This window comes from Triticum aestivum, chromosome 7A (assembly GCF_018294505.1).
Source record: "Triticum aestivum cultivar Chinese Spring chromosome 7A, IWGSC CS RefSeq v2.1, whole genome shotgun sequence".
Classification (NCBI taxonomy): Eukaryota; Viridiplantae; Streptophyta; class Magnoliopsida; order Poales; family Poaceae; genus Triticum; species Triticum aestivum.
The window spans coordinates 208,834,320-208,905,104 of record NC_057812.1 but is presented as its reverse complement, the minus strand read 5'-3'; the positions used below and the strand labels follow the sequence as shown (position 1 = coordinate 208,905,104).

Here is a 70,785-nt window from a genome sequence, read left to right as displayed (position 1 = left end):
TCAACTGCTACAAGCACATGAGTGAATCCGCTCCTACCAGTCCTCAGAGGTCTAACCATATCCAATCCCCAAACAGAAAAAGGCCAGACGAGTGGAATGGTCTTCAGGGCCGACGCAGGCTTGTGAGACATGTTGGAGTAAAACTGGCAACCTTCACATTTGTCGACTATTTCTTTTGCCATCTCATTTTCTCGTGGCCAGTAAAATCCCGCTCGGTATGCTTTGGCCACAATGGTCCGAGAGGACGCATGGTGACCACAGGTCCCCGAGTGGATGTCATTGAGGATCACTCGACCTTCTTTAGGTGTTATGCCTTTCTGGCAGACTCCAGTCGCACTTTCTCTAAACAACTGTCCTCTTATCACGGTAAAGGCTTTGGATCGGCAGACGATCTATCGAGCCTCTTCTTCGTCCTTTGGGAATTCTTTTCTAAGAATGTACGCGATATATGGTACTGTCCAATCGGGAGTGATGACCCAAACCTCCATGATCAAATCGACCATGGCTGGGACCTCGATTTCAGTCGGATCAGTGGCACTCTTTGGTTGTGGGGGCTCTTCGGTGAAAGGATATTCTTGAACTAAAGGTGTATGAATATGTTCCAGGAACACATTGCTAGGAATGGCTTCCCTCTTGGAACCTACCTTTGCTAGAACATCAGCTGCTTGATTTTTCAGTCGGGGTATGTGATGGAGCTCCAACCCCTCAAACCTCTTTTCTAACTTTCTCACTGCATTGCAATAACCAGTCATAGCTGGGATTCTAACGTCCCACTCCTTCATCACCTGATTTACCACTAAATCCGAGTCGCCATAGACCATGAGGCGACAGACGCCGAGTGAAATGGCCATACGCAACCCGTACAAGAGTGCTTCATATTCGGCCTCGTTGTTGGAAGAGTCAAAGTGAATCTGGAGAAAATAACTGAGTTTGTCACCACGGGGGGATACCAACACCACCCCCGCACCAGATCCATTCAGCATCTTGGAGCCATCAAAGAACATGGTCTAATGCTCCGAGTGAATTTGGGCTGGAAGTTGCTATTCGATCCACTCGGCGTGGAAATCTGCTATTGCTTGGGACTTGATAGCTTTCTTTGTCTCAAACTTGATGTCCAGGGGAAGGAGTTCAATCGCCCACTTCGCCACTCGACCAGTTGCATCTCTGTTCTTCAGAATCTCTGATAATGGAGCGTCACTGATGACTGTAATGGAATGATAAGAGAAATAGTGTGCAACCTTCTTCGTGGTCATGTAAATCTCATAAACAAGCTTCTGATAGTGCAAATATCTTTGCTTCGATGGAGTCAGAACTTCAGAAACATAATATACTGGGCGCTGAACTTTATAAGCTTTTCCTTCTTCTTCCCGCTCGACCGTGAGTACTGTACTGACAACTTGTCCAGTGGCTGCAATATAAAGCAGTAAAGGCTCTTTGCTGATTGGTGCAGCGAGCACCGGCTGGGTGGAAAGCAGGGCTTTGAGCTCTGCAAACGCTGCATCAGCTTCGGGAGTCCACTCGAACTTATCAGACTTCTTCATCAGTCGGTAAAGAGGCAATGCCTTTTCACCGAGGCGAGAAATGAATCGACTCAAGGCGGCCAAGCAACCAGTAAGCTTCTGGACATCATGCACACGCACAGGGCATTTCATCCAAAGTATAGCACCAACTTTCTCTGGATTAGCGTCGATCCCTCGTTCGGAAATGAGGAAACCGAGTAACTTTCCGCCAGGCACTCCGAATGTGCACTTTGATGGATTGAGCTTGATATCATATCTTCTAAGGTTGGCAAAGGTTTTAGCAAGGTCAGCCAGTAGGTCGGAACCCTTACGTGACTTGACCACAATGTCATCCATGTATGCTTCCACATTCCGACTGATTTGAGTGAGCATACACTTCTGGATCATCCTCATGAATGTGGCTCCGGCATTCTTCAGGCCGAATGGCATGGTGACATAACAGAAGCATCCGAATGCAGTGATGAAAGCCGTTTTATCTCATTAGGTCCATGTAGTCAGATCTGATGGTACCCGGAATAGGCGTCCAAAAAAGACAAACGCTCACACCCCGCAGTTGAGTCGACGATTTGGTCGATGCAGGGGAGAGGAAAATGATCTTTCGGGCAGGCCTGATTGATATGCTTGAAGTCAATGCACATGCAAAGTGAATCGTCCTTCTTGGGGACCATGACTACATTGGCGAGCCAATCGAAGTGGTAGATTTCTCGGATGAACTCAGCTGCCAGGAGCCGAGCCACTTCCTCACCAATTGCTTTTCTCTTCTGGACGGCGGACCGTCGGAGATGTTCCTTGACAGGTTTAACTTTCGAGTCGACTCACAAACGATGCTCAGACAGTCCCCTGGGTACACCCGGCATGTCAGAAGGTTTCCATGCAAAGATGTCTCAATTCACACGGAGGAACTCGATGAGCGCTTCTTCCAATTCGCTGTCGAGTGTCGTTGAAATATGAGTGGGAGTGCTACCTCTTGAGCACTGCGTTGGTTTTCCCCGAAGAGGAAGGGATGATGCAACAAAGTAGCGTAAGTATTTCCCTCAGTTTTTGAGAACCAAGGTATCAATCCAGTAGGAGGCTACGCACGAGTCCCTCGTACCTGCACAAAACAAATAAATCCTCGCAACCAACGCAAATAGGGGTTGTCAATCCCTATGAGGCCACTTACGAGAGTGAGATCTAATAGATATGATAAAGATAATATTTTTGGTATTTTTATGATAAAGATGCAAAGTAAAATAAAGGCAAAGTAAATAGCAAAGTAGTAGGAGAACAATATGATAAAGATAGACCCGGGGGCCATAGGTTTCACTAGTGGCTTCTCTCGAGAGCATAAGTATTCTATGGTGGGAGAACAAATTACTGTTGAGCAATTGACAGAATTGAGCATAGTTATGAGAATATCTAGGTATGATCATGTATATAGGCATCACGTCCGAGACAAGTAGACCGACTCCTGCCTGCATCTACTACTATTACTCCACTCATTGACCACTATCCAGCATGCATCTAGAGTATTAAGTTAAAAACAGAGTAACGCCTTAAGCAAGATGACATGACGTAGAGGGATAGACTCATGCAATATGAATAAAACCCCATCTTGTTATCATTGATGGCAACAATACAATACGTGCCTTGCTGCCCCTACTGTCACTGGGAAAGGACACCGCAAGATTGAACCCAAAGCTAAGCACTTCTCCCATTGCAAGAAAGATCAATCTAGTAGGCCAAACCAAACTGATAATTCAAAGAGACTTGCAAAGATAACCAATCATACATAAAATAATTCTGAGAAGATTCAAATATTATTCATAGATAGACTTGATCATAAACCCACAATTCATCGATCTCAACCAACACACCGCAAAAAGAAGATTACATCGAATAGATCTCCACAAGAGAGGGGGAGAACATTGTATTGAGATCCAAAAGGAGAGAAGAAGCCATCTAGCTACTAACTATGGACCCGTAGGTCTGAGATGAACTACTCACACTTCATCGGAGGGGCTATGGTGTTGATGTAGAAGCCCTTCATGATCGATGCCCCCTCTGGCGGAGCTCCGGAACAGGCCCCAAGATGGGATCTCGTGGATACATAAAGTTACGGTGGTGGAATTAGGGTTTTGGCTCCTGCCCTGATTGTTTGGGGTACATGGATATATATAGGAGGAAGAAGTGCGTCGGTGGAGCAACAGGGGGCCCACGAGGGTGGGGGCGCGCCTGGTAGGGTAGGGCGTTCCCCCCTACCTCGTGGCCTCCTGTTACGTGCCTTGGCGTAGGGTCCAAGTCTCCCGGGTCTTATCTGTTGAGAAAATCACGTTCCCGAAGGTTTCATTCCGTTTGGACTCCGTTTGATATTCCTTTTCTTCGAAACCCTAAAACAGGCAAAAAACGGCAATTCTGGGCTGGGCCTCCGGTTAATAGGCTAGTCCCAAAAATAATATAAAAGTGGATAATAAAGCCCAATAATGTCTTAAACAGTAGATAATATAGCATGGAGCAATCAAAAAATATAGATACGTTGGAGACGTATCAGGGAGCAGCATTGGGATCGGTCAGGTGAATATGAATCGGTTTCGTTTCTCCACACGACTGAAATGCAGAGTCTATGGCAGGCTTCTTAGCTCGCAGCAAATCACTCGGATCTGCATTTTCCTGGTACTCTTGCAATTCTACTACTGCCATTTGTGCATCGGCAATTTTTGAGCCCTTCTGGAAGCACTCTTCTGCCTTCTGGCGATTGCCAGTGATAGTGATCACCCCTCTGGGACCAGGCATCTTCAATTTGAGATACACATAACATGGTCGAGCCATAAAACGTGCATAAACGGGCCTTCCCAGAATGGCATGGTAAGCACTCTTGAAGTCCACCACTTCAAATGTCAACTTCTCCTTGCGGTAATTCGTGGAATCGCCAAAAACCACATCAAGGGCGATCTGGCCGAGTGACTGGGCCTTCTTGCCAGGTATAACTCCATGAAAACTCATATTGCTTTCGCTAAGCTTGGACATCTGAATGCCCATCCCTTTCAGAGTTTCAGCATAAAGGATATTTAGACCATTGCCATCGTCCATCAGTACCTTAGTTAGTCGAGTGCCTTCAACAACAGGGTCGACTACCAGCGCTTGCCTCCCAGGGGTGGCTATATGTGCTGGATGATCCGACTGGTCGAATGTGATGGCAGTCTAGGACCACTTCAGATAACTGGGTGTTGCCGGAGCAACCATGTTCACCTCTCTATTAATAACTTTCAATCGACTTTTGCTCTCAACATCAGCAAAAATCATCAGAGTGAAATTGACATTGGGAAAACCATCATCATCTTCTTCCCTTTCCTCACCCTTGTCTGACTCCTTTTCCTTCTCCTTGGGTTGTTTCTCTCGGAACTGCTGGATCAAGAGACGACACTGTCGAGTGGTGTGCTTAGGGTAAATGAGATTCCCCTCTTCATCTTTTTTGGTATGAATGTGGCATGGTAAATCCAACACATCATTCCCATCTTGATCTTTAACTTTCGTGGGAGTCCACGGCCCTTTGGGATTCCCCTTGAATTTCCCTTGGGCCACAACTAAAGCTTCACCAGGAGTAGCTGGTTCAGCCTTGCGCTTCTGTTTCCGACTGGAATTCCCTCCTCCGGTTTCTTGGGCGACTATTTTGTGCTTGCCACTCCGGAGTCGGTCTTCCCTCTTCACCATTGGCATACTTGGTGGCAATCTCCATCATTCGACTCAGGGACATATCTCATGTCCGACCGAACTTCAGATTCAACTCTCTGTACTTAACACCTTCCTTGAAGGCACAAACTGCTTGGTGATCCGACACATTATCCACTGTATGGTGCAACGTGATCCATCTTTGGATATAATCTCTCAAGGTTTCATTCGGCTTCTGCACACAGGACTGCAGCTCTGTCAACCCTGCCGGCCTTTTGCATGTACCTTCAAAGGTTCTAACAAACACTCGGGCAAGTTCTTCCCAACTATATATGCTGCCAGGTGCTAACTGATTCAACCATGCTCTGGCTGAGCCCTCCAACATCAAAGGAAGGTGCTTCATGGCCACTTCATCATTGCCGCCATCGATCTGCACAGCCACTCGGTAGTCCTCAAGCCAAGTGTCGGGCTTGAACTCGCTAGTGAACTTGTTGACTCCAGTCGCCAACCTGAAGTTGGGAGGAATCACTGCTGCTCTGATGGCTATGCCGAAACACTCGGGACCTGAAACATGCACCCTGCTTCCAGTCGGATAATCTCTATCATGGCCCTCTCTGTGTGCCATGTTCCTGTCAACCAGACCTTGAACGAGAATAGATCTCGCATCAAAGCCTGGCTCTCTGGGGTCGACTGGAATTCTTCGTTCGCCGCTATGGGGGCGCTTGTCCTCTTGCCGCCGATGCACGTCTGACCCACTCCTCGGAGGAGGCGTGGTCACTCGACGACGGTCATCATGGTCGAGTCGATGATCATATTGCTCACGGTTCCTGTATTGATCCTGCCGGTGCCCACGTCCCTCATGTCGCGGAGGTGATCTTGGGCTGTAAGCAGATTGGACAGTGTCTGCCACCACAGATCTGCTATGAATCCTATTCCGCGACTGAGATATTGTTGTATTTTGCTCTCCTGCTGCCCGGAGTAAAGCCCGGATCTACATCAAACCTCGGTCAGCTTCTGACTGGGAAGGCTGAATTGACTCTGCTATTCGGGCTGCAGCTGTGATATTCTGGATCGGAGTTCGGTATACCTGAGTCGGAGGCGGAAAAAGTTGTCATCGACTGGACTCAGGAATCCGCTGCCAAGCATGCTCGTCGAGTGCATGCTAGAGGTTCTCCAGTCGAGTGCGCTCAGCCAAGTTGGCCAGGCGCGCCTCCTCCAAGGCCCGGGCCTCGGGGGTTTCTCCAACGATAGGAGTGTGAAGTGCATCCATATTGCGGCGGCGAAGATCTTCTCTCTGCTGCGAAGAGAGGGGTTCGGGGCGGTACTCTTCGTGGACGCGTGACGGATCGCCGACGCCATTGCCACCATCGTCGCGAGGGAAGCCAGGAGGACTGCACGGTCCATTGACCATCAAGACTTCCGCCGCGGGATCACTGCTGTCGCACTCAGATGCAGTCTCGACGGAGCTAGTCGACAGGTCGAACAGGCCGTAGAGAGTTTCATCGGGCTCGATCGCCGCGATTTGTGGGGTGGCCGATTGGCGGGCCACCGCGTGCCTCACCCACCGCTGAAGTCGTGACCGACCGGATCGCTTGCGCCGGTGAGAAGCGAGGAGCGAGGACGCCGTAGGAGATGACTGAAACTAAGTCGATGGCTGTCGAAGAAGGATGCCACGGACGCACGCGCGGAAGTGCGTCGCCCCGCGGACGGGGACCGCGTCGACGTCGAGTGGAGCCTCGTGGAGCCAAGCGGAGCCATCAGCGATGAAGACGAGCGCTCCAAGACGGATCTCACGGCCCTCAGTCAATCCTCCGCTAGAAACCATGATGATGGGAATCGGAAAAATTGCAACTTCTCCAACAAACTGCTAAGACACCTGCCCCATGGTGGGCGCCAACTGTAGTGGGTCTAAGACTGACGGTAGAATGGGGGTAGGTATGAGGAGGCAAGATCCTAGCTATGGAGTAGTTGTACACATGAGTTTACGAGTTTAGGCCCTTCACGGAGGAAGTAACAGCCCTACATCTCGGTGATCGGAGGCGGTCGACTGGATTGTGTATATGTGTGTGTTTACAAAGGATGTGAACCCTTGTCCCAGAGGAGGGGAGTGGCTTATATAGAGTGCACCAGGACTCTAGCTCTCCCCCGTTACACAGGATTCAATGTACATTAAGAGTGGAACGTTAATAGTAACACTAGCAATTAAGTGATATAAATGATAATCAAGTCTATGAGTAAACGTCCGACCGTTGTTGTGTAGAGTGGCTTTAGGTCTTTTGTATGTTGAGTGGTTACTGTGATGGTCGAGTGTCATGATTTTTCTGAGTGGAATGTCTCTGGTCGAGTGGATGATGGTACCCTTCGAATGCTTCTGGCTTTAGGGCGATGACCTTGGGGAGGGCGTCTAGGTCAGGCCTATGACCCTACCCTAGGTACATAGCTTCATCAAGTGGTGGTAGGAAAAGGGTCAGATCCGAAAAAAATCCACGGAAGGGGCCAGATGCGGCTAAAAGACGTGCAAAGGGTCAAGACGGTGAATTTGGCCGCATGACGTATGGGCGTCCCTTGAACAGTTGGCGTCCTGATCACCATCTTCCCCCGCTCCATATTCCCTTGAGGATAATCTTTGATGCATATCAGCAACGAGATGTAGCGTTGCAAGAATCTGAAGGAGGCCTCCATGGGTGGCAGCTCTTTTTCTTGTGTGATCTCGTTACAGACATGCCAAGAATGCCAAAAGGTCATGAGCACCACCCTGCGAGTCGTTTCTGAAAGGGGCTCCGGCACGCCGAAGAGCCACTCTGGCCTCATGTTGCATAAGGCGTTGAAGTCTGGGAAGTGGGAAAGACCACTCTCTGGATATAGCACACCATAGATCCTTGGCACATGGGCATCTACACATCGCATGGAAGTCATCATTCCGTACCACATAGGGGACAAATATTAGTACGTTCCACGTTGCTGGAAAATTTATTCGACCAAGTGGCAAGAGAGTTTGACACCACCCGTCATGCGAAGACGCGTACCTTAGGGGAGCAGGGCACCGACATATGGTCTTACAGATGGTGCGGCGACCATCCGGTACCTTGCTCGTCCATGGCAAAGCGATATGCGGACTGGATTATAAAGATGCCGGTATTTTCCGCGGCGCCAGCGAGGACATCTTGATGTGGATGATGGCGTCAATGTCCACCGACGAAAAATGTTGGTGAAGGAGGTCCATCTGCAAGGAGTCATTCTCGTCAAGAGCTCGGTGACCCGCGAGGCCTGTTGTTCCCTTGGGGCGAGGTGAGCTAGCCCGACGGCTCCCAGGGTAGCCATCTATCGCACCAAATTCGAATATGTGTGCCGTTGCCAATTCGCCATTCCAACCCCTTCTTTAGAAGTTCTAAGACATGTTGGATAGCTTCCAGGTGACAGGGTCCTCAAGACACTTCAGGATAGTAGCGAGCTTTTTAGAACCTATGCACAAAGGCTATCATGTTTGGTTAGAAGTCTCCAAGCCTACCGAGCAAGCAGGGCTTGGTTGAAAATTTACGTTTCATGATATTATGCAAATAATGGCAATGTGTTTTCCTCTTTCCCTTTGACGATCCCCGCCAAAATTTTCGAACCATCATGTTTAAATCATCAGATATGGACATGGGAAGCTTGAACGCACCCATCATATATGTGGGGATACCCTGCGCAACCGCTTTAAAAATCATCTCTTTCTCTGCTAGAGATAACATATCTCTCCGTGTAATAATTGTCTTAGTAAGACGAGCTTGGAGGTTTTGAAATTTACAATTCAACATTCGGTCATCATGAGTAGGCAGCCCCATAAATTTCTCCTCAAAAGAAGAGGGCTTTCAACATTCAGCCATCAGGATTAGGCAGCCCCATAAATCTCTCCTCAAAAAAAGAGGGCAGAGCTACAAGTATACTCTCCTGTTGTTTCCTAGACACGCTTTCCCATACATTATGCTGCACTTGGCGGGATTAATAAGCTGACCGGGGAATTCTCATAAGGCTAGTCATAGTGGGAGTAACTTAGATAGTAACATAGCGCACTCTAAGAAAATTTTGCTTATGTGACATGTAGTTAATAAGAGATGTGTTTAGAGTAACATAATATGTTACTGTAACATAGCGCTTCCCGAGGAAGGATGAGTCTACAAGCTAATAAATGAATACATCTATGACACTGCTACTATGTTACTTTACACTATGAAGATAGTAACTTAGACTAGTGTGAAAGGATTGATATGGTTGACTAGAGGGGGGTGAATAGGCAACTAACAATTTTTAGCTTTTCTTTACCAAATTAAACTTTGCATCAAACTAGGTTGTCTAGATGTGCAACTAGGTGAGCAACCTATATGATGCAACAACAACGAGCACACAAGCAAGCAAGAGAAGTAACACTAATAAGCTTGCACAAGTAAAGGTGCGAGATAACCAAGAGTGGAGATGGTGAAGACGAGGATGTGTTACCGAAGTTCCTTCCTTTTGAGGGGAAGTACGTCTCCATTGGAGCGGTGTGGAGGCACAATGCTCCCCAAGAAGCCACCAGGGCCACCGTATTCTCCTCGCGCCCTCACACAATGCGAGATGTCGTGATTCCACTATTGGTGCCCTTGGAGGCGGCGACCGGACCTTTACAAACAAGGTTGGGGCAATCTCCACAACTTAATCGGAGGCTCTCAACAACACCGCGAAGCTTCACCATAATGGACTATGGCTCCGTGATGACCTCAACCGTCTAGGGTGCTCAAACACCCAAGAGTAACAAGATCCGCTAGGGATTGGTGGGGGAATCAAATTTATCTTGGTGGAAGTGTAGATCGGGGCCTTCTCAACAAATCCCGAGCAAATCAACAAGTTTGATTGGCTAGGGAGAGAGATCGGGCAAAAATGGAGCATAGAGCATTAATGGAGCTTTTGGGGGAAGAGGTAAGTCAACGAAGAAGAAGAGGACCCCCTTTTATAGAAGGGGATCCCATCCAACCATTACCCCCCAAAACAGCCCCGCACAGGGCGGTACTACCGCAGGTGGCAGCGGTACTACCACTGGACCCAGCGGTACTACCGCTCCCCCTTGCGGTACTACCGCCCAGACTGGGAGGGCTCGAAGAGAGGGCAGGAAACGTGCCCAGCGCGGTACTGCCGCGGTGGTAGGGTGGTACTACCGCCCTCGAGCGGTACTGTCGCTTCTACAACCGCTGGAAAGTGCCACTCAACCCAACACGAGGGGCGACCCCCTCGAGTCGACCTGGTAGTAGCCTGGTACCGCAGCGGTACTGCGGCTGAGAACCACAAGCGGTACTACCGCTGGGTACCGCGATACTACCGCTCGGACACAAATCAGCACAACTGCAAGGGGAACGAGCTCTCTAGTTGAAGCGGAAAAGCTCAGAGGGTGAGAGAAGGATGTGTACGTGTTGATTCCACCCAAGCCTTACCAAAGCGTACCCCCTCTTGATAGAACGGTGACTCCTACGAAACTAGTCCACCAAACAAGAAACAAAGGAGCTACACCTTCTTGAAAAACACTCTTGAGGGGAAAGAAATTGGCTCATGCCAAAGGATGAATCTTTGAAAGGCTCAAAGCACACGGTTAGTCCGCAAACATGTTGTCATCAATCACCAAAACTACATTGAGAGAGATATGCCTTAACAATCTCCCCCTTTTTGGTGGATTGATGACAACCAGGGATTTGCACAGGGATAAGGCATGAAAGTAGAGATACTTAGAACTACAAAATATAGACGGGCTCCCCCTGAATGTGTGCACCTAGTTAGTAGTGCCTTTGGAATGCAAGACACACACATTAGGATCAACACTCCCCCTATATTTTATAGTCCAACAATCTAAGCACAGGTTACAAGAGAGTAGGGTATATAACAGGATAAGCATGCAACTCATAAGATACCAAAGTACTAGATAGACATAGATAATGATAAGATAAAGATAAGGTAGCATATGTCTCACACCATAAGTTTGGAACTTAGGTCTCACTAGCACAAAACCAAACAAAGCAAACAGCGAGAAAACACAACGACACCACAAACCACAAAGACACACTCGCAACAGCAACAAAACAAATCCCTAAACTCTCTCCCCCTTTGGCATCGAGACACCAAAAGGGCAAAGAGCGTTGCTACGGATCTAGGTGATAGCAAGCTGAGGATCTCGAACATCACATCCCAGCGGGATCATCTGCACCGCCATCATTGGTCAGAAACTGCTCTGTGTCTGAATCGGTCCACTGGCAATGCTGTTGAACCCACTCCTCATCAGTGATCCTCTCCTCAGATCCGCTGTTAACAGTGGCACCCAGCTGGCGCATGAGCTCCTTGTGACGTCTGCGGGCCTTCTTCTCAGAGACATGAGACATGTACTGGCCATGAGACTCCATGCAGAAAAGTTTCTTCATCTTGCGCTTAATCCTCTTAGCCCATGAGGGCTCCACACCGGAGGGCTCATAGTCCTCATCCTTGTCGGCCTCAGCCTTGTCCTCGGTCTCCATGTCAGCCTCAGAAGGTGGATCACCAGATCGAGGGGCTTGGGTGCCCCAGTTGTCCTTCTTCCTCAGACGCTTGATATCATGAGAAATCAACTCTCCAATTTCCAGCGTAGTCCTGGGATAGTGATGTGCACAGCCCTTCTCAATGAGCAGCATGATGAAAGGACCATAGATCGGGCACTTGCGCTCAGAAATGGCAGAAAGAAGTTCAGACCACATAACATGAGAAATGTCCAGGGACTCTCCAGTGTTTGCTTCCTTCTCATGCTGGCAGAAGAGAAGCATGTCCACGAGATAGGAGTGGACCATATCTAGATTCCCAATGCAAGGGAAAAGAGTCTCTCGGAAGACACGGTGAAGGATGTCCATATAGGTAGACAGCTCATAGGTTACCTTCTTTGTCTTGGGGTTAACCTTCTTAGAACAGTAGGGCCAGAGGGCTTGCTTGTGAGTGGAGGTGACATTGCGGTGAGCACGGAAGCCAACTGGATTCTCAAGCCCGTGATCTTCCACCCCAAGTAACTCCATGAAGGCCTTCCACGTGACAGTGAGCAACTAGCCATTTGTCATCCAAGTCAGAGTCCTTTTTGCATCAGTTCCAAGATGGATAGTGGCATAGAATTGGCATATCATATCGGCATCAAAGTCCTTGTTGAACTACATGATTCTGAGAATGTTCAACTGAGTGCGCATCTGAAGGGCTTCGCCAAAGTACTCAGGGTCATTTTCCATAGGATCGGTGTCAATGGAACGAACATCAACAAAGTGATTCTTCTTAGCCTTGATCACATCAAAGAAGATGGCGAACTGAAAGCGGTTCCAGAACGGGCGGTTGACTAAAGTGGGATCTTGGTCTTCCTCATAGGGGTTGCGGCGACGCTTTGCCCAAAATTCCTTGGCAGTCATCTCAGACATAGTCTTTCCCTTTGGCTTGCTTGCCGATCTCTTCGTGAGCTGAGGCGGTGGTGGAGCACTTGAGGTAGCACCCGCTGGCGGCGGTGGAGCACTAGTGGAACCACCTGCTGACTCAGATGTGCGGTAGCGCTTTGACGTTGCACGACCGGGATTGACACGGCGGACCTGCTGCTCAGGATGATCATCACCTGGAACCAAACACACGAGCAGAAGAAACAACACGAAAGAAAGAGCATAAGCCACCAAACAAAGCAACAAGGATCAAAACATGGTAGGAAATGATGGAACTGGGCATGTAGCGGTAGTACCGCGACCCAACCCCGGCAGTACCGCTTGCGTGGCAGTACCGCTCAAGGAGGGCGGTAGTACCGCTCAAGACGAGGAAAAGCGGTTCCCTTACTGCCGTGGACAGATCCGGCACTACCGGAGATGCCAAATTCAAAAATAATCCTACCAAACTTCAATACAAAGGGCCTAGAAGCCATCTTCATCCTACTCAAGCCTCGACTTAGCCAAAAGATGAGTAAAACAATGCCTATTTCCCCTAAAAACTAGATGCAAGATCTAGGCAAAGAGAGAACGGGATCGGGGGCAATAACGGCATCCATGGCAAGAGGACGTGGTGGGGATCGACTCCACCGAAGGAAATGGAGAGGGACGGCACAAAACGGCGGCAGGCCAAGGCCTTCCTGCAGCGAGGCGTCGCTGGAGCGACGAAGAAGACAAGCGAGTGGGGGCGAATGGGTATGGGGGAGAAAACAACTCCCCCTGCCCCGACATAACCCCCACTGCCCGCCCCGCAGCGGTAGTACCGCTGGGGTGGGCGGTAGTACCGTGCACGCCACGGTAGTACCGCTCTGCCGCAAAGAGGATTGGCCAAAAGGCTTAGCTCAAGAAAAAGAAATCGAAACGAAAGCGAGAACCAACACACACACAAAACCGACAAAGACAAACCTCTCCAAGAGAGGGCGGTGGCTGAGGCCACCTATGTTTGAGTTCAGAGATATGGCGCCGTGAAGATTTTAACCTTGGGCCCATGACCAACACTCATCTTTGAAGCACAAGTACCATCAAAATGGCTAATGTGAAAGAGTTTGATTAGTTTATGCATTATGGGGGAGGGAAAGTTCATTGAGAGAACAACACTCCCCCTATGTCCATGCCTACACCTAAACTAGACAACAAGTTGAGTGTGGTGGGGTGTGCAAGGGTTCAAGTCACATTGCTTGAATCAATGATATTTAGCTCATGCCTTAACTCACGAAATCTTGCTTCATCCAAAGGCTTCGTGAAAATATCTGCAAGGTTATCAAGAGTGTTGACATAGTTGAGCTCGATCTCCCCTCGCCTAATATGATCCCGGGTGAAGTGATACCGAATCTCAATATGCTTCGTCTTGAAGTGTTGCACCGGGTTGAGAGAGATCTTGATGGTACTTTCATTGTCACACCAAAGAGGCACTTTGTCACAAATGACACCGTAATCCTTTAAAGTTTGCCTCATCCATAGAAGTTGTGCACAACAACTACCGGCAGCCACATACTCTGCTTCCGTGGACGAGAGAGATACGCAACTTTGCTTCTTGGAAGACCAACTCACCAAAGAGCAACCAAGAAATTGACACCCTCCGGAAGTGGACTTCCTATCCACTTTGTCTCCCGCCCAATCCGAGTCCGAATAACCTACAAGCTTGAAGTTTTCTCCCCTTGGGTACCATAAGCCAAAGTTTGGGGTATGAGCCAAATATCGAAAGATTCGCTTGACTGCCACAAAGTGACTTTCCTTAGGTGCGTCTTGAAACCGTGCACAAATTCCCACACTCAACATGATATTCGGTCTAGATGCACAAAGGTAAAGCAAGGAGCCAATCATGGAGCGATATACCTTTTGATCCACCGCTTTACCATTGGGATCAATGTCAAGTTGGCACTTGGTGGGCATGGGAGTGGAAGCCGGCTTGACATCACTTAGCTTGAATCTCTTGAGCATGTCTTGAGTGTATTTGGCTTGGTTGATGAAGGTTCCTTCTCTCCTTTGCTTCACTTCTAACCCGAGAAAGAACTTCAACTCTCCCATGGAAGACATCTCGAACTTTGAGGTCATGAGAGCGGCAAATTCCTCATTGAAAGCTTTGTTAGGGGAACCAAAGATAATATCATCAACATATAATTGGCACACAAACAACTCCCCTTTGACCTTCTTAGTAAAAAGAGTGGGGCCGATTAGCCCAACTTCAAAACCACGGTCTTGTAACAACTCGGTAAGGTGGTCATACCACGCACGTGGGGCTTGTTTAAGGCCATAGAGTGCCTTATCGAGTTGATACACATGATCGGGAAATTAGGGATCCTCGAACCCTAGGGGTTGCTTGACATATGCCAATTCATTAATCGGACCATTAAGGAAAGCACTCTTCACATCCATTTGTTGTAACTTAAAGTTATGATGAGAAGCATATGCAATCAACATGCGAATGGATTCTAGACGAGCAACGGGGGCAAAGGTTTCACCGTAGTCGATACCCTCAACTTGGGAGTAGCCTTGTGCTACCAAGCGAGCCTTGTTGCGAATGATAATCCCATGAGCATCTTGCTTGTTCTTGAATATCCACTTGGTTCCAATGACATTGTGGTTCTCCGTTGGCCTTGGCACCAATCTCCACACTTTGTTGCGCTCAAAGTTGTTGAGTTCTTCATGCATGGCATTGAGCCAATCCGGATCTTCCAGCGCCTCATAGACCTTTTGGGGTTCAACACACGAGACAAACGCGTGATGTTCACAATAGTTTGCTAATTGTATACGAGTGCTTGCCCCTTTTCTTAAGCTTCCAAGCACATTTGTCATGAGATGATCCTTGGTGGAGAGCTTGGAAGCAATCTTGGTGGCACGACGCTCCAATTCCTCCTCGGGGGTGAGACAAGGAGTGGTCACTTGATCATCTTGAGCGTCGTCTTGAGCTTGTTCTTGATCTCGAGGAAGCTCTTGATCTTGAACTTGCTCGGAGGAGAGAACTTTACCTTGGGCATCACTCGATGTTACAACACCATCTTGAGATTGACCTTGCCCTTGGTCTTGTTCTTGAGGTTGAGGGCCTTCACTTTGTTCTTCGGAAGCGTGTGGGTCTTGGGTTGGTGAAGGTTCCACTTGAGTGGAACATTGTCCTTCTCCTTCGGCCACAAGGGGTTCCTCAATGGGTAGGATATGACCAACACCCATTCTTCTTATGGCTTGGGGAGGAATTTCATCACCTACATCACAAGTACCACTTTGCTCCACTTGGGAGCCGTTATTCTCATCAAACTCCACGTTACACGTTTCCTCAGTAAGTCCCGTGGACTTATTGAGAACACAGTAAGCATGAGAGTTTGTAGCATAACCAACAAATATGCCCTCATAAGCTCTAGCCTCAAATTTAGACAAACGGACACCTTTCTTGAGAATGAAACACTTACACCCGAACACCCGGAAGTACTTGAGGTTGGGCTTGTTACCAGTGAGTATCTCATATGGAGTCTTGTTCAAGCCTTTGCGGAGGTAGAGCCAATTAGATGCATGACACGCGGTGTTGATGGCTTTGGCCCAAAAGTTGTAGGGAGACTTGAACTCTGCCATCATGGTCCTTGCTGCATCCATCAATGTCCGGTTCTTCCTCTCTGCTACACCATTTTGTTGAGGGGTATAAGGTGCGGAATATTGATGCTTGATTCCCTCATCACTCAAAAACTCATCCAAGGTGTAGTTCTTGAACTCGGGGCCGTTGTCACTTCTTATAGTCAAGATCTTTGTATTGTGTTGTCGTTGAGCTTCATTTGCAAAGTCGATGACGGTTTGTTGGGTCTCGCTCTTCCTCTTGAAGAAATATACCCAAGTGTATCTTGAATAGTCATCCACAATCACCAAGAAATACTTTCTACCGCCAAGACTATCAAAGGATGGAGGCCTGAAGATATCCAAATGAAGGAGCTCCAAAGGCCTCTTCGAGTAGATGATAGTCGTGGGAGGGTGAGCCTTCTCATGTAGCTTTCCTTTGATACAAGCACTGCAAGCACAATCTTTGGCAAAACTAACATTTGTTAGTCCATGGACATGGTCCCCCTTGAGAAGACTTTGCAAAGATCTCATATTGACGTGGGCTAAACGGCGATGCCAAAGCCATCCCACGTCAACCTTAGCCATTAGGCATGTCGCGGTCTTAGTGGGTCGCTCCGAAAAGTTAATCACATAGAGGCCATTCTAGACATGCCCAACAAAGGATACTTTAATAGTCTTGCTCCACAAGAGGGCCACGGTATCAATATCAAAGAAAGTGGCAAAGCCCATAAGTGCTAGTTGACGAACGGAAAGTAAATTGTATGCAAGGGACTCAACAAGCATGACCTTCTCGATCGTAAGATCATGAGAAATGACAACTTTGTCGAGTCCCAATACCTTAGAGGACGAGGCGCCACCCCACTCGACGTTGGTGGGCATGGATGGTATCTTTTGCACATCCACCACCAAGTCCTTGCTTCCGGTCATATGATTAGTAGCTCCACTATCAAGGAACCATGATCCCCCACCGTAAGCAAACACCTACAAGAGATCAATGCTTGGTTTTAGGTACCCATTTTGTAATGGGTCCTTTGATGTTAGTAACAAGGGTCTTAGGAACCCAAATAGACCATTCAATGTACTCATAAGGAGAACCAACAAATTTGGCATAAACATGCCCATCTCTAGCACGGCACAACACATAAGAAGGGTTAAAGTCGCCGGCTTTGTTGGGAATGGAAGTGTTGCCCTTCTTGGCATCACTACCCCTCACGGAGTTCTTCTCCTTCTCCTTAGTAGCACCCTCTCCCTCCTTCACAAAAGTTTGCTTGAGAGGAGGAGGTCGTTTGGCCTTATCATTCTTCTTCTTGTTCTTGGACTTGGGCACGTACCCAATCTCTTCCTTGGCCACAACTCCCTTTTGGTTGGTCAAAAGGTCGTTGAGATTCTTCTCGCCTTGTATCCAAGACACAAGACCTTTCTCAAGTTGCACCTTTAGCTTAGCATTCTCCTCAACAAGATGCACATGCTCACAACACGGGTTAGTAGCATTTGCATTATCAATTAACATCATACGAGGAAAAGTGGCTTTCTCCTTGGTTAGCTTTACTTGAAGTTGATCATGAGACTCTTTGAGGCTAGCATGAGCACCCTTCAAGACCTTGTGAGACTTGTCAAGTAGATCAAACTCCTATTTGAGTCTAGCAAGATCAACCCCAAGCCTGGCCTTCTTGGAGTTTAGCACACGAGAGACAACAAGAGCATGATCAAAATCTTTCTTTAACTTAGCGTGATCAACGTTGTGTGACTCCTCAAGAGCCAAATGAGGACCACACTCTTCCTCAAGAGCATTGGAAAGATCCAAAATCTCATCGTCATAGTCACGACTATGCCCCTCCATCTTGGAGATAGTATCTTCGTGAGCCTCGATCATGTCATTGGCTTCACCAAGTTGTTACAAGAGAGCAACAAAATGCTTCTTGGATTTACCCTTGAGTTTACCCATAAAGGACTCAAACTCATTTTCCTCCACATTGGATCCCTCATATTCATCAATGCAATCCGTCAAGGAAGGATTATTAATGATGGTAGTTTTGATGTTGGGGGTTACCTTGTTGGTGGCTTTAGCCATGAGGCACTTGGCGGTGATGTTCTCATTGGGTGAGTCGAAGAGAGACACTCGTGGAGTTTTTGCAATGGCAACGGAGGCCATGGAAACCGACTCACCATCTTCTTCATCATCATCATCCTCATGGTACTCTTCTTGAACCACCAACGCCTTGTGAGGGGTCTTCTTGGTGAAGTTGCTCTTGTTGGGGAAAGACTTGGCTTTGTCCTTTCAGATGAGCTTGCCACCATTGTCTTCCCTCTTCTCATACGGACACTCCGCAACAAAATGGCTCACATTGCCACAATTGTAGCAAGTCCTCACACGTTGCTTGCTCTTCATGCCACTTGAGTTGTTCTTGTTGAAGTTTGGCCTTGAGTTCTTCTTGCTCCAAAATTGCCTTGAAGCAAGTGCCATGTGTTCATGATAGGCATACTTTGTATCTTCGGGGTTGCTTTCCTCTTCTTCCTATTCTTCTTCTTCTTCAACACAAACCTTGGCCTTCAATGCAAGGTTGGGCTTCTTTGCCCTTTGAGAGTGAAGCACCGCATTGTCGGCGGTCTTGTCCAAGATGTTCATAGCCACAAACTCATCCAACACTTTACTTGAGGTCAAGGTGTGGAAGTCCGGCCTTTGACAAATGACGGAGGACATGGCCTTGTGGTAAGGCATCATTGCCTTGAGGAATTTGCACTTGATCCAATTGTCATCCGTGTCCTTGCTCTCATGATCTCGGAGTGAGACCGCGAGTTTGGTTACTCTCTGATAAAGCTCACGAGGTTCTTCATCTTCTTTCATAGCAAACTCATTGGATTCATCTTGCACTACTTCATAGTTGGAGCGTTGAATGCTTGCGCTTCCCCGGTAGAGAGAGACAACACAAAGCCATGCATCTTTGGCCAAGGCGGAGGGCCGAAGATGAGGTAGATCTTTGGGTGGAATTGCATCTTGGATGATGAAGAGAGCATTCTCATTGAATTGATTATTCGCGGCTTCTCGAGGAGTGAAGTTGCTTGGGTCATGCGGATAGAAACCTTCTTCAATGATTCTCCAAAGATTAGTATTCACATGATTTAAATGACGCTTAAAGCGATAAACCCAAGAATCAAAGTCCTCATTTTTCACAATCTTAGGGGGAGGACCGGCATGATTCAAATGAGTGGAAGGAATCGGTCCACCGTAAACAAGTGGTGGTTCCACATGGGCAAAGATGCCGGTGTCATTTTTACCACAAGAAGAAGGAGCCTTTTCACTACTAGCTTCCCCCTTGTCGGAATTAGTATCCGTCACCTTGTCAGTGGGATCTCCCACTTTCAATGGTGCGGTGGATAGTTTAAGCCCTTCAATAAATTTAGTAAGCATGCTTTCAACCTCGGTCTTCATTGAGGTTTTCAATATCTCCAAGGCTACATTGAATTCCTCACGGGAGACCGAGGTTCCCCCATCACCCGTAGACGAGATCGGATTCACACCGGAGTGCTCCTCCACACCGTCTACGATGTCAACCATACTCTTCGGATGGTAAAGTCCTAAGTAAAGAGACGAGGCTCTGATACCAATTGAAAGGATCGATATGGTTGACTAGAGGGGGGTGAATAGGCAACTAACAATTTTTAGCTTTTCTTTACCAAATTAAACTTTGCATCAAAGTAGGTTGTCTAGATGTGCAACTAGGTGAGCAACCTATATGATGCAACAACAACGAGCACACAAGCAAGCAAGAGAAGTAACACTAATAAGTTTGCACAAGTAAAGGTATGAGATAACCAAGAGTGGAGCCAGTGAAGACGAGGATGTGTTACCGAAGTTCCTTCCTTTTGAGGGGAAGTACGTCTCCGTTGGAGCGGTGTGGAGACACAATGATCCCCAAGAAGCCACTAGGGCCACCGTATTCTCCTCACGCCCTCACAATGCGAGATGTCGTGATTCCACTATTGGTGCCCTTGGAGGCGGCGACCGGACCTTTACAAACAAGGTTGGGGCAATCTCCACAACTTAATCGGAGGCTCCCAACAACACCATGAAGCTTCACCACAATGGACTATGGCTCCGTGGTGACCTCAACCGTCTAGGGTGCTTAAACACCCAAGAGTAACAAGATCCGCTAGGGATTGGTGGGGGAATCAAATTTCTCTTGGTGGAAGTGTAGATCGGGGCCTTCTCAGCCAATCCCGAGAAAATTAACAAGTTTGATTGGCTAGGGAGAGAGATCGGACGAAAATGGTGCTTAGAGCATTAATGGAGCTTTGGGGGGAAGAGGTAAGTCAACGAAGAAGAAGAGGACCCCCTTTTATAGAAGGGGATCCCATCCAACTGTTACCCCCAAAACAGCCCCGCATAGGGCGGTACTACCGCAGGTGGCAGCGGTACTACCACTGGACCCAGCGGTACTACCGCTCCCCCTTGCGGTACTACCACCCAGCCTGGGAGGGCTCGAAGAGAGAGCAGGAAACATGCCTAGCGCGGTACTGCCGCGGTGGTAGGGCGGTACTACCGCCCTCGAGCGGTACTGTCGCTTCTACAACCGCTGCAAGGTGCCGCTCAACCCAACATGAGGGGCGACCCCCTCAAGTCGACGTAGTAGTAGCCCGGTATCGCAGCGGTACTGCGGCTGAGAACCACAAGCGGTACTACCGCTGGGTACCGCGGTACTACCGCTCGGACACAAATCAGCATAACTGCAAGGGGAACGAGCTCTCTAGTTGAAGCAGAAAAGCTCAGAGGGTGAGAGAAGGATGTGTATGTGTTGATTCCACCCAAGCCTTACCAAAGTGGACCCCCTCTTGATAGAACGGTGACTCCTACGAAACTAGTCCACCAAACAAGAAAGAAGGAGCTACACCGTCTTGAAAAACACTCCGAGGGGAAAGAAATCGTCTCGTGCCAAAGGATGAATCTCTGAAAGGCTCAAAGCACATGGTTAGTCCGCAAACATGTTGTCATCAATCACCAAAACTACATCGATAGAGATATGCCTTAACATAGTGTCATATGCATGACACTAGTATAAGTTACTCCCCACTATGATAAGGCCGGTTGTAATGGGAGTATGGTATCGTGCATGCCAGCTAGACTTTTTGAATAATATGGCACACAACTAAATGAGTAAAGATAGAGTGTGGTATTATATCATGGTACCGTATCATATTGAATGTCGTACAACTTTTGTCATGCATGACAATTAATAAGGCAACCTAAGATACTAACTTATGATATGCATTACTGAAGTAGTATCATATACTAGTATCATACTCCCTCTGTTCCCAAATATTTGTCTTTCTAGAGATTTCAACAAGTGAGTACATACGAAACAAAACGAGTGAATCTACACTCTAAAATATGTCTACATACATCCATATGTTGTAGTCCACTTGAAATGTCTAGAGAAACAAATATTTGAGAACAGAGGGAGTATATGATACACTCCATTACAACTAGCCTGATGATGCTACAAGACCTCATTAGCATTTTGTGCATCTGCCTTAAAGATTAGCAAAGTATCATCTACAAACAGTAAGTGGGATATATCAGGGGCTTTCCAGCACACCTTGAGGGGAGTAAAATTTCATTTTTCTATGCCATCCTTCAACCATGCAAGACGACATCAGCTATAAATACAAACGAAAAACGAAAAGAGGGAGTCACCTTGACGTAGCCCATGCAGCGGTGCAAACAAATCCAAGAGGGTGCTATTAAATTTATCAATGTATCATCCAGGAGCCACGGTCTGGTTCACTTGAACGTGCCGAGGTTGGTTTCCAGAGCAGCAAACCAATTACGTTGGGCATACTCGAGATATCAGGTGATACCAAGACTTAGATGATACCATGATACGGGCTCCCGAGAGCCACTGGATCTCAGATCTGATGGCCATGGGAAGCTCTTGAACATTTTGTAAAAAAGTCATCTAAGAGTCTCAAAATCGTGCGCAGGTACAATAACTCTTTAGATGCCGTCGGATTTGAGATCCAACGGTCAAGAAGTCTGTATCACGGTATCATCTAAGAGCATCTCCAATAGTCGCGCCAAAAAACGCGCGCGGGGTAAATTGGCTTTTTAGCGCACGCGGGACGTTTTCGCCCGCTCCAGCGGTGGCGGGAAACTAGCACGCGCGGGAAAAGGCGGCCGCTCGCGCGCTACATTTGGCGTGTCGCGTCCGGCGCGCGTATAAATTGCAGCGCCTCTGCCACTTTCTCCATCTCTCCATCGCCCTTTGCCGCTCTCTCCATCTCTCCGTCGCCCTCTGCCACGCTCTGCCGCCGACACGCCACCATCGCGCCACCATGCCGCCTCGCTGCCGGGGAGGTACGGGCTACCACGGCGTCCGCGTGCGTTCATCCGGCACCTACGCCGCCGAGATTCGGTCGGGCGGCGGCATGCGGCTCCGTCTCGGAACCTTCGACACCGCCCAGGAGGGCGCCCGCGCGTACGACGCTGCAGCGTGGCGCCTCCTGCGGTCCCGCCAGGACATGAACTTCGCCGACGTGGCGACGCGGGAGCGCGCACAGGAGTTGGCGCCTTTCCCGTGGCTTCTCACCGACGAGGATCGTCACAAGCACCGGAGGCGGCAGCATCGTCTCAGGCTGGCCGAGATGGATGAGCAAGCCATGGCGCTGTGGAGCCATCGCTTCCCGGAAGACACCAACGAGGAATAGTTCTTCGCCCAAAGGAGGGCGAAGATGGCGAAGAGGAGGGAGGAGCGAGCCGACTATCGCCAGGACAAGCGAACGTGGAAGGCGGTCGCTAAATACAACGAAGTGCTAGGAGATGTGTCCTCCTGGAACTCCAGCGACGAGCGGTTCCTTGACACCTACGCTCTGACGTCGGAGGAGGACATCACCGAGACAGAGTCCGAGTCGGACGAGTAGTAGTAGTAGGAGAACTATCTACGAAACCGGACGAGTAGTAGTAGTAGAAGAAGAGACAGAGTCCGAGTCGGACGAGTAGTAGTAGTAGTAGTATAAATGTATCGAATCGTAGTAGAAAAAACTGATCAAATATAGCGCGCCTGCTGGAGCGACGTGGGCGCGCTTTAATTTGCGGCGGCCGCTGGAGCCAGCGCACTGCCGCGCGCAAAAGCTGGCTAACCGGCATTGTATCGTGACTTTTAGCGCGCGGAGCCTTGCGCGGCTGTTGGAGATGCTCAGAGCATCTCCAACAGGTGCGGCAAAAGGTGCGCCCGCGCGGTAAAATTTGGTTTTAGCGCGTGCAGGCTGGTTACGCGCGCTCCAGCGGTGGCGGGAACTTACCGCGTGCGGGAAGCGTTTGCGCGCGGGGGGGAAGAAAGCGGCACGCGGCGCGATAGATTTGGCGCGCCATTCGCGCGCGCCTATAAAATGTCGCGCTCGCCACGCGTACAGACGCATCCACGCGCCCTCCCCTCGCAACCTCGCCGCTTCACCACCTCGCCGCTTCGCCGCTTTCCGCGCCACCATGCCGCCGCGCCGCCGGGGTTCTTCGGGCTACCGCGGCGTCCGCAAGCGCCCCAACGGCTAGTACTCCGCCGAGATCCGGTCCGGCGACGTCCGGCTCGGCCTCGGGTCGTTCCGGAGCGCGTACGAGGCGGCCCATGCGTACGACGCGGCGGCGTGGCGCTTGGATAGGCCCCGGTCGCAAATGAACTTCCGGGACGTCTTCACGCGCGAGCAGGCGCAGCGCATCGCCCCTCCGCCACGTCTCATCACCGACATGGACCGTGCCGACCACGCTCGGCGCTGCTGCCGCCGCCTCCTCATCACCGAGGAGGACGAGCGAGCCATGGCGGAGTGGCGCCATCGCCACCCGGAGGACGTCGCCGACGAGCGTGCCTACTAGGCGAAGAGGACGGCAAGGCGCTGCGCGGAGCGGGCGGACCGGCGTCGACGGAAGGCATTGGCGAATGCGCAGTCCGATATCGTTGCAGCAGGTGGGAGGTCGATCTTCACGTCAGACGATGAACGTTGGGACGACATGTGGCTCGATACCTCGGACAACACCGACGAGGATGATGATGGTGATGATGGTGGTAGCGACTTGAAGTAGTTTTATCTATGTATGCCGTAGTAGTTTCTATCTAGTTGCACCGTAGTTCTATCTATCTATGCTTTGGAACTATCTATCTAGTTGCACCGATGTAAAATACCTTTGTATCGTTTTTTATCTATGCAATTTATTATTTTTTATCTTATTATCTATGCTTCCGAAAATGTTGTAAAATGAGCGCGCGTGCTGCATTTTTTGTGTGCTGCTGGAGCGGCGCGCGCTGCATCTTAGCGCGGCTGCTGAAGCCAGCGCTGCGCGCCGCGCCAAACCAGGCGATGGGCGCGCGGCAAAGCTGTTTCGGCGACTGTTGGAGATGCTCCAAGTCTCGGTATCACCTGAAATTTTCCCGGGCATACTCTTATGGTGGAGCCACGGCCCGGTTCACGTGAACATGCCGAGGTCGATTTATGGAGCAGCAGCCCAATTGCGTTGGCCATGCGGGACACATAGGAATACAGATATCTGAGCTTTTGCATGCTTAAATAGAAAGAGCTCTGAGTTTTCTCCGGAAAAATAGCAATCGCAGAGAAGTGTGACAACAACTTTAAAAGATGGATTATGAAAAATAAAAATCTCTCGCTCCATCAACCCCATCTTTTGTGTCTAACTAGCACCGTGCACAAGCAAGCACTCAACTACGAGCACAAGTCATGAGCTGCGACGCTGGATATAGCCATATAGGCAATTGGCAGCTTTGTACATTGTAGTCGTGGTGTCCCTCTGGAACTGATCGTGCTCAGGACTGATTTTCTACCTCAGGGTCTGGATTCGCAGAATGTGTTTGCTGTTCGGGAGATGAATTGCCCTGTAAACAGCAAGTGAAGTGAACCAGCATAAGTTTTAATACAACAAACCTAATTATCTAAATTGGAAATAAGAAGCAATTCCCCCATTGGTAGCAAATGTTTATCCATTATAAGCAGAGGAAATAGTAATACAAAGAAAAAAAGGGCTTATTCTGCTTATTCTCCTGAATGGATAATGGCATAGTTGAATAGCACACGAAAACATGGGGTATATGCCTGTACGGCTCATCATACCATCTCAATGTCTTCGGATTCAGGAGGGCACTCAGATTTTTCAACATTTGCAGTTACAGGTTCTGAACATGGCAAGGCATAATGCTGCATGCATACAAGAGATAAGTGGCTTTTTCGATGTGGGTGTAGAGCTAGAGCAAGATTGCACTGTGCTAGAGAATCAACAGAATCAGACGGCTACTTACCTTAAGGGACGGTGGGCTCTGTACTTGATTGCTGCCAGTGTCAATTTCCGACTTACATTCTACATTTGCATTGGCTGTGGAAGAGATTAAAAAGCGCATGATTTGACAGCATTCATATTTCATAAATGAAGCATGACATGGACACTTCAAACGTCAATGAGCAGCGGCAGATATATGACTTGATAAATTTTCTATGATGTTTTCTTTCCAGGGATAAAATTTCTATGTGGTTGGAAACAACGGACTGTAGTCTGCAACTTCATGGACTATGATTAGAACTTGACACTTGGCAGAAAGGAAGTGCAGAATTGCCAGAAAGAACATAACATTTCAGTTCACAGATGAGTACTCCCTTCAGGAAAAAAAACTCGAATATCTTGGTTTGTCCTAAGTCAAACATCTTTAAGTTTGACCAAGTCTACTGAAAAATATACCAACGTCTACAACACCAAATTAGTTTCATTAGATTAAACATAAAATATATTTTCAAAATATATATTGGACATTGTAGATGTTAATATGTTTTTCTATATACATGGTCAAACTAAAAGAAGTTTGACTTAGGACAAACCTAGAACTTCAAGTATTTTGGATAGGAGGGACTGCATTCCAAGATGTCCTTTGTATCTTATGAAAATGTGTCAAGACAAACTTGTATGATCAGTGTAACAGGGAGATCGTTAAAATTAAAGATTTACCTGTTTCATCAATTATGGGTATCATCCTATCCTCATTAGGAAGATCAACTTGACTACCTGGAATGCTATCTACTTTACAATCCTGACTTTCAGAAACTGGCAGAGAACTTTTCATTTCCTATTAGATAGTTAGGAGAAGTAGCTAAGAATTGGAAGACTGATTACAAGAAATGCATAAATGAGTAATGGCATTTGTGTCTTACCTCATGCCCAAGCCTGCTGAATATGTCTTGAAATTTCTGTAGAGCAGTTTCCATGTTGTGAAGCTCCACAAGCATTTCCTGTATAAAGAACAGACTAGATTGATTTGAGATTTTGGAGTTCCAGAGACAATCGGAAAGCTATGAACATCTTAACAGAACAACCTGCTTATCTGAAATCAACCTCTCGATAATTTCATCCTTCACCAGCAGAGATTTCTTAAGGTAACAACGTTAATGGAAAAGCAACAAACATGACGAGATCCATAGAAATTAAGAATGAATATGAGCAATGCTTTCAACTTAGTATGGATATTTCTTCTAGCTGGGGATGAAAATTGTTTTTAAGCTTCTCAGCGTCAAGTTGCTCCTTCAATCCATATATGATCCTCGCCCTATTTCGAAGTTCGAGCTGGTAACTAGTAATTTTATCTCCCAAGAAACTAAGTTTCTCTACATAAATGGAACACCAGAATGAGACCAGATTACACAAAGATTCTTCATATACATGATAACCATTATCACCGTAAGATAATAATCTGAAACTAATGAAGCCATATTACAAGAAGCAACCATACCAACAAAATCTTTCTCGAGTACAGAAATCCTTTGGACCTTACACTTCAAATCAGAGACTGAAATAGTAATGTAAAGGACATTATTAATATTACATCAGCAATGGAATTGATTGGTCAAACAATATTAGGATAATGCGCTCATACCTACATTTTCCTTCTCACCAACTAGGCATTCCACGTCACCTAGTACTTGTTTTACCGCAGCAACTTCCTTTCCTACTGAATTAAACAAAGCCAGATGGGAATTCAGCTTTTCTGAAATTACGGTAATCTGTTTATCCCTCATCTGGATGGTCCATTGCAGAGAACAAGCAGAGTCCTGCCTATCAAACATAGTATCGTGAGCCAAACATCAGACTGCTTCCATAAACAGTTCAGAATTCAAGCCTACGTTCTTCATACATGCAGAAGTAATGCGGCATCCACAAATTGAAATGGTATTACATTTATAGAAGTATGTGCACAATACAAATCTGCAAGGAGATTACTGCAGTGTACAGTAGAGCATATGACAGCTGCTAAATAAAATGAAAGAAAGTGGTACATCTATCATCTTACACTCCTAGAAGTTATCCATATACATACATGATGTTGATAACAGAAATCTTAAGGTAAATATCTGAACGAAGCCTTGCATGAACATGTAACTATTATCACACAGACTGTAAGTTCAGTGAAGTTTTATACTGAGAGAATACAATGCAGCAAATTCAACTTAGCAGTAACAACAGCCCAAAAGAAGGGACAAATATTAAGGTCGTCACATGCCTCGTACTGTCTCATGAATGCCTCCCTTGATTGAAGCAGTCTCTCTATGTTTTCTTTCAAATCCTTTTCGTTTCTTTCCAGCAGCTCATTTTCATTTTCAAGGCACTTCACCTGTAGAGCCAAAAAAAGAAAAGTTCTGCAATGACTCCCAGCCTGACAGGCAATAATCGCCCACAAGGGGAGGATTCGAGAATTCACTACCGGCGATTGCATCATGGGCATTTAAGAACAGTGTTGCTTATGTCTACTCAGTGCTCCTCAGATCAAAATTTGTGATGAAATGTATGGTTTAAATGGCCCCAAACACAACAACAGTGCAGTAACCAGGATAATCTCTACTGGATGGGCCAAACGGGAGATAATGGGGGCAAAGGGGTACGAACCCTGGACTCGAGCCTTTGCAGCGCTTCGTCCCGCGCCGCCAACTCCGCCCGCAGCTCCCGAGCCTCCCTCCTGCGCTCCTCCTCCGCCGCCTTCCACCTCTGCACAATCCATCCCGTTCCCACCCAAAATCGCGTCAGAAACACATCTCTCCCAGAACAACCAGAAAGCCCTAAGAGGTCCAACACCGATCGAATCTGTGGGCCGCAGACCTCGCTGGACGCGTGGAGCTCCTCCCGCGCGGCCCGCTCCCGCTCCTGCGAACGGGAGGAAGAGGAGGGGAGAGTTAGGACCTGGGAGGCTCTGGAAGGTCTAGAAGGGTGGTTCGGTGACTCACGCGGGTGAGCCGGAGCTCGGAGACGAGGGCAAGGAGCTGCAGCTGCAGTTGCGATAGCGCCGCCGCCTCCGCCTCCATCGCGTCGACGCTCGGCGAGGCCGAACCCCGTCGCTTCCGCTCGGTTGCTCCGGTGATCCAACGGTAGCTATGGAAGCGCTAGGGATCGGACCAGCGACCTGTGCTTCCTATCGGACCAGTCGGTGGCCGTAGGATTAAAATCAGGCTACTCGTCCGATCTACTAGGAACGAAGATCAGCGAAAAATGCCAATGGTGGCCGGGCCCGTGGACACAGACACTCGTATATACGTACATACGCTCACACGGGATGAACGTACGCGCGACGTACACTCTATCCCTATAAACACATTTGAGAGACTAAGGGGGTGTTTGTTTTCAGGAACATTTTGGTTGTAAGGACTAGAAAAAATCTCTCTTAAAGACTTTTTAACCAAACAAAAGAGACTATTAGGGACTAAAAGTTGTTTTTTGAGACTAAATGAAGAAGACTCTTAAGGAGAGTCTTTTTGGGAACTTTTTAAGACTTTTCCAACAATGCCCCTCCATGCATTTATTTGCCCGCCATCCCATGATGTTGTTTGATTGTTATTTTTGTATATACTAGGGGTAACATGGTCATTTAATAACCTTTAGGGAGGGACTAGGGACTTTTTAATCCCTGGAAATAAACAGGGAAGGACTTTTTAGAGACTAGGAACTTTTTAGTTGGGACTAGAAAAAGTCTTAGGACTTATGAACCAAACAGGCATAAGCCGACGCTTCATCTTAGGATTGATGAAATCACCACAGGCGCCTCCATAGATGATGAGAATGTCTCCTTCCACTAAAAGCACGTCGGCAGAAGGCCAAAGATAAATTAAAAAAATGCGAACATCAATGTTAAATCTAAAACTTGAACTTTGGTGGGCCAGAGATACCGCTGTCCTCCTAAGCATCTAATCACAGATTAGTTCGCCTAAGAGCCTAGTATTAAAATACCATTTCACTAATGGCGACTGCTAGGCGCCGGCGCACCGGCCCAAATCGCCTAGCGGTCGTCCGATTGGCGCTCTCGTAACCGCCCGATTCATCATCTCCTCCCCCCGCACTTCTTCTTCCTCCGTATGAGGCAACCCCCCGCGCCCCCCATGCCGTATCGAGGTCGCCCATGCTCCCCCGCACACCCCACCGAGCTCGTCGCGTGCCTTGCAAAGCTCGCGGGTCTCAAATAACAGTCGGTTGCCGCTCCCCCATAGTGCCCCCCTCGCCGGATTCGGCCGCCGCCCTGATAGGTTGCAACTTCATCGGCGCCGCTCGCCGGCAGCACGGTCATGCGCCCCCCTGTTGCAACCTCACCCTCTCCCCCTGGATGCAGCTCCTATGTAGCAAAAAACATGTCGATGGAAGCTTTTGCTGCCAGTTGAAACAAAATAGAGTCTCCGGTGTTGCTGTCGCAGAAATTGCTCTAGTCAATGCAGCAAAAAAAGATGATGTTCCCAGCTCAAGTGTTCGCCGGGTGTAGCAAAACAATCTGCCGGTTCCAGCTCCGGCATCGGGCAGTGGCAACAAAATGCTCTGTTGGTTGTAACAAAATCCCTCGCCGGTAGTAGCAAAAATTGATGACGGTTGCAACAGATAAAGCCACCGTCGTAGTAGGTCGCAGCTCTACCGCGATGGATGTAGCAATTCCGTTGCTGGTAGTAGCAAAATTCGACGATGGTTGCAGCTTCTGGCTCAGCTGGTTGCAACTTCCAGGGGTGGAGGTTCGCTCGTCGGAGTGGAGCTGAGTGGAGCATCCATGGCGGTGTTGCGGGGGTGCGCAGCCGGGCTGTAGCAAGATGTGATGCCGGGGGTAGCAAATTGCGACGCGGATTGAAGGCTTGAAGCATGTGGAAAAAACGGTGATGCTGGTTATTTTCCCGAGTAGCGTCGCCGCGTCCTCGCCGACAGCGGTTGCAGGTTTTTCTTGCTGCATGTAGCTCCACGACAACGCTCCCGACGGCGGCACTCGCGACGACGGTACGGCTTCTTGGAGCACGGCCCTGCAGCAGTTACCAGGAGGAGCACGAGCGAGCACGCGGCGGGGTGGTAGCTGGCCATGGCTGCTCGGGAGAGAGGGGATGGTGGATGAGAGGTAGAAGAGAGGAAAAGGCGGTGGTGGTGGGCCAAGGGAAATAGGTGGCACGTGGGGAGGTTGCGAAGGGTGCTGCCAGCCGCGCGATGAGGGAAGATCCAGTGGATTGCGTGCGTCCGGCCCAATGGTTCGGCCGGCGCGCCGTTCACAAATATTACCCTTTACTAATTGTGTGCATTATGGGCCTGTTTAATTAGTCGTGTCATTTTTCTATTTTCGGTGAACCTGACTCGGTGGAGCTTAGCCGAGGAAAAGCAATCTCTAGACTATGTTCCGCATCTAGTTTGGTTGTCCTCATCCCCTTCGGGCAGACTGAGGAAAACAAATGTATGATTTTTAGTTACGAATCTCTGCTCTCCAAATACAATGGGCGGTTGTTTGGTTACCTATGCACGGATGGTTAATCCTACCTTGTGTCCATGTGGTGAATTTACCTAACATCATCACACTTGAAGAAATTTGTCTATAAGGGTCGAAATAATATCCATGGTGAGCGCACAACCAGCCGATTAGAAACACTTTCCTTAAATATATAAAATGATGTCGCATTTTCAAAGATTGGCCGCCAGAAAAAATCAAAAGAGAGAAGTCTCGGTGATCTCTTCATGCTCGTTCCAAGTTTAAAGTACCTTTTGACCAAGGAAAACCCTGCTTCAGTTACAGCGAGTTTACCTGTGTTTACCTAAACACGACAACACCTTCACGGCGTCGTTCTCCTTCGTGAAGGCATTGTCCTGTTTGCTCGTGGCGTCCTTGGTTCTGGATTTGGATATGTTAGTTGTCTAGTTGTTGGTTTTGGTTGCTTCAGGACGGCAAGTTTTTTTTTGACTGCAAATAGACTTTATTTTTCAAATAATAGACATGTCATTTACAAGCAGATGAGAAATAAAATCAGGGATCTCATCATCCCAAGAACTAGAAGATCTAGTAGTAAAAGAGTTCTTTGCTAATTCATTTGCCACCTGATTGGCCTCTCTATAGCAATGTCTGAAGGATATGGACGCAAAGTCCATCATAAGTTGTTTACACTCTATGATGATAGCTACCTCCGGGCCTAAATAATCATCAACTTGGTTCAGCGAGTCCACTGCGAACGAACAATCTGATTCAATTTCTATGTTGTTGCATCCAATGTGAGTTGCCAAGTATATCCCGTTTCTGATGGCAGTTAGCTCAGCTGAGTCAACTTCACTAATGTTTAGAACAAACCAACTTGCTGCAGCAATAAAATCACCCCGGTAGTCCCGAGCCACAGCACCACAAGCATCTGAAAGTGTTTCATACTGAAAGGAAGCATCAACATTTATCTTCACGATCCCATATCCTGGTTTCCTCCACATGTGGTCGTTCTTACGCATTGGTCCTTTGGGTATAGTTGACCTGAGGAAATTTGTCGCCAAAACCTTGATGGTTAGTGCAGTTTTTTCCGGCGTTTGGACTTTGACTCCCTTTACTATCTGTCGGCGCTGCCACCATATATACCATGCTGCTACAACAGCAAGCTCCGCCTTTGGTACCTCCGCTCTCCGCCGTTGGTACCTCCGCTCTTCAGGACGGCAAATTTAGTTGTGTTTTGCTCTGCTTGGGTTGAGCATCTCATGTCTCTCTGCTTCGAGCATCATGTTCATGCCTCTTGTTTATGTGCCATGTGTTGTACCACCTCTTATACTCACTCTAACTTCTTCTATTAATAGAATGGTAAGCAAGCTTTGCGTATTCGCGAAGAAAAATGCTTTAATAATCATCATCATGGGAAGCTGGCATGTTTGGATGCAAGGAATGGATGGATCTTTAGACATCAGTTACCTAATTTGAACTCTTGGTGCTTCTCTCTTAGACAAGATCTACTACTTCTCACTCACAGGATTAAGCCTAAATTTGCAGGTGATTTTAAAGAGTGGATTACAGCCCATATTAGTTGAGACCAAGTCTTTTTAATCATGGTGTTTGCAAGAACTGGCATTGGATAGGCCAAGAGGCTTTGTAATTTTCTTTTTTTCTTTTCTTCTTTCTTTTGGCTTTTGGCTTTTGTATATACTCCCTCCGTACCATAATACATGTCGTTTTAGCAATTCAATTTGAACTGCTAAAACATCATATATTATGGTACAGAGGTAGTATATACTTACTTTAATGAAAATACCATAGAAGGATTGTTCAATGGTTTTTGGGTCAAAAAATGTGTACAAGAGCCAAAACAGCTAGAAGCTTGCGGTGACTTCATCATACCAGGAGATAGGTATGGAAGCCACTACGAGTATATATCAAGGGTTAGTGAAGAAAAATGTATCCCCTTGTAAATTCTTGATTGCCACAATATTCACAATAAAAGCAAGACAGGATTTCTGAAGGCATTACTACACCAGAATCGGATTATTCCACGGCCACAGACAACGAGGAAACAGATATTGATCCGGAGGGCCAGTACGCGGATACTAGAGAGACAGGCGCGGGTCCGTTAGATGAGGAAGACCAGTCCTGGCCCCCAAAGCTCTGCAGCCGCAAGCAGCCTGCAAATCAAATACAAATGCACGCACCATTACCATTTCATGTTCGCCCGTAATACAATACTAGTAGTAGTCAAATGCAGCAGGCCTTACCACTTGTGCTGCAAAAGGCAGCATCTTCTCAACTGGCATGCCGGTGCATAAACCTAATCAATAGGCACAATGAATCAGCTCATCGAAAACCTCTCAGCGGTCATCAGTCACGATTCATAACAAAGAAAAAATGCCTCCAGTTCAAAATCTCAAAGACGTATGGATAAGGAAATCAGATATAATAGCACCGAGGTATGCGTTTTTTTTGGGGGGGTGGGGGGGTCTACTATTCCTTACTCTTTGCCCCATCAAGTATGATCAGAGCTTCAACACTTTTGGCAGTACAAATTATGTGAATACGAGGGCATGGCATATGGAAGCGTATTGTTTACCGCAAGATATGTCTGAGAAAAGATTACAAGACCCACTAACAGAAGTGATGAAAACCGAACACATGTTACGGTTGTTTAACATTAAAAGGGCAAGCCATATACTTCCTTTCAATCAAAGGGGCCTCACCGCCTGAGCTCTGTATCACCTACTACCCTTACCATCCAGAAGTCAAACATTTAAGTTGTATACTTACCATATAGAACCGCTCCAATGAATGCATCACCTGCACCAGTTGTATCTATGAGCTCTTCAGATGGTATAGCTTCAGCTGTACCCATAAGTAACCTGCCACTCATCGAGCCAACCCCATCTGCACTTATTCTCAAATTTGACTACAGAAGCAGACAAATGAAAAACCGTAAGTATGAATTAGAATCTTATAAGCTGGACTTATAAAAGAAGCACATGGTATAATAAGTTAGCGTCCAAGCTAGTAACTAAAAAAGATAGCAAATACACCCTGGCAACTACAAACAAATAAGGTACGTCAGAGAAATGAACTTTAGCCCGCCGAACAATTCTTTTGTGGGTTCATTTCTTACAAAATATATTTAATTTATAACTAAATAGCAATAGATTTCTGTTATTATTATTTGTGGATATATATTTGCATTGTTTTCTTTATTTTACTTCAAAATCTTTATCTAAAATAATCAAATTCAAATGACGAGCTACTAATAAAGTCAGAGAACAACTGAAATGTTTTGTGCAATCAGATAAGCTTCCAATGAGCGAAAACTGGAAATGTACATCTTTAGAGCTTAAAGGATAAGACATGTAGGGAATTTTCTTTGGAGACTAGGCTATACCATAAACTAATATAATTATAGAATACTGTCTTTGATAGTCCAGGCTCCGCTCCACCATATACACTTTATTCATATATTTTAGAAAGTACAGACAATTCAACATACTAAAATAAGACATACATTTGCCATTTTTGCTTTATTGTGAACCCTTTTTGCAAGGTTTATGTTTATCACTTTGATCAAGCTAAAGAACTTCAATTTCATATTCAAGAATTACTGCAAGCAGACACCCACAAAAAGATAGCATACCTTGGAAGCAACACATTTTGCCATGCTAGAACTCAAATCGACTTTCTGCTCTAAAGATTCTAGCAGATCCTCTACATCGGTTTCCTCAGTCTCAGAAGCATCTGCAAGTTGAGTTGTCCATTATATGTTTCTTTATATCAAAAGGAATCACCATCAGATCCCTTGTAAGCAAAATGCGCAATCCTAGGAGTTTGTTTTTTGTGAAATGCTTAGCTAAAATTGACACGGAGAACTACAATAAACTCACCTGTCATACTTCTTTCAAGCATTAAGCAACCTTTTTCTCCCCGGGTTACAATAACGAACTTGAGATTAGGTAACCTTAGAAGCATGTGTACCAAAGCAACTGGTGTCGATGAGGCTCCTGTCCAGGCCTGCATATTAAGATTAGATGAAAAGAATATAACTATAGGAATACTAGGGATCTCAGATGCTGGACAAGGTGATTAGCTAAGCCTTGCTGCTCAAATGACCTTAATCAATTGTGCTAACAAATAACCATCAAATAAAAGATATCCACAGAAGCTTATCAAAACATCAAACTCCTTGACTAAGGTAATGTCAGTAAATAATTAAATACGCGTAGGTAGCAGAGCTTACTTTGTTGTCGTTGGAAATAAAAAACTCACCTGAGGAAAATTTGCAGAGCATACAACATATGATGCAAAATTCAGAAGGTCATCCAATCCCTCCCTCTTTTTCTCTGCGTCGACCAAAATAGGAATTTTTCTTTGGCTTGCCTGCACTGGATTGATCCCATAAACGAAGATCAATCTCAACACCAATGTGGATGAGAGAGAAACCAAGAACAGAAAAGAAAAATGCGACATTAAGACAGAAGAAGTTATGCGTTGTCTTTTGTGCGACATGCTGGCATTCACACATAACACAAGACTTTTGTTTCTGATATTATTGGCTGATCATCAATGTATGGAAGTGAAGTCGAATATTATGTATGCACTCATGTTTCTTGAAATGCCTATAATAAGATGAAATGTTATGTTGTGGCAGGAAAATATTACCTCTTCTGCAACAAGCAAAGCAGTCTCGTGCAATCTAACATCAAAATACACCATTTCTACGCCATGTAAAGCAGCAAACAAGTTTTCCTTTGTGAGCTCCTCTGGCTTCATTGGGGGATAACCAGGAGTGTGTATGCAAGTACGAGTTTTCCTGAAAACGAAAAAGGGGGAATAAAACAATTGTAAGGAGCAAAATACTCGTGCCTATATCTGTAGTAACATCGTCATTTTCAAAACAGAGTGGTAAGGAATACGAGAATGAAGATCACTTGTATAAAAACAGGATGACAATATCACAGTTTGTTCTTTCAGTTTGTCACTCACGTCTGGCTATCGACGATTATATAGGTGAAGGGTGAATTCCCCCCGTCTGCTATCTGGAGTAAGAAGATATAGCCACATAAAGGAAGTGGGATTAGGATGGATGAATGCTGCTGCTATGATAAAACAGAGGACCGTGATATAGGAATGGAATAATGGAGTAAGGCAATTGCAATACTGCATTGCGTATTATACCGTCATATAGGAAGTGTCTACTCCGTCGTCTTGCAGCTCCTTGAGAATGCTTTTTCCCAGTGCATCATTGGACGCCTACTCCAGCAGTAAGAGCAAGGAATGAGCATGCATATACATAGATCAGTGGGGTGATGTCGAGCGAAGGAACTAGGTAGGTGGTGGTAGTGAAGGACGGGTGCGGCCCTTACCTTGGATATAATCCTTGGGCTGAGGCCGAGGCGAGCGGCTCCGGTGAGGGCGTTGCCGGCGTTGCCACCTCCCTCGACCTTGAGCGCGAGGCTGCGGATCTTGTCGTCCGGGTTGGGGAAAGAGGCGACGGTGGCGAGGTAGTCCACGGAGACGGCGCCGCAGCCGAGCACGAGGGGCTTGGACTGCTGGGGGGCGGACGCGAAGGCGGCCATGGGAGGTGGGCAGCGGCGCCGGCGGGGAGGAGGAGAGGAAGGAGGATTGATCGGAAGTGGAGGGATGTGCAGCAGCGTCTCTTTTCTTTATGGAAACTAGTATCAAACAAGTCAACTTGATGGCGATGAGAGGTCCAAGCGAAACCATCTTCCATCAACACAAACCACCTTGCGGATAAGGCAGGCCGGACATCACAAGGATTCACCGGGCCAGCCCACCCCATCCATCATCTATCTGCCGTCAGTATAGCTGGCCAAATGGGCCGGGCCTGGCATGCCGGCCCGCAAGCACGCTGGCACGGCACGTGATGGGCCAGGCCCGGCACGCTCTAATCGGGCCATGCCAGGCACGCGGCCCCGCCTTGGGCCATGCCTGGGCCTGAAGGCTGGGCACGCGGGCCGGCATGGCACGGCCCGTTTATCTTTTTTTATTTTTTATTTAGATTTATATATATATATATATATATATAACACATAAAAAACAGCCCAGCGGACCAAAATCAGCCCAAGAAACTACCTAGCAGGTCATCAGGCTAGTGGGCCAGCGTGCCTGCCATCGGGCCGGCCCGTTTGGTTCCTGGGCCGTGCTTGGGCCAGAGGAGGCAGAACGCGGGCCGGCACAGCATGGCCCGACTAATAATCGTGCCATGGCGGGCCGGGCCATGCCAGACACGATTAAGATGGGTCGTGCCGTGCCGGGCCAGGCCAGCCCGTTTGGCCAGCTATAGCCGTCAGGCCAGGGCTCGAAATCACTAGCTAAAGAGTAGCCTAAAAAAAACTAGCTAAAGAGTTACCCATTGCAAAGGTTACTTACCACCTTCTTTGGCGCCGACAAGTGGCGCATTGCATACGTGTCACTTGTCGTAACTTGAGAGTTTTTTTCGTAGACTCGTTTATTTAAAATGTTTTATTTCTTGAGCCATGTGTTCAAACACCAAACCGTTTGTTGGTTTTTTTGCATCGAGATCTTAGAAACTAGATCTCATGTTAATAATTTTTGCTGAATATTTTTCAAAGAAACAGAAACAAAAAAAGAACAACTAATACTAAAAAGTTCGACAAAGTAACGAGACCAGAAAAACGGCAATAAAAAAAAGTAATACCAAGAAAAAACCAGAATCCGGAAGCATGCTTCATATTTTCATTTTTTGGGAAGGACAGGCTATGTTTTTCTTTTTTCGAGTAGAAGCAAAGTTGTGCTTCTCGTGAAAGCACAAATGTTATTTTCGAGAATACATATATACTTGGCAAAAAAAATCTCCAAAACCTAGAAAAAATAAAAAAAAATCTAAAAAATCTAAAACCCAAAAACGCATAAAAAACCGAAAGGAGTGTCCAACACACAACACGCGATGTTGGCTGGACGCATCACTTGACGTGTTCATGATTAGTAATTGACCCGTGTGGGGAGTCCTGCAAGAGCTAACCGTTGGTTAGCTTAGCTAGTCGCCTAGTCCCCAAGTTTTGCTTACCAAATCTGGGAACGCGAGAGCTATATGTCTCATCTGTACCAATTTCTATTAGGAATTGCCTACAAGGGGCGACTTCAGGTCGACCCATTACGCAAGCCGCTCGCTATTGCTTGAGTTGGTGTAGATTTGCTCTCTTCTGTTTTATTTTTATTTTTATTTTATTGTTCGCTTTTCACCGGTTTTGTTTGTTTTTTCTTCTTTTCTTTGTTATACTTTGTGTTTCCTTCGTTTTCTCACTGGTTTTATTTGGGTTTTCTTCCTTTCTTCATTCTATTTTGATTTTCTTTGTCTTTTTTGATTTTTTATCAGGTTTCTTCTTATTAACACATGTCCATTTTTTCTTCTCAGTACACCATGTATATTTTTAGTGCACATATAAAATATATATTGTTTTATACACAATGGGTATTTTTCAAATACATGGTGTATATTTTTTAATACATGTTTTGAGCACTTTTAGGAATACACGATAATTTTCCAAGTACAGTTAATTGAACCTAACTCAGATGGTTACTTGGTTAGGCTCCTTGTGGTGGGACCAGCCTATCAGGGTTCTAGTCCTAGACTTGGCGCTGGTGCACGCATTTTCCTAAATTTATTCCGGTCTTTTCGGCAACGTTCATACAGTGGGAGGATGCGTTTTCATCGAGTATCAGGTGTCTGTGTTGACTTCGTCAATCTCAAGATGTTGTGCCAGCTCATTATCTCGAAGGTGCTAATAAAGGTTGGGTGTGTGCGTGCGTTCATTTGTAGGGATGAGTATATGTGATCAAGTACATGTTGTCGGAGGAGCAAATCTCAATCTTAAGTTATCAAGTGCATTGACACACTTTCCTGATGTGACAATGTGTTCTGGTAGTATATCATTTGACTGGATCTGTTCAACACCATTGTTTTGATGACAATGTGTTCTCATTGTTGTCAGCATCCTTGTGACTTTAACAATGCTTTTTTCTGAAAAAGAGGATAACCCCTGGCCTCTGTATCGAGCTATGCCTACAACCGAAGTTAAGGTTGGCAGTTTTCAACACTTTGGACTGAAATTGTAATAACCCCGACAATCTAGGAAGAGAACATCACAAACTTCTTGAGACAGAGCAACTAGATCGTTAAGCGATATTTGGACATGGAGAGAAGTGACGTGCTAAAGCCTGCTAGAACTTACGAATAATGGTTGCTTCCTTCCCAATGTCGCATATTCCCATTATTCTATATACATCTTTCTTAGTTTCCTCCTCATCTTTCATGTGGATTCCAACAGTTGTGAGTAGAAGAAAACAATGCTTCTTGCCTTTTGCGACTGAATGTGGAGTACTGCGGCTATATATTTATTTACTCCACGAAAGCATCATTTACTCCACAAAGGGGATGGTTGATGGGACATTCATCTATATATTTATTTACTCCATGTCATAACCTTTGGACATATAATCTTGCATGTGACATTATATTTTACAAAAAAATATGGTATGACCGTGATTGGTCTTCATAGCTGTAGAAAGGACATTTGTTGGGGCTGGAGCAAGGGCTTCTTCTGATCTCCCATGATCATACCACAGTCAATGTTGCTGACTTCGATACATTTTTGTATTATGACTTATAAGAAATATGAATTCGTTTAGTGCATGAGGATGCTACATGTTAGTGCGTGAGGAGTACGTTTTAAAGCTGATGTACAGCACTGTAAGCTGAGAAATGATGTAAGAAGTTGAGGAGCTGAACAAAGGTGAGTAACCTTGCCCGTTAAGCAAACAACATGATGACCTCTCCGAGTCAGCTTTTAAGCCTTAGGATACCCCATAACCCCATCCCATAGCGATAAGGCTTCAAAAATGCTAATAGTGGTAGGGTGTTCATGCGGTGTTCATACAGATGGTATGTGCGTGTAAGTGAGCACCTAGGATTGTACTATGTGAAAAAAACATTTTACAAGTACATGATGTTGGAGCAAATCTCAATCTTGAGTTATCAAGTGCCTTGGCACACTTTTCCGATTTATCCAAAAGTTGTTGTTATAATTACCCTGTTATAAGTAACATTTGACAAACCTCGAAGTACACCATCTGGCATGAAGCGTCTAAGAAAGTGAGTATATGTTAACACTTCTTTGATAACACTACACTGGTGGAAAAAGGGCCTTTGGTCGCGGTTCGCAACTGCCATTAGTCGCGGTTGCGCAACCGCGACCGAACGGGCGCGACTAAAGGCCCCCCCTTTAGTCGCGGTTGCTTAAGAACCGCGACTAAAGGCCCGTCCACGTGGGCGCCAGGTGGCCGTCGGGGCGGAGGACCTTTAGTCGCGGTTCTTCTGGCCAACCGCGACTAAAGGCCGCCGCAGGTTTAGGGTTTTAGCCCCCCCCCCCCTTAAACCTGTTTTCTGTTTAATTTGTATTGTTTTATTTCTTTTGTGCTTTATTTTAATTTTGAAGGAGTTTCATATATTCTACGGTACTACATACATGCATATGAATGTACAATTTCAAATAAATTTGAAATTAGAACCAAAAAGAATTCAAGAGGAATATACAATATATATTCAATATCATCGGATGACCATATACAATTTTGAACAAGTTTCCATACATGATTTAATGCATATAAAGTTCTACGTCCTCGTAATAGTGTTCTCCTTTAGGATGGAGGACTTCCCTGCTGAACCATCCAGCTAGTTCCTCTTGAAGTGGTCGGAAGCGAGCTTCTGGACTAAGCATCCACCGGAGGTTATTCCTCTGAGCATTGGTATCACTCGGAACCCGCTCAGAGGTGTATCTCCGGATCATCTCACAGACATAGTATCCACATAGATTGGTCTCCGGTGGCTGAATATCCCCAGCATTCTTAGCCACTGACCTTTTGAATTCTAGCTCTTTTTTGAATTCACCGACCTTTGTATCTACGAACCGTCTCCAAACCCTACGAGGCAAAGAAAATTAAATGAACAAGAGAGTTATTAGTTACTTGATATTAGGAAATGAACGAAATAGGCCGATCGATATAGAGCGCAAATGAATGAAAATAATTACTTCTGCAGCATTCTTCTCATGCCGCCCCAAAGCTTTGGATCCATATTCACAGAGTCGTGGACGAGACATTCTGAGGTATTAACTTTAATTACTAGCAGAATCCAGTGGAACCTGCGGACACGATACATGCACAGTACGTCATGCATAACTCATCGATTAGCCGGCCACATACCATGCATGGAGTAAACAAAAGAGAATGTGCTCAAGACAGAAACACTCACCCAAAATGGTAAGGAAATAGAATATCACTTTTGAGTTCCTGCTTTGTAAGAAACTGCCACAGGTCTGCCTCCACGTCGGCGGGGTGACGCTCCAACACATGTCCATTAACGATGTGTGGGTCAATGAACCCAACATCATGGATGTTCCTTACTCTGCATTCCTTAATCTTCATTCTGCATGTATAATAGCGGACACAACAATATAGTTAGGACATATATATAGTGCAGGCAATATGAACGAGATGGGGTAGAAATTAATAAATCACTTACAGAACGTAGCAACTGATGATAGATTTATCGAGCTCGCGCAGATTGAAAAGATGGAACAATTCACTCAGTTCAATTTGTACATAGTAATGTTTGAAGTGATGCTCATGTCTAACTTCCGCATAAATATATTCTTTGGCGTTTTTATTTTTTATGTAACCCTTGTACCATTTCAGCAGACCTTTCATTTGTGGAGGTAGATCCTTTTCCTGCGCAGGCTCGACGAGAGGCCCATTCTTGACATATGTAATTACTACCTCCTTCACTGGCGCCTCATCAAGGCCTAACAGTTCACGAAGAGTAATACCTAAGTTGGCCGCTTGTTCTCTGGCACTCGTTACAGTCAATCCCTGTGCTGCCGCAGCTTGTATGATCTCGGGGGCATCCGGACAGAAGGCTTCCACTATAAGCGGGGCAATCGATTGTTTACTTTGTTCCCCGAGCTGGGCAACTTGTTTCCCGCTTTTTTTACTTTCGGCCTTCTTCCGCTCTTTGTTCTCCTTGAACATGAGTGCCTGTCTGCGAAGTTCACGTGCATAGTCGTTAGGCAGATTCTTCGCGGCTTGGGACGGTGTGCTCAAAAATGACTTAGCCCACTTCTTTTGCTCATCAGAAAATACTGGTTTGGGCTCGGGCTCTCTTTTCTTCTTGCAGTCCGCCTTCCATTTCTCCAAATCAGCAGCCGCGGCCGCGTCGACTTCCTCGGCACTACGTTCCCAAGGCCTTGTGGGGAGAGGCTTCAGTGATGGCTCCGGTACCTTTGTGGTCTTAGGTACATAAGGGTCCGGGTTAATAATCCAGGACTGCTTCTGCTTCTTTGCCGGAGGTGGATTGGGGGGCGGCGTCTGATCACCCGCCGGACGAGGACTGGGGGGCGGCGGCTGATCACCCGCCGGACGTTGTGGACTGGGGGGCGGCGTCGGCTGACGTGACGGAGGTGTAGGTGAACCGCCACCACCACCACCACCACCACCGCCGCCACCGCCACCACCACCACCGTAGGAGGGTGGACTTGTTGTCCTTGGCGCCTCGCCTGGAAACTTGATAAACTTCTTTTGCCATAGAATGAAATGGCGCTTGACATCTCCAAGTCTTTTCTCCCCTTCAGGTGTAGCAATGTCAATCTCCAGGTCCTCAAACCCTTGGACTATGTCCTCCACCATGACACGAGCATAGCCATCTTGAATGGGGTTGTTGTGGTGGAGTGCTCCAGGTAAACATGGTAAAGCACTGCCGATGGCTACCTTCATGGACATGTTCCCGATAGGATAATACAGATGACATTCTTTCATCTCCTTTATATCGTCCACGGGGTAGCGAGGAGGCTCCGGTGAAGTAATTTCGACCACCAGAGGCTCCGGTGCAGTAATTTGGACCACCAGAGGCTCCGGTGCAGTAATTTCGATCGTCGGTGCATCTGCACCAGCCGGTGGGGCCTCCGTGGAAGCCACGCTGCTTCTCCGCTGCTGGCTTCCGAGATCCGCTGGATGATCTTCATGCTGCACCCGAGCTGCATCTCTTTCGGCTACTAGTACACTCATGGTTTTCTTCATCACATCCATTTCCGATGCCAACCGCGCCACAACATCTGCTTCCCGATCCATCTTTCTCTTACGGCTTCTGTAACCGTACGGGTCATCGTTCTGGGGGAACCCTATTTTCGGAAGAAATCGACGATGCCCAAGGTACACGTTCTTCTTACAATTTGGCAAATGTACACTTTCAGTCTCATGTAAGCAGTGCGTGCATGCATTGTATCCCTTATTTGACAGTCCCGAAAGGTTACTAAGAGCAGGCCAATCGTTGATGGTTACGAAAAGCAACGCTCGTAGGTCAAATTCCTCTTGTTTGTGCTCATCCCACACACGGACACCACCCCACAGCTGTAAAAGTTCATCAACTAATGGCCTTAGGTACACATCGATGTCGTTGCCGGGTTGCTTCGGACCTTCGATGAGCACTGGCATCATAATGAACTTCCGCTTCATGCACAACCAAGGAGGAAGGTTGTAGATGCATAGAGTCACGGGCCAGGTGCTATGGCTGGAGCTCTGCTCGCCAAAAGGATTCATGCCATCCGTACTTAGAGCAAATCTTATGTTCCTTGCGTCAGCTGCAAAATCTTTGAACCATCTGTCGATCTTTCTCCATTGCGTTCCATCTGCGGTGTGTCTCAACTCCCCGTCCGACTTACGGTCCTCTTTGTGCCATCGCAACAATTTGGCATGCTCTTTGTTCCTGAACAGACGTTTCAACCGTGGTATTATAGGAGCATACCACATCACCTTGGCGGGAACCCTCTTCCTGGGTTTCTGGCCCTCAACATCGTCACCAGGGTCATCGCCTCTGATCTTATAACGCAATGCAGTGCATACCGGGCATTCATTCAAATTCTCGTATTCACCGCGGTAGAGGATGCAGTCGTTGATGCATGCATGTATCTTCAGAACCTCTAAACCTAGAGGGCAGACAACCTTCTTTGCTTCGTACGTACTGGCGGGCAACTCGTTATTCTTTGGAAACATATTCTTCAACATTTTCAGCAAGTTTTCAAATGCCGAGTCAGCTACACCTGCCTCTGCCTTCCATTTCAGCAAATCCAGTGTGCAGCCCAGCTTTTTCAGACCATCATCGCATCCGGGGTACAGCGCCTTTCTGTGATCCTCTAACATGCGATCCAAATTCTCCCTCTCCTTTTCAGTTTCGCAGCGTCTCCGTGCATCAGCAATGGTCCGACCAAGATCATCAACGGGATCATCACGTGCCTCTTCTTCACCTTCCCCTTCACCTTCAGCATCCTCCATGAAAGTATCACCGAAATGAGCAAGATAGCTTTCATCGATGAAATCATCCCCTTCTTCATCTTCTTCCATTATAACCCCTCTTTCTCCATGCTTGGTCCAACAATTATAGCTTGGCATGAAACCGTGCCGAAGCAGATGCATGTGAACATCTCTTGAGGAAGAGTAACCCTTCTGATTCTTACAGATAACACATGGACAGATAACAAAACCCCCCTGCTTGTTCGCATTAGCCACTACGAGGAAATCTTTCAAACCCGTAGTGAACTCGCCGGAGAGTCGGTTACCGTACATCCATTGCCGATTCATCTGCATTATTATAATATAAAATATATAATTAACCATCATGCATTTGTTAAACTAACTAGCTACAAACAATATAAATTAAACAATGAACGGCACACATGCATATTTTATCAATGACACACATGCATGAAAGGTTCAAGTTGCTAACCGTGATCGAGGAGGAAAAAATAAATGAGGAACCTCAAGTGTGGCTCCAACACTTCATATCATGTTTGTTTCACCCTCTTAGGGCATTTCATCAAACACCTTGTGTGCATAAGAGGAACCAAAAGCAAACCTACACCCCCTTGTGAAGCTTGTGAAGAGAAGTGGCACCAAATGGCTAAGTGAGCGTGCTGAACTGGTATATATAGGGGAGGAGCTTTAGTCGCGGTTGGCCTGGCCAACCGCGACTAAAGGCCTTTGCGCACCTTTAGTCGCGGTTGGCCTGGCCAACCGCGACTAAAGCCCCTCACGTGCACCAGCTGGCCACCGAGCGCCCTGGGCCCAGGCCTTTGGTCGCGGTTCGTCTGCCGAACCGCGACTAAAGACTTCATTAGTCGCGGTTCCTACAGTTTCGCGACTAATGGGGCTGGACGGAAGCCTCTTTTTCTACCAGTGCTAATAACAATGTGACAATGTGTTCTCGTACTATATCATTTGATTGGGTCCATTCAACACCATTGTTCTGATAACAATGTGCACTCATTGTTGTCGGCATCCTTGTGACTTTAACAATGCCCTATGATAAGAAAATAAAGATCATCATGCAACACATGAGCTAGTCTTAGAGACGAGACTAGAAACTTATTTTGTGTTTATGTTTTCACACATGCAACTGAATCTCATATTTAAGAATCATTGCAATTATAGCATAGAAAATAAAGATTAATTATCAGTATGAAAATAAATAATAACATTTAGTATTGCTTCTAGGGCATATTTCCAATAAAAATAATGTTGAAGTTGCCTTTTCAATTTGTCAACGATCTCCTCTTTTTGATTAACTTTACACCCATAACAGAGGCAACCCTGCACCAAGAAAAAGAGTAATGGGTTGTACATTAGCGCTCTTTCTCATTGTTTTCATCATCTATATTTGCTTTCATTATTTATTTCTTGTTTTAGTGATTTTAGCACATGTTTCAATGATTTCCTAGTTCTCAATAGTTTCATCAGTAACAAAACTGTAATGAATCATAAAATTTAGGTAATGATGTCTCTTAAATAACTGCAATATAGCATTTATTCAATATGTCCAAAGAGTATATTGGATGTATAAGTTGAACAATACAGGGTCTCAACATGTTGTGGAAGGATCTGTCGCAGTTAACATCAACTGAAGCATCATCCAATTGAGCAACTTATTGGCTCCAGTTTGAAGGAGTTCATTCCCAAAAAAACAAAAGAAGAGTTTGAAGGAGCAATTTATCTGCTCGAGTATGAAGGAAGAAACTTGTACAACCGAAGGGTTGGCACTTCTCAACGGTTGGGGCTGAAATTATAATAACTCCGACAACCTAGGAAGAGAATATCATGGACTTCTTGTGACAGAGCAACTAGATCGTTAAGTGATATTTGGACAGTTTAGAGAGAAGTGACGTGCTAAAGCCCGCTAGATCTTACAAATAATGGTTGCTTCCTTCCCAATGTCTCATATTCCCATTATTCTATATACATCTTTCTTAGTTTCCTCCTCATCTTTCATGTGGATTCCAACAGTTGTGAGTAGAAGAAAACAATGCTTCTTGACTTTTTGCGACTGAATGTGGAGTACTGCGGCCACATATATGTGAATGTGACGAAAGCATCATTTACTCCACGAAGGGGATGGTTGATGGGATATTCATCTATATATTTTATTTACTCCATGGCATAGCCTTTGGACATATAATCTTGCATGTGGGATTATATTTTACAAACATAAAAAATGGTATGACCGTGATTGGTCTTCATAGCTGTCAAAAGGGCATTTGTTGGTGTTGGAGCAAGGGGTTCTTCTCCCACGATCATACCACCATCGTTGCTGCTGACCGGGATACGTTTTTCTATTGTGACTTAGAAGAAATATGAATTCGTTCAGTGCATGAAGATGCTAACATGTTAGTGCGTGAGGAGTACTTTTTAAAGCTGACGTACAGCACTGTAAGTTGAGAAATGAGGCAGAACTTGAGGAGGTGAACAAAGGCGAGTAACCTTGCCCGTTAAGCAAACAACATGATGTCCTCTCTGGGTCAGCTTTAAGCTTAGGATACCCCAAACCCCCATCCCACGGCGAGAGAGCTTCAAGAACGCCAATCATGCAGGCAGCGTCCCAACCCTGCCAATCAGACAAATACGTACCACGCCGTATTCCAAGCTGAGCAAGAAAGACAAACACTGTGGGCAAGCCAACAAAGAAACGGGAAGCACATCTGTCACTCATCAATAATCCACATCTCAAGATGATACCCCACCAGCTTCAAAAAACCAAGGGAAAAAATAATGTCCATATCTGAATGAGATACCATTAGCTAGCTTAAATTCTGTCAAAAGCAGTGCTTTGGAAGGGTCGAGACTGGCAACGTTTACAAGCAAAGCAACTCCAACTGTTAACAACTACTCCCTCTGTCCGGAAATACTTGTCATCAAAATGAATAAAAGAGGATGTATCTGGATGTATTTTAGTTCTAGATACACTCCTTTTTGTTCATTTTGATGACAAGTATTTTCGGACGGAGGGAGTACTCCTTTTTCCCTTTAGTTTTTCCTCTCATCATCATACATGCTCCTTTATCCTTCAAATCCATGGCCATACATCCAAAGATGTTCTTCTTCCCGGCATGCTCCACAATCATTATATACATACACCATCTAGTTCCCATCTCTTTTTCTGCACATACATACATACACCATCTAGTAACATACTCTTTGCTTTCCTCTCCATTCTTTCCATGTTGGCGTCCACTTAAATCTTCCACAAAGCCATCCCTCGACCCTTTCCTTCTTTTTTTCCTGGCCTTTATTATTTTCCCATCCTCTCCTCTCCAATGGCACTATCCTCTACAAATAAATTTCGAAAGCAGGTGACGCTTTCGCCCATGCCATTCCTTGCACTCCACCCATGCCCCCCTCGCCCCGTCCAAGCCCAACAAGTGCTCGCGACTGCTCCACCAACACCGCCGCCGTACCTCTGTGCAGCAATGGCGACGGCCCCGCCGGCGATCCCGTTGCCGGACTACCAGGTGTCCGGGGCGGCCGCGGCCCACCAGCGGGGCTCCGTCGGCCCGTTCGTCGGGGTGCTCGCGGCGGTGCTGCTGCTCACCGCCATGTCATGCTTCTTCGGCCGGGTGTGCGCGGCGCACGCGCAGGGGCCTGACGAGTGGTACGACTGCGCGAGGCTCGCCGGCCGCCGGAGATGCTGGTGGTGGCGGGCGCCTCGGCGGCCGGTCAGGCCGGCCGAGGAGGAGGCCAAGCCGCCGCGGGCGATGCCGTTGCCTGAGCCGTGAACGATCGATCGGCCTCAGGCTTTCTGCCCTTCTCTTTGCTGCAGTTTGCAGGTTAGTACGATAGGAGAGACCAATAAAGAAAAAAGATACTATACACGATTGTAACATCATAATAATTCATTTCTCCTACTAATTAGAAGAATCTCGTTTTCTTTTTACTAGTGAGAGATTGTGTAGATGCATTCCGTTCATCCGAATTAACATGGAAATTTCCTGCCATCAAAGCAATTGATGTTCTCTTTTCTTATCGCAGCATAAGACTATATAGTGTCATGGTAGGTCAGTTGAATATATCATGAGGTTGTCTTCAAACACTTCCATATCAGATGGTTGCACTTAGGCACTGAAAGAATCTGTTTCTGCGAAATGCAGTGCAATCATCTCATTTATATAAAAAAAACATAGCAATATCAGTTTACAGTAAAACAGAGGGACAACAGTTACGTGGCAAAACGCAAAAGTCATGAAACAAAGTGAAATTCTGCCATCAGAGCACAAGCATAAACGGGTAAGAGCAAAAGAGAAGGGGGGAAACACAAGCGCACACACAGAGCCTAAAATTGCTAAATGAACTTTACAGCAGGTCTTCTCTTGTTCTTCTTGTGGCCTATCTACGAAATTCTGTGATCTAGCTCTATCCTCTGAACTGGAAGAACTGCATGGAACCATAGAAGCAACAATCCAAGAATATTCACAAGTTCTAGCCAGTCCATCTTCTGCCATCTTTCAGGAGATGGCATTCTATAATCTGTACAAAACGCAAAATCTACTGAGAGAATGTCATCCTTCAACCTCTATGTCGGTTCCCTTTTTAACTTGCATGGCCTTGCCGTCGCGACGAGCAGAGATCCCAACCATCCTTGGGTGCGACGATGTCCGGTGCCGTGACGATAGCTGCCTTGCCACCTCTGGGTCTTCGGCCTTCCCCAAGTACCTTTTCCACTGAATCTTGTTATGGAACATTGGAAAGAAACGGATCTGAACTGCGGCATAGCAGAAGTATGGGACGAGTGTGGCCGTCACCACGAAAAGTGTCACCAACCAATATGATAGCGCTGGGGCCAACTGTTCAATGAAGACCATGTATGCTGTTTTGGAGTACTTCGGGTCTATAGAACCATAAACCATGAGGAAGATGTACCACACAGCAATGCTACCCCATATGAATATGTGTTGGATTATGGTGAAGTAGTTCACCGAGAGGGCCATTTGGCAGTTGACGACCCATACGACACAAGTGTACATGGTAGCACCTAGGGCATCCAAGCCCGCAACTTGGCCATCCTGGCGAAATGCTTGGTCCTTCAGGGCGGTAGTGCAGAAGAAAAATATTAAGATGGCATTCACGACACCGTTAAACATCCAGCCAAGTATCCGACGCCAGCTGAATAATACATTCTGCACACCTTCTTGGTATAGCTCCGGATACTGTCAAGTAACATGCAAACAGGCACTTCCTTAAAAACAGCTAGGTCAAATGGAGTTGAAATTAATGTGCATAGTTTCTGCATTTTGTGCAGTATGAAAGATGGAATGATATCTTTATTTGTCCAAGATAACAGTGAAAAAGGAACTTAAAACGGCACGAATAGGATTGCTGAGCCTTGAATTAAGGCTTCCTTTGGTTCATAGGGTAGGAAAATCATAGGAATAGGGAAGTCATAGGAAATGAGATGACATGCATCTCAAATCCTATGAGTAGGAATGGGAAAGGAGATGTCATTTGTTTCACATCAAAGGATTTTTTCCATTGAGTCTAGGCTAATGTTTATTTTCCTATGAAATGTGAAGGATAGGAAGAATTCCTCCATAGGAATAGGATTTCATTCTTACGAACCAAAGGGCTCTATAGGAATTTTTCCTATAAAAATCCTACCCTATGAAATTCCTACAAAATTCCTTCAAACCAAAGGAGGCCTAAGTAGGAAATTGTTGAATCTATGAAAAGCAAATACCGCAAGAAATCAACAAACTTTTACCTAATCAAATGGACCAAGTATACAAAACATGTAAAATTTTGAACTTTTCTTAAACAAAACATAACCATGTAGCTTCTACTCCCTCCGTTCCTAAATATATGAAGTAGAGTGACATAGACAGTGTACTTTTTCAGAAAGATTAAGTGGAACATGTTTCAAGAGAATTTGGAGTTTGAGATGGACTTTCCCTAATTCGATCTACTATCATGAAAGATTGCGTCTTTTTCAAACGGGTTTGCATAGATATACCTGTAAACACAGACGGGAAGAAACATCCTGATCAAATACGCCCAACGCAATGACAGGTAGGGAGGTGAAAAATACATTATACAGTGACAAGAACCAATCATTATAAGCTGGCTTCCCTGAAAAGGATGCAAACGCTTCATACAGAAAGATGGTGACTCCAAAAGTCACATTCTTGTAGAAGAAATAGCATATCTGCATCAGAAAGAGAATATCAACATAATAGTTGAATTTTGAAAGTTGATTATTTGTCCAAAGGAACAAAGAGTATACCATCACTGAAATACGTCGGTAACACCAATGTCCATGCACCAAAAGCAACCGCTCCAGGAAGCGGAACTGGGCGATGGCAATATCACTTGCCATGACAGCCTAAGACATTGTGAAGAGAAACAACTAACCGTTAAAAAAGATTCTAGTGATCACAAGCACATTCACAAAATTTACAAAGCATCAAAATAGGCAACCTGCATCCCTTCAACACCACTAATTCCAACCCCTATGTCAGCTTCCTGAAGCATGCCAACATCATTTGCCCCATCACCAATTGCTAAGGTAACTTTATCTGAATGTTTAACAAGCCTTGTAACCTGCAATAGTTGCGACAGATTAATAACTCAGCATGTATGCTTTCGGAAATAACACTCGGAAAATTACATAGAAAAGATAAATATGACTTCCAAAACAAGAAAAAAGCTCACCAATGCCTTCTGCTTCGGTGAAGATCGACAACATATGACTGATGCGCACTTGACAGCAAGATCCAAGAACTTAAACTTGACATCATCTTCCAAAGCATAAGTTAATGATTTACCATCAATTATCAGCGCAAAAGATTCCGTGCTGGACTGACCCAAGGTTGGGACTTGTTTTATTCCATCCTCTATCTGACCCATAACACTTTGCTTTGATGCCTGAAGAGCCAACAAATAGAAAGTAACTATTGCAGTTTTGATTGTATAGAGTAGAATTCTAAATGTTAGATGCCTGTTTTGTCAACTCCTTTTTGGTAAACATTTACGAGTGATTGTTGCGAATATACTCATCTAAAAATAACAATTACATAGGCAGTGATTCAGTAGAGGCATCAGTCATTTATTCACCTTGGCAATGGAATCTTTGTCTCCGTTTTTCTCCAATGCAATGATGTCAGGTGCTTCCAGGGCGATGATTATCTGTGTCATTCCTTGTCTAAGTAGGCTACATGCAAAGCTGAAGAGGCACATGAATGATGAATCAGAAAAAGAAATAGTCAGCTTGAGCTTCAAGAATCCAGTCGTACTAAAAAGACCATTTCCATGCAAAAATACACTAAGTACCCAATATTGATAGCTGTCTCCATTTTGTCACCCGTCAACACCCATATCTTAATTCCTGCTTGTGCAAGCTTGTCAATGCATTCTGGTACCTGATTACAAATGCACATCCACGCAAATGAAAAATGACAATTCAATATTTAAAATGAATTAGACTGGAAAGCATAGCCTTCTCATAAAAAACATACCCCTTTCTGGAGCTTGTCTTCAACAGCAGTAGCACCAAGAAGAATCAAGTCCCGCTCAATGCTATCAGCAGCCTCCCCAATTTGTTCATCTCTGTCAGCACTTCCAGATATTTTGGCAGTCCTGAATTTTTCAGCGAAGTTCTCGTACTCTTTCTCATCCAAGACGCGGTATGCAAGTACCAACGTTCGTAGACCAGAATCAGAATACTCATTTATGTGCCTTTTAGTCTCTTCCTCAAATTTTCTTCCATCTGGTGCAAGCCTTGTGAACATCACACTATTCACATGGAGAAGACAGATAAGAAGCCATAGGCATATATACAAGTTTGCCCGTTAATTGTGAAACAATACAGAAATTTAGAACATGTGGAGTACTTACCTATCAGCGCCCTTGCTAAACAGTAATATCCTCCCCTCTGGCTCTGGTTCCTTCACTATTACAGACATCCGTCTTCGTGAGCTACTGAATTCCAAGACATTTAGGAGCTCATATTTTCTGTAAGAGGATGCTAAAGGTCAAATTTACGTAATAAACAATATCCTTTAATGAAAAAAAGAAATTTGCATACCTATACTGATAATCTGCAACATTCTGGCTAGGATCGCGTTCACGAATAAATATACTTGTCTGTGTCCTCTTGTAAAACTCAAACCCTAATTCTCTTGCTGCGATAACAAATGCAGCTTCATCAGGGGACTCAGCTTCGTATGAAACTTTATCAGTTTCATCTACTTCAGGTATGCATGTATGGCAGATGGCTAGCAGACGGAAAAAATCCCTGATGACATCTTTATTAGGTTCATGTATCCAATTTCCATCCATTATACGTGGATCCTTCAAATTAAAACCTTTGACATGAGGACTCTCCTCGATTTGTTTCTCCTTGTGCCCTCCAGCTTCTATCTCGTCACCTAGCGGCACCCCTTTCCTCAGGGCCATAGCTTTCTCAACTTCTGTGACAGACTGACCATATGCAGTGCCAGCAATTGAACACTTGATAAACTCCATCATGTTGCAGGTCAAGGTTCCAGTCTTATCAGAGAGAATTGTGTCAACTTGACCTAGTTCTTCGTTTAGATTTGAGGTTCGAGCATGAGTTGGCTTATCTGATTCTTCATCATACATGTCAATGTCCTGGTTGATGAATACAGCCTGTAAGATCTTGACCATCTCAATGGATATGTACAAAGAAATTGGGATAAAGTAGTTGTACAACATTAAGGCTGTCAACAGATGACAAAAGGATGCCAGAGGTGCTCGTTTCGGGTCATAGAAGACGGTCGAATCATCTGGGCGAAGATACCACCGTTTTGTCTCACCATTCCTTAAATCAGCTTTTGTCCATATACCAAAAAAGACTGAACCAAGTAAAGCAATTCCAAGTAAAGAACACAGCAGCAGGTAAATGATGTTATCCATTTTCTTCTCAATCTTGCTTCTTTTAGATGGCGGCTCAGTTGCATTTTGCATCACTTTTGTATCATGACCTGTGAAGATGACAGCCCCATATATGTAATCAGTGTTCCGCAGCTTTGAGTCCCGAAGAAGGAGTTGTTGGGGTGACAGAGGATGCTGCATGCCTTTATAATCCATAGTACCAACAAAAGAATAAAGATTCGCATTCGGATCTTCGCATTTGACTATTTGTCTAAGGTTTGTGAAATCACCATCCTCTTGTAAATCCGATGTCACCTCAAGAGCTTGTTTAATTTTCAAATTTGTTTCACCATCAAGGTTCATAGTCTCTACATAGCAGATCCCATCCGGATAGTTAGATGAAAGTAGAATCAAGTCAGCAGGAAAGAAATTATCCTTCTCCACCTTTATCACATCTCCAATTTTGATATACTTCCATTTTGTCTCTTCAAAACTGCCATTCCCTCTATGTACTTTTACTATTCGATTGTTGAGCTCAATGTCCTGAATGAAGAATTGCATATATTAACTTTGCATACCAACAGCATAAGAATATGCATATACATACAAACCAACTAAATAGAGATAATGCAGCAAAATTTAAAGATTAATATTTGTGCAACTAGTCCATCACAAAGATGTGTATCATGTCAATGAATGGAAATTCATAACAAATTTAGCTATGGTCTACCTTAATATCCAGAAAAACTGAACATTTATCTATTCACAGAAAAAAAAGTTGATACAACAAAACCATGTGCTAGAACCGAGATTATAAATTCTTCCTAAAATAGTTTATCAGCTGTCTAGGATAGAACAGATCCAGTAAAACTCGCAATGACATTGTATGATTAGATCTCATGCAAAATGAAGTAACTGAATATTTAATGTGCTGAGACGAAAGTAATCTGTGACATAGTTCATGGCATTGTTTCGATAGGAAGCTCATAGCTTGGTTGTAACTAAGTGACACACATTATACCCTTAAATACAAAGCATCACATATTATGTCAAGATCAATCATATCCATACTTCTTTTGCGATAGTGATCTGACCTTCAGTTATTTGCAGTTTCTTACATAAAAATCAACAGTTTAATAGTAAAACCCATATTTTTTTACTTCCTGTCAATTTACGACTTTTTATTGGTTGATCCAGAAAGAAAGTTCCACTAGATTTAGGTTCCTGCCTACTTTGTCTTATCACATACAAAAAAAAAACCTTCAAGATGCTAGCCCAGATATGCAACTGAATAAAAAAACACCTCGTCATCAAGAAAAAGGAAACCCCGTGCGTCCTTGTTAAGAAGTTCATGAAACAACCATTGGAAAGGTATGCGCAGGCATGTTAAGTTCTTGTGAATCACAACATACTATCCATATGAGTCGAAAGAAAGTTTGCTAAATATGATTCACTTGTGGCAGGATTTGAAGAGAAGATAACAGAAACGATACCTGTTGTTTCCTCCTCCAATCCTCAACCCCTTCTTTCAGCATGGTGGCCGTAATCACGACCGACAATGGCAGTAGCGCGCTTACCGCTGAGTAGGGCGCGAGCGGGGTCAGCGTGAGGATCCCCGAGACGAGGAAGTAGAAGTTGGCCACCCTCCGGAACTGCTCAAAGAGGGACTTGGGCACGAAGGTGACCAACGAGTACTTGGTAGTGGACACCTCATTTCTTGGGTATCTGAAGCCCTCCTCTTCATGCCTGTCTGGATCATTGACGTAGACGACTCGGGAGAACCCCGTCGTGCCGATCTTGGAGTGATCTTCGGTGGAGCCCTTGGCGCAGAGCGCGAAGCTGTACAATGTACTCAGCTTCAGCTTCTCCAGCCTCCTCCTTACCCGTGCCATTTCGACACAAGAACCAGATCACCACACCAGACTAGTACTGCCCAGGGCTCAGCTCTCCTGGTTACTGCCGAGATTACTGAACTTTCGGCCTCAAACTTATTGAGCTGAATCTGAAAATTCAGCCCTCAAGAAGCAGTGGATGAATCAGGAACAAATCAGTGGACTCCCCCTCTGGGCAAGAAGAAGAAGTCAGATTTCAGGTGAGAACCCAAGAAACGCCTCGCAATAAATTCGGGGCGCGACTGCTCCCACCCACCAAGAAAGGCTCCACCGCCCCCACCTACCTAAAAAAAAGCAGGCGAGGCAGCCACACGAGGAACTGGACAGCACTGGACTAAATCACCTGACCCGGAACGCCTCAACAGAGCTCCGAGATCCCGCCCTGCCGCGGCGCGGCGGCGGCGGCGTCCGGCCGGAACCCCTGAACGTCCCGGAATCCCAGCTCCAGGCGGCAGCGCGGGGGACCCTGATCCATGCGGCGAGGCAGCGCGCGCGGCTTTTTTCTTCCCGTCCGTCCGTCCTCCGAGAAACGTCCCCGGGAAAGGAACTTATTGGGCGGAGGAATCCCGCGGGCGGGGGGGGGCGGGGCGGCAATGCGCGCGAAGCAGCGGCCGGCAAGGAAGGAACAAGGGCGGGACGGGACCGAACCGACGCGCACACACGCACGCACGCGGTTTCTTTGTTGGGGCGGCGGACGAATCCAAGACGGGACGCGGACACGGAAGCGGGAGGCTTGGGATGGGGGGAGGGAGGAAAATTCGAAGCTTTGCCGAGGAAGAGACGGGGGGGGGGGGGGGGGGGGGGGGGCGGGGTCAAATGGAAGGAGGGAGAAGGGTGGAGTGGAGCAGGGGACGACGGACGGGGGATGCGAGAACGGAGGTGGGGAGGGAGAGGCAGAGTCGTGGGCGTGTGCGTGTGCGCGGGGTGGGGGGTGGGGCAGGGGGGAGAGGGGTTCTTGGGCTGGCCGGTTTGGTTGTTGGCGCCGCTGCGGCTACTGCTGTGCCTGTCGTGACTGTGCGCTGCCTGGCGCTTTGGGGGTGGGTAAAACGTGTGCCGTCCGGTAGTAGTAGATGTGGATTTTTACTTGTAGTATCTTTCCATTTATGAATATATGATTTTACCTTTTCCTTGTGTGTACTACTACTACTCCTACATTATTCCTTACAATGTATTACCTCCGTTCTGGTTTACATGTCCCCCCTCTTATTTAGGGTCATATTTTGACTATAATATTAACTAATAAAATATAAGTTATATATAGCAAAAATAATATTATTGAAAACTATGTTCAAAGACGAATCCAACGGTATCAGTTTTGGTGACATGCATTAACATTTTAATAGTTAAATTTATGGTCGAACTTTGGCACGAAACACGAAAAGGACCAATAAACCAGGACGGAGATAGTATATTTATTGTTATCGTTTTGAGCAAACCTTACCTTGTATATTAGGTATTGCTATATTTACCACGGCGGTTTAATGAATCTCCCAGAAAATTACGGTTTGGCACCGCAATATATCGTTCCTCGGTGTTGATTAGATGTCATGATTGCATAATTAAATTATTATCAAATCTTCTTGTTTTAAGCTTTCAAAAAAATCTTCTTTTTCTAAGAAACTTCATAGTATCGAAACCTCCTGTTCACCATGAAACACATTTAATTTCATAACCGCTTCCCTCAGCGAAAAACCGTAAACATACATTTAAAGGTGTAAACGAAGGTTACAACCTCATGTAGTCACTCGTATACTTATGGCATGTTGATTGTACTTGTTGCCTCTAGTTATTTTCTTGTTCCATTTTGTGTGCAACTATTGGTTTTTTGTAAACTAAGCGTAGCTCAGATGGTTAGGTTTCCTGTCAATCTTAAGGTGTTGTGGCGGCTCGGTATCTTGGAGGTGCTTATAGGGGTAGGGTGTGCATGTGTGCGTTCATAGGGATGAGTCTTTGTGCATGAATGTGAGCATCTGCAATTGTACTCTGTTAAAAAAATGTTGGTTTTGTTGTTCTATATTTTGAATGGAATGTGTACTTTAGGCCTCCTTTGGTTTGGAGGAATTTATAGGAATTTTAGAGGATAGGATTCTTATAGGATTTTTTCGTTTAGAGCCATTTGGTTCATAGGAATAGATTTCTATTCCTACATAGGATTGGTTCCTATCCTCCACATTTCATAGGAAAATAAAAATGAGCCTAGACTCAATAGAAAAATTCCTTTGGTGTCAACCAAATGACATCTTGTTTCCTACTCCTACTCATACGATTTAAGATACATGCCATCTCATTTCCTACAAAATTCCTATTCTTATGATAATCCTATCCTATGAACCAAAAGAGGCCTTAATCTGAAACTCTACCACGGGCTAAGCATGTTTGTTCTAATATTAGTATTTCCTTGAATAGCATGAACTACAAGCTCCTTCTAGTTTTCCTCCACACTAGCGATGTTCAAAGTAAGCAAATATGTAAAAGTAAAAATGTGTAAATGTTAGGGAAAATGAATTTCCGCCATTTTAGTTAAACATGCATGTGCATTCGTAGTTACTACCATTTTCATATTCTTAATTAGGCTAATTACTTGGCATCTTAGCCTATAGACTTCAAAAACCATGAGCTTTTCAAATTTAGCTCTCGTTAGCTCCTTCTTCAAATCTCTAAAATTGTCTCTATGTAGTTATAGTAGTGTCATATATGATAAACAAGCAAGCAACAACTAGATATCAGATGAAAAATAGGGCATTGTTTGACTATTCTGCATAGCTGCACTTATTCACTTGGCTTCCACCCAAATGCTTTTGGTAAAATTGAGGAGTTTAATTTTGTTTTGCACCACAGTTGGTACCACCGTAATTGCTCATCTAATTTAATAAATGTGAAGGAAGGACGTGACAGGACCTAACTGAACTGACGTCTCTCCGTCTCTTCCATTTTACCCCTCCCTTCGTCTCTTTGTCGACAATGTGCACAAAGCAGCGGCCGGCAAGGAAGGAACAAGGGCGGGACCGGACCGGACTGAACCAACGCGCATGCACGCGGTTTCTTTGTTGCGCGGTGGACAAATCCAAGACACTGACACGGAAGCAGAAGGCTTGCGATAAGGGAGGGAGGAAAATCCAAAGCTTTGTCGCCGAAGAGATAGAGGAAGGGGTCAAATGGAAGCGAGAAGGGAGTAGGGGACGGATGGGGATGCGAGAACGGAGGGGGAGAGGTAGAGTTGTGGGCGTGTGCGCGGGGTGGGGGTGGGGGATGGGTTCTTGGGCTGTCCGGTTTGGTTGTTGGCGCTGCTGCTACTATTGTGCTTGTCGTGACTGTGTTGCCTAGCTCTTTGGGGATTTTACGTGTATCTTTCCATTTGTTTATGAATGTATGATTTTACTCTTTCCTTGTGTGTACTACTCCTACATTATTCTTTACCGTGTACTATAATTATTGTTATTTTTTTGAACAAACCTTACTTTGTACATTATTGCTATATTTACCACGGCGGTTAAACGAATCTCTTAGAAAATTACGGGTTGGCATGGTAATATATCATTCTCACTGTTGATTAGATATCATGATTTCATAATTAAATTAATAGCAAAGCTTCTTTTTTGAGAAAATGCATATCAAAACTTTCAGTTTACCTCAAAACATATTTAATTTCATAATTGCTTTCGTCAACGAAAAACAATAAACATATATTTAAAGGTGTAAACGAACGTTACAACCTCACGTAGTCACTCGTATACTCATAGCCTATTAATTATACTTATTTTCTCTAGTTATTTTCTTTTTTCACTTTGTGTGCAATTGTTGGTTTTTTGCAAACTGAGCGTACCTCAGATGGTTAGGTTCCTTGTGGTGGAACCTGCCCATCAGGGGTCAAGTTCTAGACTTGGTACCGATGCTCACATTTTCCTATATTTACTTCTGACATTTCGACGATGTTCATTCAGTGAAAGGAGATGTTCCCGTCGACTACGAGGTATCTGTAGTGAGTTCGTCAATCTCAAGTAGTGCCGGCTTAATATTTCTGAGGTGCTCATAGAGGTATGGTGCGCGTGTGTACATTCATAGGGGCGAGTGTATGTGAGCATCTACGATTGTATTGTGTTCAATTTTTTGTTGGCTTTTGTGTTCTAAATTTTGAACCGAATGTGTGCTTTAATCTGAAACTATGCCATGGGTTAAACATGTTTGTTCTAATATTAGTATTCTCTTGGAAAGCATGAACTACAAGTTCCTTCTAGTTTTCTTCCACATCAACATTATTCAAGGTAAGCAAATATGTTTTAAAAAATTGTGTAAATGTTAGGGAAAATGAATTTGTGCTATTTTAGTCAAATATGGATGTGCATTCATAGTTACTACTATTTCATATTCTTAACTAGTCTAATTACTTGGTATCTTAGCCTATGAGACTTCAAAAGCCATGAGCCTTTCAAATTTGGCTCTGTTAGCTCCTTCTCCAAACCTCTAAAATTATCTCTCCGATGGTAAAGAAACAAGAAACAACTAGATGTTTGTTGAAATATAGGGCACCGTTTGACTATTCTGCATGGCTGCATTTATTCAATTGGCTTCTGCACAAATGCTTTTGGTTAAATTGAGGAGTTTAATTTTGTTTTGCACCACAGTCGATACCATCGTAATTACTCATCTCATTTAATAATGTGAAATGTGATATTTATCTTTCCACTAGATGCTCAATCAGAATATGCCGACTAATGAAATAACTAAATGCATCAATATTGCAATAGTTCCATTGGTTGCCCTATTTTAAGAGATACTATGGTGAAAATTGTTTTCCAGTTTAACTGGTCTAACGCAGGCGAGTATGTTTAGGATAATAGAGGGAACTTTTAGAAGACAGGGAAAGTATAAAATTGAATAATCAGGAAAAGATTCAGATAAGTTGGTTTAAATGGAAAAAGAAGAAACATTTTATGAAAAGGTAATTTGGTAGGAACATAAATATTTGAAGTGTTTTCAATAAAGATCGTGTGACATCCTGGCTTAACAGGAATAATAGACTACTCATATAAATAAGGCGCATTTTAGAGGGGGGAAATGTTGTGAGGCTTGATTTTTGTGACGTTTTAATGCTAAGGTTTCGAACACCATGTGTGTTGTTTCAATAAAAATGTCCTCATTGTAACAAGATGCAGACTTTACACTTCCGAACATGTAAATACGTAATTTTCAATAAGAAATATCTACAGAATTCGCCAACATTGATCACGTTTATCCCCATTATTGAATTGTCATGTCATGCTAATAGGTGCATGCACACTTTAAAATACATGTACTTCTCTACCGTTTGTTTGCTCCATGTAGCAACAAAAATGTGTGCAAAAATATGTCTAGGTCATCACTCAATGAGGTGGTTGGAGGGTTTCCTCCTTTTTCGGAAAAAAAATGCAAGAACGAGAACTCCCATGTGCATTCTGTTTACAAAATGAGAAGAATGTATCCTTGGTTGGTTAGCTAGCAAAGATTATCCAAACTTTTGACTAATAGTACCAACCTTTTGTGTTAATTAGGCACCATTGTGCTTTATCGAAAAAGGCTTCCGTCCCGCTTTATATATAAAGCCAAGATCACCAACATTCCGATACAAACGCACGCCAACACAACAAACACACACACCCAAGACATGAAACACAGGTGCTGAGCGCAGCAACACCACCCCGAACTACGAAGAGATGAAGCCGCATACGACGATCCGTGGGCTCCAAGGCGACGCCTTCAGCAAGGATACGAAACCGGAGCGCCGCCACTGCCCGATCCAAGGATCAGAGTTTCCCCTGAAGCACACGATGGGTGTGAGAGCCGCGACGACGCCTTCAAGAAGGGAACGAGTTTCGCCGCCGTTAGTCTATCCACAGAGAGAACGGGTTTTCACCCCGGCCACCCCTCTGTTGGAAATATGCCCTAGAGGCAATAATAAAAGCATTATTATTATATTTCCTTGTTCATGATAATTGTCTTTATTCATGCTATAATTGTGTTATCCGGAAATCGTAATACATGTGTGAATAATAGACACCAACATGTCCCTAGTAAGCCTCTAGTTGACTAGCTCGTTGATCAACAGATAGTCATGGTTTCCTGACTATGGACATTGGATGTCATTGATAACGAGATCACATCATTAGGAGAATGATGTGATGGACAAGACCCAATCCTAAACATAGCATAAGATCGTATAGTTCGTTTGCTAGAGTTTTTCCAATGTCAAGTATCCTTTCCTTAGACCATGAGATTGTGTAACTCCCGGATACCGTAGGAGTGCTTTGGGTGTACCAAACGTCGCAACGTAACTGGGTGACTATAAAGGTATACTACGGGTATCTCCGAAAGTGTCTGTTAAGTTGACACGGATCAAGACTAGGATTTGCCACTCCGTATGATGGAGAGGTATCACTGGGCCCACTCGGTAATACATCATCATTATGAGCTCAAAGTGACCAAGTGTCTAGTCACGGGATCATGCATTACGGTATGAGTAAAGTGACTTGCCGGTAACGAGATTGAACGAGGTATTGGGATACCGACGATCGAATCTCGGGCAAGTAACATACCGATTGACGAAGGGAATTGTATACGGGGTTGCTTGAATCCTCGACATCGTGGTTCATCCGATGAGATCATCGAGGAGCGTGTGGGAGCCAACATGGGTATACAGATCCCGCTGTTGGTTATTGACTGGAGAGTCGTCTCGGTCATGTCTACATGTCTCCCGAACCCGTAGGGTCTACACACTTAAGGTTCGGTGACGCTAGGGTTGTAGGGATATGTATATGCAGTAACCCGAATGTTGTTCGGAGTCCCGGATGAGATCCCGGACGTCACGGGGAGTTCCGGAATGGTCCGGAGGTAAAGAATTATATATAGGAAGTGCTATTTCAGGCGTCGGGACAAGTTTCGGGGTCACCGGTATTGTACCGGGACCACCGGAAGGGTCCCGGGGGTCCACCGGGTGGGGCCACCTGCCCCCGGGGGCCACATGGGCTGTAGGGGTGCGCCTTGGCCCATATGGGCCAAGGGCACCAGCCCCAAGAGGCCCATGCGCCTAGAGATCAAGAAGGGAAGAGTCCCAAAGGGGGAAGGCACCTCCTAGGTGCCTAGGGGAGGAGGGATTCCTCCCTTGGCCGCACCCCCCCTAGGAGATTGGATCTCCTAGGGCCGGTGCCTCCCTCTCCCTCTCCAACACATCCTCCTTCTCCATAGTGCTTGGCGAAGCCCTGCCGGAGTACTGCAGCTCCACCACCACCACGCCGTCGTGCTGCTGCTGGAGCCATCTTCCTCATCCTCTCCTTTCCCCTTGCTGGATCAAGAAGGAGGAGACGTTACGCTGACCGTACGTGTGTTGAACGCGGAGGTGCCGTCCGTTCGGCGCTAGGATCTCCGGTGATTTGGATCACGTCGAGTACGCCTTCCTCATCCCCGTTCTTTGAACGCTTCCGCGCGTGATCTACAAAGGTATGTAGATGCAATCCGATCACTCGTTGCTAGATGAACTTCTAGATGGATCTTGGTGAAACCGTAGGAAATTTTTTGTTTTCTGCAACGTTACCCAACACGCTCACCACCACCGAACGCCGCACCCTGGTTGCCACGTCGCCCGCACGGCCATGGCCACCGGGCAGCACCAGGCCGCGGGCTCTGCCCAAAATCACCACGCTACCACCACCGGGGCCACCGTCCCGACATCCAAGACCAAGGCACCACCTGACCCGAGACCCGCCGCTAGTCCAGCCGAAGAGACGAGCGGAAAGGCCCCGCCTTTCGCACCCCTGGACCACCCCAACGCTGAGACCCAAAAGGACGGCCAAAACTGGCCTCCACCGCCCGTCCTGCAACCCCGAGCACGAGACGAGCTCCGTCCTGCTGCCGGGCGCAAGACGAGCTCCGTCCTGCAGCTCCGAGCACGAGACGAGCGATGAATCGCAGCTAGGAAAGGGCCAGCCCTTTGACCGAAGAATCGTCCGGACGATGAGGAGATGGAGCGACGGTCGAAGCAGTCCGACCGCAAACAAGCCGACGCCGGAGAAAGCCGGCCGTCGCCGTAGGCAGATCCGCCAAACCACCGTGTAGCCGGCGCGTCCCCGGAAGGCCACCACCACTTGCCGGACCTCCGAGCGCCACCGCCCACGGCCGGAGCAACAGCGATGCCAGGCCGCTGCCCCACCCACGCCATCCACCCGGATCCCACGCCAGATCTAGGACAGACGCGCCGCCACCCGCCTTGCAGCCGAGCCGCACCACCGTGCTGAGCGCGCGCTGCCCCGCTGGATCCACGCCGGCAACACGCACCCACCGCCCCCCGCGCCCCTGGCCCTGCGCCATCAGCCAATCATGTGCCAGATCTAGCAGGGATAAGGTCAACCCGCCACCACCGATGATGCAGCCACCACACCACCCCTGAACAGCAAGGCACCGTCGCCAAACGCCGCCAACGCCGCCTCACGCGCCCGCTGTAGTGCCGCAGACCCCGTAGCATCCCGACGCCCCCGACGGCAGGTTGTCCCGCGCCAACCCGAGCCCCCGCGCGGAGAGGAAGAAGAGGCCCCGCCGCCGCCTACGCCGGCCGGACTTCGCCCGGCGGCGCTGCTAGGCGGCGGCAGGACGGAGAGGGACGGGGCCGGAGGGCTAGGGATTCCCCCGTCCACTCGCGGGAGCGGAGCGGGGGTCGGGGAGCCCGGCGGCGGCAGGAGGGAGAGCGACGGGGCCGGAGGGCTAGGGATTCCCCCGTCCGCTCACGGGAGCGGAGCGGGGGTCGGGGAGAAACAGAGTACCACCATTGTGCTTTCAAGTTTAGACGTCTCAACCTTCTAGTCGTTTCCTTGGATAAATAAAAAGGGTGTACTAACATGTCAATTTTCGGTGATGTTACAACTAGGTACACTTTAGAGGGTCCAAAATGTTGCTACTCCCGAGTACAATTTGTGATTTTTGTTCTTTATATGCCATGTGTGTAGAAAGACCACAACACCACGAAAGGACGAGAGCACATCTAGGTGAGGAGGAAGATGACCCAAGTGATCAACCCTAATGAGGTAGATTTTAAACTTTTTATTTTTTGTGAAAAGGTTGATGGTGATACATTAAGTATCATATGTCCTTACAAAATACCCATACAAAAAGATGAAATTATAATTAAATCCATGAAAGTGTTGAAATCTTCTTTCCCGCATCCACCAGCGGCTTGCTGTGAGCATAGTTTGATGCTGCCTCTGGGCCTCCGCCTCACAAATATAACCATTGATCGATCGTTTGCTCATTGATCTTAGGAAACTAACCCTCGGAGCAATTTGATCAAACGAACACAGATACAATTAATTGTAATTTTATGAATATTTTTACATTTATTCCCGCATCTTATTTTGCTTTGTTCATAATCCCCTTCTTTCGCTGCAATAATCTTGGGGTATATTTTAGTAAAAGAAAATGTGATGTCCTCTGCTGTCCTAGACAGGGAGGAATGTCGTTGTAAACTCCGAATGGACCCATGTTAACCCATGTGACAATTGCAAACCCCCGTAGTTTGGTCGCTGACAGACCCGCACATCTGTATATTTCTTGGACAGATCGACACACCTTAAATAATACTTCCTGTTAAAGTACAGTTGTTGAGGTCCTTTGTACTGACGGACTAAAGAACTAACGGAAATGTGGAGTGCCCGATAGAACTGTCTCTAGCCTTAAGGACAAATAATATGAGAAAACAAACGGCTGTTTGGCCTATCCTTCATCTGTTATATCACCACGTTCAACAGGGCGCCAAAATGTAGGTCAGAAAAGGCTTGCGAGTACTAGAACACAAATGGATAACCTCAGAGACTCCAATCTAATCATGATGACCTTCGCGCGCACACACAAGAATTCTAGTGTTTTATTACTTTTTGCGGAAATGACAAAGACCATATACTAAGAATCACATAGAAGACGACGTTTCAGTGCTCGAGCTCACCTGCTCCTATGGATGAACAGTGAAGGAAAAAGGCCTCAGGATTAGAAAGACTAAAGAGACATGAAGGGCCAATTACAAGACTATGACTACAAAAAACTGGAAAAAAATAACAAAATACATGAAAGATGAACAAGTTTTCTATGTGACTGCAAAATTTCATGACAATATAACACTGGGATAGCTCTGGATGAAAAAAAAATCAGCTTTTACAAAGGTTCATTTTTTTGGAATTTGGAGCACCGATTTTACTCCATCTGTTTCTTTTTAGTCTGCATATAAGGTTTGGTCAAGTCAAGCTTTGTAAAGTTTGACTAACTTTATATTAAAAAATATAAACATTGACAATATGAAATCAACATTATCAGATGCACCACGAAATGTATTTTCATACTATATAGTTTTAATATTGTAGATGTTCATATTTTTTTATATAAATTTGATCAAACTTTGTGTAGTTTGATTTTGACCAAATCTTATATGCGGAGTAAAAAGAAACGGAGGGAGTACTTTTTGTCCGAAGCTCCCACGATGTCATATGGTCATGAAACTTTGCAGGCACGTAGAGAACTTAATCATCTTTCATGTAAAAAATATTCATTTTCCCCTATTTTCTTATTTTACTGATCATCCATGAGCTCGTGATCAGCAGTGGATTTTCGGAAGCAAAAACCCTTTCAAAATCACTCTTACAGAAATTCAGAGATACATCTAAATCCTTGGGTCTGTCGAGGTCTTCTTCCTCCTGCACCCATCGGCGACGCATCATGAGCAAAGATAGTTGCCCCTTCATGGCCTTTGTCTCAATGGAGCAAACTTGTTTAAACTCAAAAGATTGTAAAAGTAGCAGTTGAGAAATTGTCGATGTAAACCAGAAGATGTTGGCTGTTGTGATCTACGTGGTAAATCGCTGCTCGGAAAAGAGAACGCCAGAGAGGGCATATAAAATGTCCCAGTTCCAACCCTAATCTCACAAGCTCCCTGACAAGGCCCAGGTTGACCAAACATTGTCGGTCGAAACTAGAGCCGAGGGACCAAGACATAGATCGTCGTTATCCGCTCTGCATGACAACATGGTCGAGACAAACCTGCAGAAGAACATGTTAAACCCCGAAGAAATAGATTTGTGGACACGCCATCTTCCACACACCTCCATACGATAGCCAGAAGCATCACTAGAACATGGGCGAGGCAAGGAGACCATATTCCATGTCGACCGCGACATCATCATCTCGCCACCATCGAATGAAGACACACTCTAAATTTATTCCTACCCCACCACTGCCGGACCAAAGCCCTGGGACCCCCGTCCCCTCCAGACGCAGGAGTGACAGGCGGAGGGAGAGGAGGCCCTCGAACTCGCTTGGAAGTAGGGTAGATCAGTCATTGTTGCTGCATGTCTAGGTTAGGGAAGGAAACAAAAAGAATGACCCTTAGGGAATCTAGCCGGCGTGTGTTCCTAAAGCCACAACCAAGCGGCATAGTTCATTTAATAGTTGAAAGTATTGATATGGTTGACTAGAGGGGGTGAATAGCCAACTACCAATTTTTAGCTCGCTTTAACATATTACGGTTAGCAACAAATAGGTTGTCTAGATATAGAACAAGGTGGACAACCTATATGATGAGCTCAACAACAACAACACAAGCAAACACAAGATACAATACAATATAAGCTTGTACAAAGTAAAGGTAAGAAGGAACCACTGTTGGAAAACGTTGCATGGAAAACAAACAAAAATTCTACGCACACGCAAGATCTATCCATGGAGATGCATAGCAACGAGAGGGGAGAGTGTGTCTACGTACCCTCATAGACCTTAAGCGGAAGCGTTTAGTAACGCGATTGATGTAGTCGAACTTTTTCGCGATCCAACCAATCAAGTACCGAACGTACGGCGGTATGTGAGGGTACGGCGATAATAGGGATGCCCAGTCCCGAAATGAAAAAAAAATTTACTTTATGTTGTCAAATAATAAATTCCTTGGAAAGTGTTGCTATGAACGGTACCCGTGGATACTGCCAGTCGCCGAATGTGAAAGTATGATGGAAAAAGGAATAAAATTTATTTTATGTTTGGGAACCACCTATGATGTATCTAGCATGGAAAGTGTTGGGAATAAGTCGGTCATTTTCGCTGACGGGAAAAGTATGCCTCTCAAAAAAAATTATCTCTTAATTTAAGCTTTGAGCTCTGGCACCTCTACAATTTTCTGATTCCCTCTGCGAAGGGCCTATCTATTTACTTTTATGAAATTTATATTTATATTTTGAGTCTCCATCTTCTCTTATAAAGCACAAACTAGGAAGCACTATGATCATACCTGAGCATTGGATGTAGCTAATATTTGAGTGTGTTTCGTGAGTGGATCAATGATTGAGCATGATGGGATAGGGACAACTTTCTTTAGTGTTGATATTTTGAAAAACATTGGTGCTTGTTGATATGCTTGAGTATTGAAGTCTTCATGTCAAATATAGACCATTTCTTTGAACCATCTAAAATTTCAAATGTCCCTGCTACAAAAGAAAAGAATATCTGATGGACATGTTAGGCAACATTCTACATAAAAAATCATGTTTTTATCATTTACCTACTCGAGGACGAGTAGGAATTAAGCTTGGGGGTGCTGATACGTCGCTAACGTATCTATAATTTTTGCTTGTTCCATGCTGTTATATTATCAATCTAGGATGTTTTACAATCATTTTATAGGAACTTTATATCATTTTTGGGCACTAACCTATTGACATAGTGCCCAGTGCCAGTTGCCGTTTTTTGCTTGTTTTTTTACTTCGCAGAATATCCCTACCAAACGGAGTCCAAATGCAACAAAACTTTTTAGAGATTTTTCTTTGGACCAGAAGACAACTTGGGAGCCAAGGAAGCACCTGGGGGAGGCCCGTGGGGCCCACAAGACACCAAGGCGTGCCAGAGGCCCCTGGCATGCCCTGATGGGTTGTGGGTCCCATGGGGGTCTCCCTCACCACCTCTCAGCTCTATAAATACCCAATATTCCAGAAATCCTAGGGGAGTCGAAAAAACACAACTCCAGCCGCCGCAAGTTCCGGAACCACGAGATCCAATCTAGAGCCCTATTCCGACACTCAGCCATAGGGGAACACGATCACGGAGGGGCTCATCATCGTCATTGGTGCTCCTTCAATGATGTGTGAGTAGTTCACCATAGACCTATGGGTTCGTAGGCAGTAGCTAGATGGCTTCTTCTCTATTTTTGATTCTCAATACAATGGTCTCTTGGAGATCTATTTGTGTAGGATCGAAAGTATGTCTAGAGGGGGGGGGGTGATTAGACTACTTGACCAAATAAAACTTATCATTTTCCCAATTTTAGTTCTTGGCATATTTTAGCAACTTTGGACAAGTCAAGCAATCTTAACACAATTCAAGCAAGCATGCAAAGAGTATATGAGCAGCGGAAAGTAAAGCATGCAACTTGCAAGAATGTAAAGGGAAGGTTTGGAGGATTCAAACGCAATAGGAGACACGGATGTTTTTGTCGTGGTTTTGATAGGTGGTGCTATCATACATCCACGTTGGTGGATACTTCAACCCACGAAGGGTAACGGCTGCGCGAGTCCACGGAGGGCTCCACCCACGAAGGGTCCACGAAGAAGCAACCTTGTCTATCGCACCATGGCCGTCGGCCACGAAGGACTTGCCTCACTAGCGGTAGATCTTCACGAAGTAGGCGATCTCCTTGCCCTTACAAACTCCTTGGTTCAACTCCACAATCTTGTCGGAGGCTCCCAAGTGACACCTAGCCAATCTAGGAGACACCACTCTCCAAGAAGTAACAAATGATGTGTTGATGATGAACTCCTTGCTCTTGTGCTTCAAATGATAGTATCCCCAACAATCAACTCTCTCTCACAGGATATGGATTTGGTGGAAAGAAGATTTGAGTGGAAAGCAACTTGGGGAAGGCTAGAGATCAAGATTCATATGGTAGGAATGGAATATCTTGGCCTCAACACAAGTGTAGGTGGTTCCCTCTTAGAAAAGTAAGTTGGAAGTGTAGGTTCGTTCTGATGGCTCTCTCCACGAATGAAGAGGAGGTGGAGGGGTATTGAGGGAGTCTTGGATTAGGGGGTCTCCGAACAGCCGGACTATATCCTTTGGCCGGACTGTTGGACTATGAAGATACAAGATTGAAGACTTCGTCCCGTGTTCGGATGGGACTCTACTTGGCGTGGAAGGCAAGCTAGGCAATACGAATATGTATATCTCATCCTTTGTAACCGACCTTGTGTAACCCTAGCCCCCTCCGATGTCTATATAAACCGGAGGGTTTTAGTCCGTAGGACAATAGACAATCATACCATAGGCTAGCTTCTCGGGTTTAGCCTCTCCGATCTCGTGGTAGATCAACTCTTGTACTACTCATATTATCAAGAATAAATCAAGCAGTACGTAGGGTTTTACCTCCATCAAGAGGGCCCGAACCTGGGTAAAACATCGTGTCCCCTGCCTACTGTTACCATCTGCCCTAGATGCACAGTTCGGGACCCCCTACCTGAGATCCGCCGGTTTTGACACCGACATTGGTGCTTTCATTGAGAGTTCCTCTGTGTCATCATCATTAGGCTTGATGGCTCCTTCAATCATTTATAGCGATGCAGTCCAGGGTGAGACTTTTCTCCCTGGATAGATCCTTGTATTCGGCGGCTTCGTACTGCGGGCCAACTCGCTTGGCCATCTGGAGCAAATTGAGAGTTACGCCCCTGGCCACCAGGTCAGGTTTGGAAGCTTAAACTACACGGCCCATATCCGCGGAGACTTGATCTTCGACGGATTCGAGCCCCTGCCTAGTGCACCCACTGGCACGATGAGCATGATTTAGCTCTGCCATCGGACAGTGTTCAAGAGATCGCGCCGACAACCGCTCCAGCCCTTAATTCGGAGCCAGATGCGCTATCCATGGACAGGTGGATAGACCCCGCCACGGAGGCCGCACTCTCGTCGGCGATCGAGCCGAGTATCGACCTTACCCTTCACGAGAGCCGTGACACCAAACTACCGGATTCTTCCCCGGCCATGGACTCCGAGCCGCCTGCGCCCGTGCCTATCGAATCCAATTGGGCGCCGATCATGGAGTTCACCTCCGCGGATATCTTTCAGCACTCGCCCTTCGGCGACATACTGAACTCATTAAGGTCTCTCTCCCTGGCAGGAGAGTCCGGGCCAAACTATGTTCGGCAGGATTGGGATGCGGATGACGAAGAAATTCGCTGCCCACCCACCACCCACTTAGTAGCCACTTTCGACAATTTGACCGACATGCTCGACTTCGACTCCAAAGATATCGACGGTATGGACGACGATGCAGGAGACGAACAGGAACCACTGCCCACAGGGCACTGGACGCCCACTTCATCATATGATGTATACATGGTGGACACACCCAAAGAAAACGACGACGAGGAACGGAAGGACGCAGCGAAGGGTTGTTCCCTCGAGAAGCAGTCAAAGCGGCAGCGTAAGCGCCGCTCCAAATCCCGCCTCGGCAGAAACAACGGTCATATAGACCCAGCGATAGAGCAGGGCGAACCATCGCCCGACCAGGGTGACATAGAGAATCAAACCGAACAACCCGACCCCGTCGAAGATAACAGTCCGGACAACATCACACCGGACAGGCACCCGGAGCAACAGAATGCCCATCAAAGGCTGGTTGCCACTGCGAGGAGTCTGAAAAAGCAGAAGCAAAGGCTCAGGGCTACACAAGACACACTTAGAATCAGATGGA

The 70,785-nt window shown here is 46.0% G+C and overlaps 4 protein-coding genes across 11 annotated transcripts; 1 reads left to right on the top strand and 3 right to left on the bottom strand.

The window, feature by feature from the left end:
* Positions 1-24,704: 24,704 nt before the first annotated feature.
* On the bottom strand, positions 24,705-28,652 carry LOC123151636 (myosin-10). Of its 5 annotated transcripts, XM_044571319.1 has the most exons (14): positions 28,439-28,652; positions 28,314-28,358; positions 28,104-28,202; positions 27,721-27,831; positions 27,097-27,271; positions 26,953-27,009; positions 26,691-26,827; positions 26,540-26,599; positions 26,378-26,455; positions 26,175-26,292; positions 26,048-26,095; positions 25,477-25,550; positions 25,292-25,375; positions 24,705-25,056 (listed from the first exon to the last, which is right to left on the bottom strand). In XM_044571319.1, the coding sequence occupies exons 1-14, from the start codon at positions 28,514-28,516 to the stop codon at positions 24,988-24,990; spliced, it is 1,233 nt and encodes a 410-aa protein (XP_044427254.1). In that variant the 5' UTR covers positions 28,517-28,652; the 3' UTR covers positions 24,705-24,987. The 5 variants fall into 5 exon arrangements, with proteins under 5 accessions (XP_044427254.1, XP_044427251.1, XP_044427253.1 ...); XM_044571316.1 differs by having other exon boundaries at positions 28,104-28,358; positions 28,439-28,641; XM_044571318.1 differs by lacking the exon at positions 25,292-25,375 and having other exon boundaries at positions 28,104-28,358; positions 28,439-28,643.
* Positions 28,653-32,845: 4,193 nt separating this feature from the next.
* On the bottom strand, positions 32,846-36,619 carry LOC123150865 (sulfofructose kinase). Its single transcript, XM_044570682.1, has 10 exons — positions 36,288-36,619; positions 36,100-36,174; positions 35,908-35,960; positions 35,584-35,734; positions 35,191-35,301; positions 34,809-34,935; positions 34,562-34,662; positions 33,697-33,835; positions 33,171-33,223; positions 32,846-33,080 (listed from the first exon to the last, which is right to left on the bottom strand). Exons 1-10 carry the CDS (start codon positions 36,498-36,500, stop codon positions 33,006-33,008), a joined length of 1,098 nt encoding a protein of 365 aa, XP_044426617.1. The 5' UTR covers positions 36,501-36,619; the 3' UTR covers positions 32,846-33,005.
* Positions 36,620-46,912: 10,293 nt separating this feature from the next.
* Positions 46,913-58,243, top strand: LOC123150752 (uncharacterized). Of its 2 annotated transcripts, none has more exons than XM_044570585.1 (2): positions 46,913-48,107; positions 58,032-58,243. In XM_044570585.1, exon 1 carries the CDS (start codon positions 47,598-47,600, stop codon positions 48,054-48,056), a length of 459 nt encoding a protein of 152 aa, XP_044426520.1. In that variant the 5' UTR covers positions 46,913-47,597; the 3' UTR covers positions 48,057-48,107; positions 58,032-58,243. The 2 variants fall into 2 exon arrangements, with proteins under 2 accessions (XP_044426520.1, XP_044426519.1); XM_044570584.1 differs by lacking the exon at positions 58,032-58,243 and adding an exon at positions 54,627-54,828 and having other exon boundaries at positions 46,914-48,107.
* LOC123150751 (putative phospholipid-transporting ATPase 9) lies at positions 48,521-55,834 on the bottom strand. Of its 3 annotated transcripts, none has more exons than XM_044570582.1 (12): positions 55,340-55,834; positions 54,657-55,226; positions 52,355-53,706; positions 52,165-52,281; positions 51,786-52,062; positions 51,601-51,689; positions 51,385-51,493; positions 50,983-51,195; positions 50,749-50,871; positions 50,555-50,653; positions 50,285-50,476; positions 48,521-49,484 (listed from the first exon to the last, which is right to left on the bottom strand). In XM_044570582.1, the coding sequence occupies exons 2-12, from the start codon at positions 55,053-55,055 to the stop codon at positions 48,837-48,839; spliced, it is 3,618 nt and encodes a 1,205-aa protein (XP_044426517.1). In that variant the 5' UTR covers positions 55,056-55,226; positions 55,340-55,834; the 3' UTR covers positions 48,521-48,836. The 3 variants fall into 3 exon arrangements, with proteins under 3 accessions (XP_044426517.1, XP_044426518.1, XP_044426516.1); XM_044570583.1 differs by lacking the exon at positions 55,340-55,834 and having other exon boundaries at positions 52,355-53,531; positions 53,608-53,706; positions 54,657-55,122; XM_044570581.1 differs by having other exon boundaries at positions 54,657-55,834.
* Positions 58,244-70,785: the final 12,542 nt, after the last annotated feature.

Coding starts and splice junctions, on each gene's coding strand:
- LOC123150752 (XM_044570585.1), top strand. CDS start 47,598: ATGGCACTATCCTCTACAAATAAATTTCGAAAGCAGGTGACGCTTTCG.
- LOC123150751 (XM_044570581.1), bottom strand. CDS start 55,055: ATGGCACGGGTAAGGAGGAGGCTGGAGAAGCTGAAGCTGAGTACATTG. Junction 50,654..50,748: donor GTGGTGTTGAAGGGATGCAG/GTTGCCTATTTT, acceptor ACAATGTCTTAG/GCTGTCATGGCAAGTGATAT. Junction 50,477..50,554: donor ACCGACGTATTTCAGTGATG/GTATACTCTTTG, acceptor TTTCTGATGCAG/ATATGCTATTTCTTCTACAA.
- LOC123151636 (XM_044571316.1), bottom strand. CDS start 28,516: ATGGAGGCGGAGGCGGCGGCGCTATCGCAACTGCAGCTGCAGCTCCTT. Junction 26,828..26,952: donor ACTCGAGAAAGATTTTGTTG/GTATGGTTGCTT, acceptor CCATTTATGTAG/AGAAACTTAGTTTCTTGGGA. Junction 26,600..26,690: donor TTCATCCCCAGCTAGAAGAA/ATATCCATACTA, acceptor TAACGTTGTTAC/CTTAAGAAATCTCTGCTGGT.
- LOC123150865 (XM_044570682.1), bottom strand. CDS start 36,500: ATGGCCGCCTTCGCGTCCGCCCCCCAGCAGTCCAAGCCCCTCGTGCTC. Junction 35,735..35,907: donor ATAATCGTCGATAGCCAGAC/GTGAGTGACAAA, acceptor TTTCGTTTTCAG/GAAAACTCGTACTTGCATAC. Junction 35,302..35,583: donor CTTTGCTTGTTGCAGAAGAG/GTAATATTTTCC, acceptor AATCCAGTGCAG/GCAAGCCAAAGAAAAATTCC.